This window comes from Lactuca saligna, chromosome 1 (assembly GCF_052625555.1).
Source record: "Lactuca saligna cultivar CGN05327 chromosome 1, ASM5262555v1, whole genome shotgun sequence".
Taxonomy (NCBI): domain Eukaryota; kingdom Viridiplantae; phylum Streptophyta; class Magnoliopsida; order Asterales; family Asteraceae; genus Lactuca; species Lactuca saligna.
The window spans coordinates 169,783,665-169,855,753 of NC_136417.1; the positions used below are offsets into that span (position 1 = coordinate 169,783,665).

The window sequence follows — 72,089 nt, forward strand, 5'->3', positions numbered from 1 at the left end:
TCATTTATTTATATGATGTTATGATATTGATATGTGCTCGGTATATGTATATGTTTTAGGATCGTTCCATGTGAACGGTATCCCAGTTCAGGTGTTGTTTGATTCAGGTGCATCTCGATCGTTTGTGTCCCTTGCGCTTAGCAAGAAGTTTCCTGAGTCTTCGGGCATGTTGGATTGCCCTTTGGAGGTAGAAATTGCTAACGATCGATCGGTGTGACCATTAATGGTGTTTCGGGATTGCGTCTTGCATTTGTTCGAGGAGCGCTACTTGGTAGATTTGGTTCCCATTTCATTGTGAGGGAACAAGGTGATTATAGGCATGGATTGGTTGAGCCCTAATGGGGCAGTGATAGATTGCGCACAGCAGCTAGTGCGAGTTCGAACCCCAGGTGGGGGAGAGTTAGTGATTCATGGCGAGAGGCCACAGTGTGGACCCTCAATCTGTTCAGCAGCGAGGACTAGACGATACCTTTAGCAGGGATGCACAGGTTATATTGCGTACGTGATGGATACCCGGGAGGCGGGTAAGGCGTCAGTGAGCGAGGTTCCAGTGGTGCGAGATTTCGCAGATGGTTTCCCAGAGGATCTTCCTGGGATACCTCCGGAGTGACAGGTGGAGTTTAGGATTGACCTCGTTCCTGGTGCGGCTCCGATAGCTAAGGCACCATATCGGCTGGCTCCTCCAGAGATGCAAGAGTTGTCTACGCAGCTATAGGAGATGCTAGACAAGGGATTCATTAGACCGAGCAGTACACCCTGGGGAGCCCCGATTCTGTTTGTGAAGAAGAAGGACGGATCGCACCGGATGTGTATAGATTATTGGGAGTTAAACAAGGTAACGGTGAAGAACCGTTACCCACTCCCGAGGATTGATGATCTCTTTGACCAGCTTTAGGGAGCATCTTGGTTCTCCAAGATTGATTTGCGTTCGGGTTATCATCAGATGAGGTTCAGGGAGGAGGATACGCAGAAGACCGCGTTTCGGACGTGCTATGGCCACTATGAGTTCGTGGTGATGCCGTTTTGTCTCACCAATGCTCCTGCCGCGTTCATGGACCTCATGAACCGCGTATGCAGACCGATGCTGGATCGGTCTGTGATAGTCTTTATCGATGTCATCTTGGTTTATTCCAAGACGCAGGAAGAGCATGAGGAGCATCTGAGAGAAGTATTGGAGACCCTGAAGAGGGAGAGCTTGTATGCCAAGTTCTCCAAGTGTGAGTTTTAGTTGCACGAGGTGCAATTTCTCGGACACCTTGTCAACCAGAATGGGATTCTAGTCGATCCGGCCAAGGTCGAGGTCGTTATGAGATGGGAGGTTCCGAAGTCCCCATCTGAGATTCGGAGTTTCCTAGGATTGGTAGGCTATTATCGAAGGTTCATTCAGGATTTCTCCAAGATAGTTGTACCCCTGAAACGGTTGACGAAGAAAGTCATGGTCTTTTGGTGAGGACCCGAGCAGCAGGCAACGTTTGAGACACTGAGATAGAGATTGTGCGAGGCACCGATCTTAGCCCTGCCAGAGGGCGTAGAGGATTTTGTGGTTTATTGTGATGCATCTATTTCAGGGTTGGGCATGGTATTGATGCAGAGGGGGCATGTAATTGCCTACGCTTCGAGGCAGCTCAAGCCTCACGAGGCGAACTACCCGATGCATGATTTGGAGTTGGGGGCGGTGGTTTTTGCCCTCAAGATTTGGCGGCATTACCTCTACGGGGTTCGGTGTACTATTTACACAGACCATAAGAGTTTGAGGTACCTCATGGATCAGCCGAATTTGAACATGAGGCAGCGTCGGTGGTTGGACGTGGTGAAGGATTATGATTGTGAGATCCTTTACCACCCGGGAAAGGCCAATGTGGTGGCCGATGCGCTTAGCCACAAGGCGGCACCGATCAGGGATATTTGCATGAGGATGACTGTGGTGACTCCCCTGTTGGAGTAGATTCGGGATGCTCAACAGGAGGCTATCAAGGAGGAACATCGGAAGAGCGAGCGTGTGGTGGGTCAGGTTTCCTCCTTCGATTATGATAGTCGAGGACTATTGACACTACACCGCAAGGTGTGGGTGCCGTATCACGGAGGCGTGCGCCAGATCTTGATGGAGGAGGCGCATAAGTCCCAATTCTCTATTCACCCCGGGGCGACGAAGATGTATAGGGATCTTCGTCTAGATTATTGGTGGCCCTGCATGAAGCGATATATGGCATGGTACGTCAAGCGGTGCTTGACCTGCAGGAAGGTCAAGGCCAAACATCAGAGACCGCATGGGAAGATGTAGCCGTTGGACATCCCATTGTGGAAATGGGAAGACATCACGATGGATTTCATCACAAAGCTTCCCAAGACTACGCACGGAGTAGATTCGATTTGGGTCATCGTGGATCGATTGACTAATAGCGCCCATTTTATTCCGATCCAGGAGAGCATCTCGGCCGAAAAGTTGGTCGATATCTACATCAGGGAGATAGTAGCGCGGCACGGGGTGTCAGTGTCAGTGATATCAGACCGAGATGTGCTATTCACTTCTAGATTTTGGAAGAAGTTTCATGACGAGTTGGGCACTCGTTTGCATTTTAGCACTGCCTTTCACCCGCAGACGGATGGTCAGAGCGAGCGGACCATCCAGACTTTGGAGGATATGTTGCGGGCATGTGTGTTAGATTTCGGTGGTAGCTGGGATACCTATCTTCCCTTGGCTGAGTTCTCATACAACAACATCTACCACACGAGTATTGACCGTCCCCCATTCGAGATGTTGTACGGACGGAGGTGCAGGACCCCGATATGCTGGGGTGAAGTTAGCCAGAGGGTCATGGGAAGCACCGAGGTGGTGCTCGAGATGACCGAGAGGATCCAGCAAGTTCGGAGCAGGCTTCAGACTGCTTAGAGTCGGCATAAAAGTTACGCCGACAAGCGTCGATTCGACTTAGATTTCCAAGTTGGGGATATGGTTCTCCTGAAGGTGTCGCCTTGGAAAGGCGTCATTCGATTCAGGAAGCGGGGCAAGTTGGGCCCGAGATTTATCGGACCGTTCAGGGTGGTAGCCCGGGTAGGCAAGGTGGCGTATAGATTGGATCTGCCGGTCGAGCTCAGCCAGATCCACAGCACTTTCCATGTCTCTCAGCTGCGGAAGTGCTTAGTAGATGATTCAGCAGTAGTACCGTTGGATGATATTCAGGTTGATGACAACCTGAATTACATCGAGCGCCCAGTCGCAATCCTCGACAGGAAGTCAAAGGATTTGAGGAAAAAGAGGGTGGAACTAGTGAAGGTGCAATAGCAACACCACAAGGGTTCGGAGTGGACTTAGGAGCCGGTAGAAGAGATGACGGAGCATTACCCCCGAGCTGTTTCAGGATAGTGGCAGACTTCGAGGACGAAGTCAAAAATAAGTGGGGGAGATTTGTAGCACCTGGTTCCTAGTACGTGAGTTTTGCCTTAAGTATTTGTGGTTTGGCTGTGGACTCGGTGAGTTGGAGGCCCGACTCGCCGAGTAGAGACGAGACTCTGGGTCGCGGATTAGATGGCGCCTCGACGAGTCCATATTAGGGACTCGACGAGTCTGCGCTGTTTGATGAAACCCTAATTTCCAAGGGTTTGCACCCTATTTAAACATCCATTTGCGCCCCAACTCCGCTCCATTCACCCCCAGAACCTCTCCATACGTCCTATCTCTTGTTCTTGTGAGTTTGAGGCATCTTAAGGTGTATTCTTGAAGATTTTTTTGAAGGAAATGGAGTAGATCAAGAGGAAGGGAAGGAAGCCAAGCATCTTAGTGTCCTCTCAGTGATTTCCTTAAGCTGAAGGATTTCCGGAGCAGCAGCAGCAGCAGACAGACTATTCCCACATAAATCAGCAGCTACTCCGAGGTGAGTTACCCTTCAGTAGCGGTGACTCTAAGGCCACAATGCCGGCCCACCAGTAGGAGTTGTATGTTAGATGATTGTCTTTGTGATATCATCTAGGTTTGCTACTACCGATATGTTATATGTTGGCATGATATGTTGTACGTGATAGTAGTAAAGTTCGGTTGTTAGGACCGAAGGGTAGTCACGCACCCCAGATACGTCTGATATTATGTTTGTGTTATGATATATGTGATGGTAGTAGTAGGGGTGAAATAGTCCCCGAGGTTCGGTTGTTAAGACCGAAGGGTAGTCAACACCCCAGAATAGCTCGACATGGGTAGGTCAGCATCCCAGAATGGCTTGACACGGGTAGGACGGCACCCCAGAATGGCCGCACGAGTAGCCGGCACCCCAGAACAGCCGTACCGGGTAGTCAGGCACCCCAGAATAGCCTGGCAGTATGTATGTTATGTATTGTATGTTATGCGGTACAATGGGGGAACTCACTAAGCTTTGTGCTTACAGTTTACAGTTTTGGTTTTAGGTACCTCTTCATCGAAGCGGAAGGAGCTAGCACGGTAGCGGCACATCATGCACACACTAGTTTCCGCATCTATTAGATTTCTCTGGGATTTATACTCTGATGTTTCGATTGGTTGTATGACTTGACTTTTGAACATGGTTTATGTTGTGATGTAGTTTGATCAACCAATGTTTTTATTTATTAACGTTTTCTAAAGTAATGATTTAAAAACGAAATTTTTGGACGTGAAAATTGGGTCGTTACAGATTGTCCTAAGCATCACAAAATAAATATGGATTGAGCTTGAGGGAGTTTACGGCTATAAACTCCATGTTTACAGCCGTGAACTCCCATAATTGGTGTACATGTTCATCCAATTCATTCCAAGGCATTAGAAAAATCCATTCTAGCATTCCCCATGTCCATTGAAGCCATTTAGCACTCAAAATCACCCAAACATGAGTTCACGGCCGTGAACTAATATATGTAGGGGATATATGGCCGAAAAATCATTTAGGAGTTTACTCTTGAGGAGTAAACTCAATTCCCAAGTCCCTCGCATCATTACACGTCCGTACATGTCACCCGGGTCACTCCAAACACTCGTTTTGAGGTGTTTTAGTTCATTGGAGTGTATTATCATATCTAATTAGTGTTTTAAAGTCTAATTAGATACCTTTGGATACCATTTCATATTACATAGGAACCTCGTGTGTTAACAAGCCCCGAACCAACGTTTAGTGTCCGAAACAGTTGCGCTTTCTCGTCTGGTGAGTTCATACCCATACCCTTTTTCACTGTTTTCAGTGGGGGAATACAAGAAAAGTACAAGGGATTACTTGTACTCAAAAACTTGTTTTACATATGTGTGTTTCATATTTCATATGATTTTGACACTGATAATCATAACGGATAACAGTTTGAAACTCGCAGGATAATCATATACATTATTTGTGAAATTTGTTATAAGTTGTTATGTTTATTATTTCACAAATGGATTTCCACATTTTTATCAGTTAAAATCATGACATTTAAACCTTTGAACATAAAACTATGTACACCATTTTGTCCTCGGTAACACTCCACAGAGATACGCGATTGGAGGATCATCGTATTATTACTAGTAAATTTGTTAGTCCTATATAATTGGAGACACGTCCTCGGTGAACACTCCACAGAGATACGCGAGTGGAGGACCGCAACCGTAATCATAATCTCTTAGATAAGGGAGTGTGACTTGAGTGTATAGATCTATACGGGGCTGACTACCCCACACCTGGCTGCTAGCTACAGCCGAACCGAAATGGTTCAAGGGTGACGAAAGTCATAAGGTGATGTGGACTACTTATTGGCATATTTAGTCTTATTGTATGTTTATGGGACTCGCAATTAGGATAACAGAGATTTACTTAATAGTAATAATGAATAAGTAATTAATTTACTTTGTAAATATTAGTTTTATGTACGTGTTAAAACTAATACATTTCACAAGATAACCGGGTTTTCAGTATACATCTTCACATTGGTAACCAACATCTTTCACATTAGGAAAATATGGGATTTTCCTGGGGAACATTGTACATAATCAGAAAAGTGTAACAATCCAAATAACTTTACATTCATAAGAGTAAACATGTTTTCAGCGTTCAACCTTACATTACATTTTGGGAATTCAATAACCAACCTTCTTAAGAAAATATGGGATTTTCATGGTGTGTGTAACATTTTCAGTAATAGACAGGAAACTTGTGCATTTTTCACAAAACCAAAACAGCTTATGAACTCACCAGCGTTATGCTGATTTTCAAACCGCTTGTATTCTCAGGTCAACGTTAGACAGTTACCTAAAGATCCTTTTTGTTCGAAGACGAAGTGCTCAGAAGACCTGTTTTATTTTGTTCATATATACTATGTATCACTTGTATAACTTTACTTTTGAAACAAATGTAAACTTTTCTATATGTAATGTAATGGTTGTTTTACTTTACTTACTATGTGCATTGGATTTGATACACAATGTGGAGTCAACCCCGGAAATGTTTCCGCCTTCGATTTTCGGGGTATGACAATAACCTACTCGCATACTAGTATCTTTCAAATTAGCAGCATCATTTTTAGGAGTCCAATAAGAAATCGTAAGAGTTTACCTATCAACTAAACGTAAAAACTGTTGGAAGAAACTTTGGATAAACAAGAAGAAGATGGTTTACACACGCTAATTATCAACTACTTTATTAATTCACAGAGTTTACATATTTATACATCCTTAACCATCATGTCCGTTCATTAAGACGTTTACATACCTGATAATAACTTTTACTATAAACACCAACTAACTAACTAACTACAGTTAGATAATATTTACAAAGTTCTAGCTTAATTCTATCATTCCCCTCTTAAGCTAGATTTCAGATACTCCAAGATTCTTCTTCAAACGATTGAAGTAACGTACTTGCAAAGCCTTGGTAAATACATCTGTTAACTGATCCTTTGTTCCACAAAAACAAACTTCCACATCTTTGTTTACAACAAGTTCACGGATGAAGTGATATTTAATTCGAATACTTTTACCATGGAACATGGGGTTTTTTGATAAAGCTATAGCAGATTTGTTATCACAGAAAAGCTTTGTTGTATTGATTTGGTATTTTCCAAGTGTGACCAAAATACCCCTGAGCCACAAGGCTTGGCAACCAGCCATTGAAAGTGAAATGTACTCCGCTTCAGCAGAAGATAAGGCAACCACATTTTTCTTCTTCATTTGCAATGATCTGGCTCTAGATCCAAGGTTAGAAACGTAGCATCTGGTGCTTTTATTATCATCTATACACCCACCATAATCATTGTCGCTAGAACCTCTCAAACTTGCATCTTTAGTTCTAGTATAGATAAGCACATGATTGAGAGTACCATTTATGTAACGCAATATATGCTTACCAGCTTCCTAATGACTTTTCTTGGGATTCTCCATGAAGCGACTAATAACACTTACAGAAAACATGATGTCGGGTCTTGTTGCAGTTAAATACGTAAGGCTGCCTACCATACTCCTATATAGATTGGGATTCACATCATCTTCAGAAGTATTTTTTGAGAATTTTGATCCAAACTCCATTAGGGTAGAGACAGGTGAATAACCCACCATGTTGAAGCGTTTGACCAGTTCCTTAGCATTCCTATGTTCGGAAATTAAGATCCTCTTTTGCTCTTGCATTACCTCTATTCCCAAGAAGTAATGCAATACTCCCTTGTTAGTTATTTCAAATTTTGTTTTCATGGATTCCTTAAATTCATGAACCATTTCTTCTGAGTTTCCTGTAAAAACCAAATCGTCAGCATACAAACAAATAATTCAAAAAAAAAAAATTAGTAGCCTCTTTGACAAAGAGGGTATGCTCAAAGGGTCACTTATTGAAGCCATTTTCCAAGAAGTACTTGTCAATTCTACTGTACCAGGCACGGGGTGCCTACCTTAAACCATACAAGGCCTTTTTCAAGTGACAAAATTTATACTCTTCCCCCTTCTTCACATATCTAGTTGGTTGATCAATGTACACGTTTTCTTCAATGGTGGCATTTAGAAAAGCTGATTTCGCATTCATCAGATGCACATCCCATTCATTTTCTGCAACTAAAGCAAGAACCAAACGGATAGTTTCTAGTCTGATTACTGTAGCAAACACCTCCTGGTAATCAATTCCTAACTTTTGTTTGTATCCCTTGGCGACCAAACATGCCTTATACTTTTCAACCTCTCCTCTTTCATTAAGTTTAGTTTTATATACCCATTTGACACAAATAGATTTATGATCTCCGGGTGGATCAACTAGTTCCCATGTACCATTCTTTAGAATTGGTCTTATTTCTGCATCCATTGCATCTCTCCATTTCTTATCTTGAATTGCATCTTCAAAAGTAACAGGATCAACATCAGCAAAAAGAGCATAGCCATCCATGTCTTCGAAGTCCAATCATTGAGTGTTTTAGTATAGGTTTGTCATGCTTTGTTTTTTCTTGATCCTTCTAACACGAGGTGGTTCTTCGAGTGAACTTGAAGAGTCATCAATGGATTATACTGATTTGTCATTGGTAGGTGTGTGTGTGTGTGTGTGTGTATTCATCTCATTTCCCTCCTTGTCGCTTTCTTTTTCTGAACAAATGCTCACTGAGATGTGCCGAATGTTCTCTTCACTTCTTACAGGTTCATTCCAAGCTTTTGATTCATCAAAAATAACATCTTTGCTTATGATTACCTTTTTTGTTACAGGATTATAGAGTTTGTATGTTTTTGTGTTTTCACTGTAACCCACAAACACAGTTTTTTTGGATTTCTGATCGAGTTTTCCCCTTCTTTGGTCAGGTACATGTGCATATGCAATGCAACCAAAAATCTTTAGATGTCCTACACCCGGTTTAAGACCACTCCAAGCTTCCTGTGGTGTCATGTTGTTTACACTTTTTTTGATGTTCTGTTGATCAGATATGCTGCACATACTATCGCTTCAGCCCAAAATTCCTCTGGTAATCTCTTTCCCTGTAACATGCACCTTTCCATCTCACCAAGAGTCCTGTTATTTCTTTCAGCAACCCCATTTTGTTGCGGTGTGTAACTTGTAGTTAGTTGATGATGTATGCCATTCTCTTTCAAGAAGGATTGAAGACAAGGAGCAATGTATTCCCCACCACGATCAGAACTTAAACATTTGATTTTGTGTTCACTTTGATTTTCAACCAAAGCGTTAAAGATCATAAAGAATTGTAGCTCTCTGATTTTTCTTTAAGAAAGTAAATCTAGATTTTTCTGCTAAAATCATCTATGAAGGTTAATAGATACCTACTTCCTCCGATTGACAATGTTTTCATCGGACCCTAAATATCCGTGTGGACCAATTCGAGGGTCTTTGATGCCCTCCATGCCTTGTCTTGAGGAAATGATGTATTTGAATGTTTACCCAATGCACACGCTTCACATACATCATTTGTAACAATGATAGAGGGTAGGCCATGTACTAGTTGGTGTTTATGCATGTAATTAAGGGCACCAAAGTTTGCATCGCCAAACCTATGATGCCACAGACGTGACACGTCTTTTGTGTTTGTGTAGAGAGAGAAAAGATTGTCCGCATCAAACTTAATAGGAAACATCTTGTTCACACTCATCTCTACCCTCCCGATCAAAGCATTATTCCTGTCTTTTATCTTACAAAAGCCATTTTTAAACCGTAAATAATACCCTTTTAAAATAAGTTGTCCCACACTCAATAGGTTATGTTTCAAACCTGGTACGTAGAACACATTAGAGATCTTCTTTTCACTATCTCTAATCTTAATGGATATCACTCCATTCCCTACCACACTAAGCTTGTTACCTGTTCGGACTTCCCTTTTCTTTGAATCTTCTAGACTAACGAACAGGTCTTTATTGCCTGTCATATGGTTACTGCAACCACTATCTAGATACCACAAGGTATCTTGCACTGAATCTTGAACACTAAGCATCATGAACATTGTGACATCATCATTTCTCTCTTCGTTGTGAATGAAACTGGACTGTGTTCCTTCATCTAGAATTCGTTTCCTATAGGCTTTCTTGACATGACCGAACTTATGGCAATAATGGAACTATATTTGTGGTTTTCTTTGATTCTTTGCTTTGTTGGTGTTTTTGGGTTGATTATCTTTAGCCTGATGGGTATGTTCCAGTATAGGAGGTTCAAACTGCTTCATCCTAAGTTCATGGGATTGAAGCGTACCCAAAAGATTTTCTAATGAAAAATCCTCCAAGTTTTTCGACTCCTCTATAGCAACAACGACATATTCAAAAAAAATTGTGAGGTTTCGCAAGATTTTCTCAACAACCCTCCTATCTTCAAGGATTTATCCATTTAAACGCATTTGACTTATTAGAATTATTACCCAATTGTAAAAGTCTTCTATGGATTCAGTTTCCATCATTCTTAATCCATTGAACTTACAACGAAGCGTCTGCAATCTAACAATCTTAACCTTCTCTTCTCCTCTGTATGATTTGTGCAAAATATCCCAGGCTCCTTCGAAGTGTCAGCGGATGAAATTCTTTCAAATATGTTTTCATTGACTGCTTGGTATATTAGAAATAAGTGTTGGAATAGTGTCTAAGGCTGCAACTATATTAAGCAAGTATTTGACCCGATTGAGCATGAGCCTTTTGGGTTGCCTTCACCATAGCAACTTGATAGGATGATTTACAATGAGAATTGAAATATTATAAGGAATAATATTGTTATTATTTGATTAATGTAAGTCATAAATTAATTAGGAATTAATTTGGTGACTTAAAAAGATTAATTAAATAGAAGGACTTAAATTGTCAAATGTGTGATAGTTATACTTTAGGCTGTAATCCTTTATGGATGGTATGGTGGACGATTTTAGGGATTAGGATAATCCTAAAATCCGTCCAAAGGGTTATCATAAAGGGATTAGGATTGCTTTGGGCTTAAGTTATCCAATTAGGGTTTAAGGGTGAAACCTTAAGAGCCTTACAAGTATAAATAGACCCTTGGGGTCATGGAAATCGGCACCCTTGTCTGTAAGGAAACCCTGGCCGATTTCTAAGTCCTTTCTCTCTCTCTCTCTCTCAAATCATCCTCTTGCTAGTTGGTGTTTTAAGCCATTAGAGGAGTCACAATTGTGACTCTAAAGCTCCAAGAACAAGAAGGTTAAACAAGTGATTCAAGGTAAACTTATAACTATGATTTCTCCTTGTTATTATGATAGAATAACCATTAGAAGTCTTGGATTCATGCATGTTCAATTAGAGAAACCTAGATCCAAGCATTAGGGTTTTGTATGTGCACATAGGAATGTTCATATGGCTAAAACCCATCAGTGGTATCAGAGCCTAGATTGGTTTCTATTGAATTGATGAATTGGTTACTTGTTTGAGGCTTGCAAAATTCGATTTTTGTGTTCCTGGCTGATGAACTCGGCGAGTAGGCCTCAACTCGGCGAGTCCATTGTGGTACTCGGCGAGTTCAAGCGTCAGAAAGAGCTATTTTCGGGATTTCTTGTTGTTTATCCTTTTGAAACTTACCTTAATCATATTAGATCAATATAAATCCGATTTTTTGATATATTTGAGTATATCCTTGACCTAATTGAAGATATTTATCAATTAATTAAATATTAGTTTCCTTATGTGATAATTGACTAATTATTTTAATTAAATTGGTAAATATTTTAGCAAGAAATAATTAAATAAATCAAATATGGATAATTATGTGATTAAATGTTAATTTAAAATATTTTTTGTTTGATCCTCTATGTGTGGTTTACCAGCACACTAATTGGTTCTAAGCAAAGGTGGCAAAGGGTGATTCATTGTTTATCATACTTCGATGGAGCGTGTGTGGTTTACCGGCACATCGAATAGGTGATCGTTACAATGAAGGCACCATGTGAATTTGCATGGTAATTCACACCCACTTTGTGATCCTTGGTATCCCAGTCACAAACGAGAGGGGAATATCGAGATTTAAACATGCCATTGAAAAGTTTCAATGAATCTCATCCAAACCTAGGAATTCTCAATACATTTAGTACTTAAAGTTATGTTTTCATAGTGGAGAATTAGTGAATCGTCATTCACTTACCTTCAAATTGTTTGCATGTTAGATTACGGCATCCCTTTTCTAATGTGTAAATATTGTTTTTGGATCCTAGCCCTAATTTTTCTTATTGAGCGATAATTATGGATCCAAATTCTAATCTATCTTTGTCCTTTCTATTTTTAGATGTCAAATGCAAACAATGCTGCTGCAAGCTCGTTCACATTGATGAGCCTTTGTCAAAAGGTAACTTTCGATGGAACGAACTTTAGCGAATGGATAAGATACATTTGCACGATTGCTCACTATGAGGACAATGAGTATGTCCACGATGAGAAGCTCGAGAAGATCAATCCTGAAATCACTACTCCGGCTGAAATGGTTGCTTTTGAAACTCACGAGCGTGATGCAACGAAGGTACATTGCATCATGATAGCCACCATGAATGTCGAATTCCAAAAGTCCTACGAGGACATGTATCCGTACGAAATGCACCAAGACTTGTTGGAAAGATACCATCAAAATGTGAGACAAGAGCGTTACGAGATTTTCACTAACATGATTTCCGCCAAAATGGTTCATGGAGAATCTCTTACCGTGCACCTGCGAAAGATGCAAAGGTATGTCGATCGACTTCGCAAGTTAAATGTTGACTTTGGGGAAGACTTGGCGATCGACATGCTGCTTCACTCTTTGCCGCCGTGTTACAATCAATTTAGGATGACCTACCACATGAACAAGGAAGAGTTCACCCTAAGCAAGCTCCAAGGTCTCCTTAGGGTTGCTGAGAGCAATCTCAAGGACAAGTCCGTTGCACCTATTCCCAATCCACCCGTTGCTCCTGTTTTGGCCATTGGGCAAGGAAGAGGCAAGAAGAGGAAGGCTCCGTCTAAGAGCCACCGTAAGGGAAAGTCCCGAGATGGTTCCTCCTCTAGTGGGACAAAAGTTGATCCCACCAAGCCTACTTCTAACCCAAAGGAGGCAGAGTGCCACCATTACCACAAAATAGGGCATTGGAAGAGAAGTTGCTCAGAGTACCTGCAAGCCGTCAAGGAAGGAAAGATCAAGCCGTCTTTCGCAGGTATATACACAATTAAATCTAATGATTCATCTCATTCTATTTCTTGGGTCCTCGATACCGGTTGTGGTTACCACATTTGTTCTGAATTGCAGGGAGTAGGAAGAAATAGGGATGTGGAGCATGGAAGAATAAATCTAATCATGGGGAACAGAAGATCGTCGCCCGTGACCAAGATTGGAGTGTATTCTCTAGTGCTTAGGAATGGTTTATCTTTAGATTTGAACAATTGTTGCTATTCGCCAGAAATGGCAAGAAACATTATTTCATTTCATGGTTTGTTTAGACAAGGATTTAGATTTTCTTTTAATAATGAGAATGGTTCTATTTGTGCTTATCTAAATGGTGTCTTATATTTTGAAGCAATACCATGTAATGGAATTTATGAAACTGTTAAAAGAGTGGAAGTTGCCCCTCCTAGGGTTCCAATTTTAGTTGATTGTAGATAACCTAGGAAATGATGTTTTATGCATGGATTCTTCCAATAGTATGGATAGAGCATCCTTGTGGCATTGTCATCTTGTACATGTCAACAAGAAGCCCATAGACCAACTCTAAAAGGATGGAGTGTTGGAGTCATTATACCTTAGGGAATACGACACGTGCGAATCTTGTTTACTTGGAAAGATGACTAATTCACCCTTCACTAGTACATGTGAAAGGGTTGAGGGTTTATTGGACCTAATACATATCGATGTATGTGGACTGTTTAGATCAACCACAAAGGATGGAAACCGCTTTTATGTGACTTTTACCGATGATTATAGTAGATATGGGTATATCTATTTAATCAAGCAAAAGTCAGAAACATTTGAAAAAATTCAAAGAGTTCAAGAATGAAGTGGAGAATCAATTGGGCAGGAAAATCAAGATGCTTCGATTCGATCGAGGAGGAGAGTACCTAAGTCTTGAATTCCACGACTATCTAAAAGAGTGTGGAATAGTTTCACAATTAACGCCACCTAGGACACCACAATTGAATGGTGTGGCAGAAAGGCATAATCGAACCTTGTTGGACATGGTCCACTCTATGATGAGTCGTGCTTCGCTATCTATCTCATTCTGGGGGTATGCCTTAGATTAGAGACTGACGCCCATATCCATAACTGAGTCCTTACTAAGAAGGTTGCCAAAACACCTCACGAGATGTGGACAGGGAAAGCTCCCTCATTAGCACATATCAAGGTTTAGGGTTGCGAGGCTTTCGTAAGACAATACACTCACGACAAACTCGAACCTTGTAGTGAGCGATGTATTTTCATCGGCTACCCGCAGAAATCCTTTGGATATCTCTTCTATAGACCAAAGGACAATGTTGTTGTTGTTGCGAGGAGAGGAGTTTTCCGAGAGCGAGAACTCATAAGCCAAGGAGACAGTGGGAGGCAAATTGAGCTAGAAGAGATTCAAGAGTCGATAGATGAAGGAACCTCTACCGCTGGCCCTCAACCCGAGGAGGAACCTTCGGTTGAACCAATTGACGAGTCCTTACCTCTTAGACGTTCCGAAAGAGTTAGAGTTCAACCCTATTTATACAGTTTTCATATTACTACCGAAGGGGAAACCTATATTAGTGATAGTACACTATTAAATCTAGATGAACCTAATAGCTATAAGGAAGCCATGGCAGGCCCAGAGTCTGCGAAGTGGAAAGAGGCAATGGACAACGAGATCCAATCCGTGTATGACAACCAAGTTTGGAATTTGGTTGATTATGTTCCCGGACATAAGACCGTTGGGTGCAAATGGATCTTCAAGAAGAAGACCGACGTGGATGGAAACGTACACAAATATAAGGCGCGATTGGTTGCGAAGGGTTTTACTCAAACTCCTGGAGTTGACTATGATGAAACCTTCTCGCCAGTTGCGAAGATAAAATCTATTAGAGTGATGCTACCAATTGCCGCATTTCATGTTTATGAAATTTGGCAAATGGATGTCAAAACTGCTTTCCTTAATGGGAAGTTGGCTAAGGATGTTTACATGGCTCAGCCAGAGGGTTTTGTCGATCCGAAGCATCCAAATAGAGTGTGTAAGCTTGAGAAGTCCATTTATGGACCTAAGCAAGCATCTCGCAGATGGAATCTTTGCTTCGATGAGAAAGTCAAAGAGTTTGGATTTGTACGAAGTGAAGATGAATCATGTGTATATGCCAAAGCCAGTGGGAGTATAGTTAGATTTCTCGTTTTGTATGTCGATGACATATTGCTCATAGGAAACAACGTCCCGACGCTGCAGGAGATTAAGTCCTGGCTCGGGAAGTGCTTCGCTATGAAGGACCTCAAAGAGGCTTCCTATATTCTGGGAATAAGGATAGTGAGAGAACGAAGTAAGAGACTAATAGATCTTAGTCAGAACACTTACTTAGATAAGGTACTAAAACGTTTTAGTATCGAAAACTCGAAGAAGGGAGAATTACCGATACAATATAATGCCAAGTTGAGTAAGACTCAAAGTCCGAGTACCGAAGCCGAAATAGCATAAATGAGCCGAGTACCATACGCTTCCGCAGTTGGCTCAATCATGTATGCTATGACTTGTACTCGCCCTGATGTAGCCTTTGCTTTGAGCATGGTCAGTAGATATCAAGGGAATCCTGACAGAGCCCATTGGATTGCGGTGAAGAATATCCTTAAGTACCTTCGGAGGACCAAGGAATGGTTTTAGTCCTCGGAGGGATTGATGACTTGAAGGTGCGAGGGTATAGTGACGCCAGCTTTCAAACCGACAGGGATTACTACCGTTCGCAGTCGGGCTGGGTCTTTACCCTGAATGGAGGAGCAGTAACTTGGAAAAGTTCCAAACAAGAAACCGTAGCTGATTCAACATGCAAATCAGAGTACATTGCAACGAGCGAGGCGTCGAAAGAGGCAATATGGTTAAAGAACTTCATTGGTGATCTTGGAGTTGTACCTACCATAAAGGAGGCCATGGAGATTTTCTGTGACAATGAAGGAGCGGTTGCCTTGACCAAGGAACCAAGAGATCATGGTAGATCTCGACATATCAACAGAAAATATCATTTTATAAGACATCATGTGGAAGAAGGACAACTCATGGTGAAGAGGATATCATCAGAAGATAACCCAGAAGATCCGCTTACGAAGGGACTGAGCAAGCTTAAGCACTTGCAGCATGCTAGGAGCATTGGGCTGAAGGATGATATTAATATAGATTAGATAGTCTTAGAAACGTATAATAGATAAATGTAATTAACATTTGATGATTAAATAAAAGAGTATTATTAATAAGTAAAGTTACTATCCTATGTTAATCATTTAACTATTGTTTCACTTTGCATGTTTTGACTTCCAAAATAATTGAGTTTATTAAGAATAATCGAATTATTCAAATGTCCACAATCGTTCATATGTTGGAAGTAGGTATGAACGAATATTTTCATGAATTGGTGTGTAGATTTTCTAAATGGTATTAGACATAGCAAGATTTTGTTGCAACGTTCATGAGTGCTTATGAACTAGTTTTGAGCATTGGAACAAACTCGTGCTTGCTGGAATCACCTTATGGAATGTGTCAAAAGGGTGATCGCAAGACGATAATATCATATGGTCTTAAAACCTAGATATATGGTTTGTTATTTGTTAATTGGTTGTACATTGATAATGCGAAACCGCATCAGTAACTTGATGCTATAAAACCCATTGTTGTGTATAGTTGGTTAATGAATAAGTAAATGTATATAAGTCGAAGTTTATCTGTTACTTTTATCCTAAGAAGGTAAAAGCGATATCTCGGCCGCTCGATGATTTGATTTGACTTATGTGTCGGGCGCGGTCATAACTAAATTGATGTGTTCGATTAAGTTCTATGTCAAATAAATCTAAGATCGAGAAACCAAATGCTAGACAATTAGTTCTATATAAATGTCAGCATGATATCTATACAGAGGACTGTACGATCTCTTATCTAAAGGACAAGATTGATTAGATCAGAGTTTGACAGCATCTTTGAGAGCTACGATTGCTGATCGGTGTATATAGTTACTAGACTTATCCAAGTGGGAGACTGTTGGAATAGTGTCTAAGGCTGCAACTATATTAAGCAAGTATTTGACCCGATTGAGCATGGTCCTTTTTAGTTGCCTTCACCATAGCAACTTGATAGGATGATTTACAATACGAATTGAAATATTATAAGGAATAATATTATTATTATTTGATTAATGTAAGTCATAAATTAATTAGGAATTAATTTGGTGACTTAAAGAGATTAATTAAATAGAAGGACTTAAACTGTCAAATGTGTGATAGTTATACTTTAGGCTGTAATCCTTTATGGATGGTATGGTGGACGATTTTAGGGATTAGGATAATCCTAAAATCCGTCCAAAGGGTTATCATAAAGGGATTAGGATTGCTTTGGGCTTAAGTTATCCGATTAGGGTTTAAGGGTGAAACCCTAGGAGCCTTACAAGTATAAATAGACCCTTAGGGTCATGGAAATCGGCACCCTTATCTGTAAGGAAACCTTGGCCGATTTCTAAGTCCTTTCTCTCTCTCTCTCTCTCTCTCAAATCATCCTCTTGCTAGTTGGTGTTTGTAAGCCATTAGAGGAGTGACAATTGTGACTCTAAAGCTCTAAGAACAATAAGGTCAAACAAGTGATTCAAGGTAAACTTATAACTATGATTTCTCCTTGTTATTATGATAGAATAACCATTAGAAGTCTTGGATTCATGTATGTTCAATTAGAGAAACCTGGATCCAAGCATTAGGGTTTTGAATGTGCACATAGGAATGTTCATATGGCTAAAACCCATCAATAAGTCTCTTCTATCTTTCTTCCTCAAATCTTTCAACTCTAAGGTCTCAAGCGCAGTCAATGCGGTGGGGTCTCTGGGTTCATCGATTCCGTGTTCAACGACATCCTAAAGATCTTGAGATTCGAACAACACTTTCATTTGGATATTCCAATGAAAGTAATTCTTTCCATTTAGTTTTGGTAACTGTGGTTGAGACTGTAATCCGTTCCCATAAGTTGATGCCATTAAAAATGGCTCTCATACCAATTTGTTGGAAGAAACTTTAGATAAACAAGAAGAAGATGGTTTACACACGTAAATTATCAATAACTTTATTAATTCACAGAGTTTACATATTTATACATCCGTAACCATCATGTCCATTCATTAGGACGGTTACATAACTGATAATAACTTTTACTATAACCAACTAAGTAACTAACTACAGTTAGATAATATTTACAAAGTTCTAGCTTAATTCTAAACTGCATATGATAATAAGTTAGTAGTTTATACTTTATACAAGTGATTAAAAAATCAACATATATAAATGAAAGTAAACTACGGTTAACAACTTTAAATAATACATATTCAGTAAATTATAGATAAGATACAACAAGCAACATATATAAATAGAATTAAACTAAGGTTAGAATAGGCATATATGCAATGGCGAATCCAAAAAGAAAAATCAGGGATTGCACAAATTCTTTAGGATTGCACTGCTAGAATTTTTTTTGTTACCGAAGTAAGTTTCTATCACAAAATTGTCACTAAACTAGTGAATTTACACTAAATTTATAATTATCAGACTTTGTGATGGATTATCAATGGATTTGTGACGGATTTTCGAAAAAAAAATCACGAAATTTACATTTGAATGGAAAATTAGAGGGGTATCTCAGGCTACATAGTAGCTCCGCCCCTACATATATGATCCATTAAGAAACATAAAAAAATGGTGAAAATGGTAAATTGACAACTTGGGTATAAAATGATCCACTCAGAAACATATGAAAACATGATAAGAAATGTATTTAAAATCAAACAATATTAGTAACATGGATATAAATGAAGGTAAATTAGGGCTGATCCAAATAATCACGAGTTCAAGAAGAAGTTATAATCAGAACTGCACTTAAAATCAAAATAACAACAAAAGATTAGACATAAAACTAACATAATAAAAAAGATAGATTGTGATACAAAATGAAATTAGATGTATTTAGCACTCACGAAATGCAAAATTATAACATATAGTTATAATACAAACTTTATTTTGATTTTTGACACCAATAGTGTTAGTATTACAAATTTTATATGTATCTGCCATTTTGTCTAACAGATTAATTTCAAAGAAAAACCAATGATCATTGTCATAAGCAACTGCATAAGTACTTTTATATATATATATATATATATATATATATATATATATATATATATATATATATATATATATATATATATATATATATATATATATACTATCTTATAAAACAAATCTTACTATTTCTAAAAATAGATTGAATAAAATAATAATATTTTTTTAAAACGTCCAAATCATTAAGCTAATTGTACAACTAATCACTAATAAAATAATATTAAATTTGAAACAAACTCCTATAAATCTTCTCTTCCAAGGTTTTGACCAAATCTTTTTTCATCCAAATAAATACTCAACACCCTATAATTTGATCATTTCATTAATTTTCTTTATTTTTAATATGACATGTTTCCTAAAACAAACTAATGATTGAATTGAAAATAATCATTCTCCATGGAAAAGAAATTAATTATCGAAACAAACTATTTTTCGCCCGCCGCTTTGCGCGGGTAAACGACTAGTACATATATATATATATATATATATATATATATATATATATATATATATATATATATATATATATATATATATATATATAAACTTCAAAGTGAAGCTTGATACAAAGATGCTCATAAGTTGTTCGATCTAATGTCTCAAAGGAACAAACGCTTAGAATTTTATTTTATTGTTGTATTCATTTGTTTATATATATATATATATATATATATATATATATATATATATATATATATATATATCATAAGTACCTATGCAGTTGCTTGTGACAAAGATCATTGGTTTTTCCTTGAAATTAATCTGTTAGACAAAATGGCAGATATGTATAAAATTTGTAATACTAACACTATTGGTGTCAAAATCAAAATAGAGTTTGTATTATAACTATATGTTATAATTTTGCATTTAGTGAGTGCTAAATACATCTAATTTCATTTTGTATCACAATCTATCTTTTTTATTATGTTAGTTTTATGTCTAATCTTTTGTTGTTATTTTGATTTTAAGTGCAGTTCTGATTATAACTTCTTCTTGAACTTGTGATTATTTTGATCAGCCCTAATCTACCTTCATTTATATCCATGTTACTATTTTTGTTTGATTTTAAATGCATTTCTGATCATCTTTTTATATGTTTCTGAGTGGATCGTTTGATATCCAAGTTGCTAATTTACCATTTTCATCATTTTTTATGTTTCTTAATGGACCATATAAGCCTATGCTAACCTTAGTTTAATTCTATTTATATATGTTGCTTGTTGTATCTTATGTATAATTTACTGAATATGTATTATTTAAAGTTGTTAAGCGTAGTTTACTTTCATTTATATATGTTGGTTTTTTAATCACTTGTATAAAGTATAAACTACTAACTTATCATCATATGCAGTTTTTAAGTTTAGTTGATAGGTAAACTCTACTAACTTATCATCATATGCAGTTTTTATGTTTAGTTGATAGGTGAACTCCTATGATTTCTTATTGGACTCCTAAAAATGATGCTGCTAAATTGAAAGATACCGGTATGCGAGTGGGTTATTTGATGCTTTATAATTTATGATTTTGGAAACACTTGAGTTGGATTGGTAGGCAAAAAATAAGATTGTTTACTATCGATTATTTCTAATGAGACATATAGAAGTTTGCTATGATGGTGTATTTGATAATCTTAATGGTTATTTAGAACCCAATTCAGATAAACAAATAAATAATAATTGTTGAAATTTGAAATGAATTAAAAGGTTATTGATGTGTTTTGAAACATTCATCAAAGTTAAACAAAGTAAAATAAAAAGACAAATAAAAACATGAAATTTGCTTGAAAAAAATAAGTATTTTCATATCTTTGCGTCTTATTTATCAATTATCATTCCATACATGTGAGATAATAGTGATCATATTTTCATAAAATTAAGAGTAAATTACACGAATAGTCCCTATGGTTTATGATAATTTGCGCGTTTAGTCCCTAACTTATTTTTTCAACTCGGAAGGTTCCTACTGTTTGTTTTTGTTACACGTTTGGTCCCTGTTTTACCTAAAAAGATTATTTTTCTCTTGATTTTTTGATTTATTTAAATAAACACACCTTCAATCTCACCCATCTCACCTTACCTTACCTGCTTCACTATTTTTTCTTATTTAACTAATAGTCTTTTTAGGTAAGATAAGGATCAAACGTGTAACAAAAATAACCAGTAGGAACCAAACGCGTAATAAAAACAAACAGTAGAGATCTTCCGAATTAAAAAAATTAATTAGGGACCAAGCGTGCAAAATACCCCAAACCATAAGGACCATTCATGTAATTTACTCTAAAATTAATTATATTTTAAGATTTATCATTATTTTAAATAGTTAAAAGATAATTACGAAAAAAAATAGAAGGATTTCTCAATTTGCAACTTCACGACAAATGTGATGGATGGATTGCGCAATAGTCGGAACAATTTTCTGATGATTGTATATATTATATACATATTTGGTCATGCTTATGGGATCTACTCTATCAAGTGTCTTAAAGCACAGGCCAGTATTTAACCACAGGCTGTCAAATCACATGAAATTTTTTATATTACGCATTCTGCATTTTGTTAACTTGTCATTTTGAAACCAAACAATTATATATATATATATATATATATATATATATATATATATATATATATATATATATATATATAGAGAGAGAGAGAGAGAGAGAGAGAGAGAGAGAGAGTTGACTATATGTTGTATATATAGCAAGGCAATGATAGACGCAATATAATGTCATTCAAGCACTTTGAGCTTTAATTCTTTGAAAGTTCAAGTCCTCTTTCCTATTTTTCACCGATCATAGAAATCATGTCTGTTAAACACCATATTGAACGCCTTAGAATACACCTGGCAGATTTAAAAAAAGCGACTGATAATTTTTCTAAAGCCCATCGCATCGGGGGAGGTGGTTTTGGGGAAGTCTACAAGGGTGAACTCATCCTTGATGTACGGGGGCAAACCATGGTTGCTATCAAACGTTTAGATCGCAAATATGGACAAGGAGACCATGAGTTCTGGAATGAGATCATTTTGCTTTCTGATTACAAGCATGAAAATATCGTGTCACTCTTAGGGTTTTGTGACGAAAGTAAGGAGAAGATTCTGGTTTACGAGTACGCATCTAATAGAGGTCTCGACTTATATATCAACGACAGTGCTCTAACGTGGCCTCAACGCCTTACGATATCCATTGGCGCAGCTCGTGGACTAGCTTACCTTCACGGTGATGTTGGTAACCTACAGAAAGTATTTCATCGCGATGTTAAAAGTTCTAACATCTTACTCGACAGTAAATGGAATGCGAAGATCTCTGATTTTGGTCTCTCCAAATTTGCTCCGGCTAATAATAACATATCAGTTATTTTCACTACTCCAGTAGGCACACTAGGGTATTGTGATCCGTTGTATGTAGAGTCGAGCTTCCTAACAAAGGAGTCGGACATTTACTCCTTTGGGGTGGTGTTGTTTGAGGTTTTTTGTGGGAGGTTATGTATTGGTAGCATGAATGCGGGTGGAAATTTTATTCGGTTGGTGAAAGATTCTTACAAACAACAAAACCTAAACGATATTATCTCTCATCATTTCCGACATAAAATAAGTCCATAATCAATGAAGGAATTTACGACAATTGCTTATCAGTGTTTGAGGAAAAAACGTGAGGAACGTCCATCAATGAACGAGGTTGTGGAAGCACTTAAAAAGGCACTCGACTATCAAGTAGGTTTATCTTTTCTTTTAACTCTATATTTTCGTTATAATTTCTCAATTTCTTAATCTAAAAAAAAGAAAGATGTGGTTGGAATGAGAAAGAGAGAAATTAAGGGGAAACCATTTTTGGATTTACATGAGGATTCGATCCATTTGTTTACAACTTTTGGGAAATGTACAAATTTAGCAATTTCATCTCTCAATATGATAGCTTGAAGAAACTGGAATAGTAAAGAAAAAAAAAAGTAAAATCAACATAAAAATCTAAAATCTAAATAGAAAGAGCAATTAAAGATTTGCATTTCTTAATCAGTATTTAAATCTCGATGCACAAAGGCATCGGTGGGTGGTGGCTATTTACATGATCGAATTGGGAGAATGAAAAACCCCAATCATCATACAATCCAACCACACTCATAGAGATCAAAACAGATAAAGGAACATGAAGATAAGTTTATAATATGTATGTATTTATATATTGATGATGTCTACAACAAATAAATGAATCCTAAATAAGATCCACAATTAGATTTTTTTCAAAAGACATTTAACATTTTGAAGATGCTATATTTGATATTTCAAAATGGGGTGAACCCTAAATAATATCCAAGACAAATGATGAACCCTAATTAAGATTCACTATTAAATTTTCTCTAAGGTATGGGGATAGTCATAGTCCCCCAATTATTAGTAGAAATTAGGCCGATAAAAAGATTTTTCCAAATGAGTCCCTGAAAGTTTTTGTTGGTCAGTAAGTGGGGGCCTTGTGCCATAGTCAAACGCTCAACAACAACCAAAAAAATAAATAAATAAATAATAATAATAATAATAATAATAATAATAATAATAATAAAAGCATTAGCAATTTGGCTTTACCACTTAAAAATATGTGAATTATCAAAAAAAAAAAAAAAAAAAACAAAAAAAAAAAAAAAAAAAAAAAAAAGCAGTTTAGGTTAGCTTTAGCACTAAAATGAGTTGTTTGGACTCCATTCCAACTATGCAACAACTAAATTTTGAAGGTATAATCTCTATTTTTATATGCTTTTGGAATATATGATTCTTATTTACTAATTAGATTATTATGATGTCCATAGATTATGTATTTTTTTTAATTAATTAAATACTTGTTTTTGTGTATTTTATAAATCATGTGAATTGTTTATATGATTTTTTTTTTTCAGTTGTGTTAATTAGCTTTATGAATAGTTTGAAATTTATAACAGCTTTTGTATAAATAGATTGTGTTTTTAAATCTATAGGTTATGTGAACTTTGAAACTTCAATTTTAAATTAGATATAATATTTTAATGTTTTCTGAGTTCTTTGGATTTTAAATGTCTTCAAATAAGTAAGTTCTATGAATTTTGAATTTCGTTTAGTAGTACGTTATGTGAACTTTGAAACCCTTTTATTCCAATATTCTTATTGTAATTAAGGGAATCTAGTCAATTGGAGCATGTAGTATATGGTTAATTTTTCTTGTTGATTGTAAATCACTCGTGGATTATTGTTATTTTTATTTCTATTGGAATCGAAAATTCATTATTTTGATCCGAACCGAATATTTTAATCATTTTGACCCAACATTGTCATGTAGATTATTGCTAGTGCCCCCTAGAGATTTTTTTTTTTTTTTTGTTTTTTGAATCCGCAATTATCATGCGTTGTAAAGACTTGTTTTGTGTTTACTTCCTTCTAACTTCATATCTATCACTGAAATAATTATAAAAAAACATCTCATTAATTCATTCTTACGAAAAATATATTTTAGATGTTTTAATTATGTCATTTAAATGTTTTTTCTTGAATTTTCAGCTTTCTCCGGACAAAGCATATGACTCTGAAACCATACTTGCGCAAAGAAAGATTTCTCTACCACATATTTTTGTAAGTTCATTTTCGTATTGAACAAAACTTGGTGAGGCCTCAACAAAATTTTTACACTTCATGAAAGAACTTGGTTTAGATATAACATTTATGTTGTGTTTGCTTTTCAGAATGGTGTCCTTGCATTAGATTCTTCTGTTATTAATCTTGATCAAATTAATGATTTTATGAAAGTATTACCCACAAGTGAAGAAAGGGATATGCTAAAGGTACTATTGTCTATTGTCTGCCTTATTCTTGTTTCTATTTCTCCATCATATCTATACACAACAAAACATAGACTTATTTTGTATGATGTTGAAAGCGAAGTACCCACATTTTTTAAAATGAAACTAGTACAGAATGGGTATAATGTATCTCTGATTTTGATCTTATGGAATGAACATTAGTTAACCTCTAAAAGACTTATTATTTTTTTCATATTAAACAATATATTATAAAACCTATCATCAAAACTTCTTAAAATTAGCAATTTTGTCCTCATATATATTTAATTTTTACAAAATCTTGCGTTGAGTTTAACACATGTTATATTTTTCATATGAATATTATGTTACATTAACGAAATTGTTTTATGTGAATATATTTATTTTTATTTCTTATACTAAATAAAATCGGTTAGCTATTTAAAAAATATTTATGAAATGTGTTAATGCAAATGAAATTAGGATTTAAAATGAATTGTTATTAAACAGAAGTAGAAAAATATACAAAACATAAAAACATAAGAATATCTCCTATGATAATTCTATACCAATAAGTCTTTGATAGCTTTTTAATTACTTTTTACCACCGTATATTTTTGAATTGATCATTCAAACTACTCAGTAACTCTAGCATAAAGATTTTATTCTAAGTTTTGTATATTTTTCCATCTAAATTTAATACCTTTTCATTTTACACATTAGATGTATATAGAGGTATAAAAGCTATATTATTTTTCGATACCTTTTCATTTTACAAATTATATGAATATAAGGTATAAAATATATATTATTTTTCAATATTTAATATATTTATATAAAAAGACCAGAAAAAAAAGGTTAAAATTTTGTAGGAATTTGTATCATTAAATAATATTTATCAAAATTAAACTGATGACAAAAAAATCATATATTTGAAAATATTATGACACAAATATTTTATCAATTTTCAGTTGTTAATTACTAGCATCAACTAATATTAATTTTCGAAAGTAAACTATAGATAAAAAAATAATAAGTTATATGAGAAGACTTTAAATAAGCTGTGACGAATAAAAAAACAAATTTACTAATTTTCAATATATATATATATATATATATATATATATATATATATATATATATATATATATATATATATATATATATATATATATATATATATATATATATTTATATATATATATATTGAAAAAGTTAACTGTTTAATAGGGATAGTGACAATAAGTTGTAATTAACAAAGATATATCAACAACAATAAATGTTTCACAAGTGAGTCATTCAAGATATCCTAAGCAATAACTATTTCACAAATTAGTGATGTCCTTATAAGTTGTTCGATTAAATTAAATTAAATTAAATTAAATTATATATATATATATATATATATATATATATATATATATATATATATATATATATATATATATATATATAGGAAAAGTGAATATACCCTTAAGGGTATATAAACTTAAGTATCCAAACACATCATAATACGTCGTTTTGTTTGATATATTCATTATAATGTTCTTAAACTTCAACCCCCAATGTTATTTACTTTCAAAATTTTCAAATTTTCACTATTATCTTTCTCTTTTATCACATCTTTTTGTCGAACACCTATTAAGTTTTATATATTGTCGTTGAAAAAGAAAATTATTTAAGAGAAAGATAAATGTGTAATTTATAAAAATCATTGAAGTAAATTAAGTTAGAAGTTAAATTACATGAATATTGTACAATTAAAATGTATTATATGATATAAAACGATGTAATATGATGAGTTTCGGTACCTAAGCTTATATACCCTTAAGAGTATATTCACTTTTCCCTATATATATATATATATATATATATATATATATATATATATATATATATATATATATATATATATATATATATATATATATATCAAGGTTCTAAAAAGTTCGTCATGGCTCCGCCATGGCGCGCCACAACTCCAAAGCTTGCATCTGCCGCCAAACTTTGTCAAAACACCGCCTTAACTCATATATGTGTATAAAAATGAATAATAGTTGAAAATACAAATAAAAATATTAATTATATAGAAAATTGTCGCTTTAAGTCACGCCTTACAAACGTCATGACTCTCCAAGACTCGAAAAAGCTTGAGATTTGACATTAACGTCAACTCACGGCTTACATTATTTAGAACCTTGATATATATATATATATATATATATATATATATATATATATATATATATATATATATATATATATATGTATGTATGTATGTATGTATGTATGTATGTATGTATGTATGTATGTACGTATAAGGTTAATTTCATGTGAAAATGTCTAACTTTGTAAGACCGTGATATTATTTTTTTTCTAGTGAAATATTTTAATATTCTAGTGCTAATAAAATTTAAATATGTTTAATATTCTAATATTTTAAAGCAATAATTTTAACATATTATATATTGAAATATTGTAAAACATTAACATATTTTATTTTTACAAACAATAAAATATTATAATATTTCAATAAAAAAAACTGATTTTATGATCTCACAAAATTATGTACTTCTATATATCTATATATATATATATATATATATATATATATATATATATATATATATATATATATATATATATATATATATATATATATATATATATATACTTAGACATTTTTGAAAAAAACAATAATATTAAACCTATATAATGTACGTATATATGAACTTTTGTTAAAAATATTTAAAAATAAATATGTATCTATAAATATGCATATATGCATACATGTACAACGTAATAAATAAATAAATAAATAAATAAATAAATATATATATATATATATATATATATATATATATATATATATATAGTTATTGATCATTTTCAAGCCCATATTTTCCTACGAACAACTTTTAAAATGCGAACTTTTTTGTGTGATATTTTTTTTTTCAAAAAAAGTGACATAAAGAACCAAATTTGTCATATAGAAGTATATTCGCAAAAAAAACTCTCAAAAAATGTACATAGATGACAGGTGTATATGTGCATTGTTGATGAACTTCTTTGTAACACCCATAAAATTCAAGCCAATTTTAACTTTTCAAAAACATCACAATTCATTAAATTATTACAAAAAGGTTTTCAATGCATCTGTTATCAGAGTATTCCCAGATAAGATCACGCTGTTGATATAGTGAGGATAACTCACCTTGCAACTGCTGACTGAAAAGATAAGATCACGCTGCTCCAACCTCCGTCACGAACTCCACCCCTGATAAAGCCTAAAGACTGAACCCAATAAGTACCACAAATTACCAAAATTCCCTTAGAAGTCAACTGGTCAACTCTTGGTCAAAGTCAAAGTCCTTAGTCAAGGTCAACTTCCTGACTGACCCTACTCGCCGAGTCAACCCGCTAACTCGCCGAGTCCCACAACACTGAAAAGTCCCATCTCAACTCACTGAGTCATCCCTTGACTCACCGATTCTTAGCTTAACCAAGAAAGGCTAAGACCTCAAGACTAGACTCGCCGAGTCCAAGAACAGACTCGTCGAGTCCAAGGCTCTCTTCAACCAACTCGCCGAGTTCCTGCCCATCTTCATGCAACTCGCCGAGTACCCCTAGATCTTAATCCATTCAGATGCTTTCCAGGCCATGCAAATAATCCAAAACATAGATCTACCCTTATACAACCCATCCATCATGTAAAGTGGCAAACTTTACGTGAATTCAAAGAGATCTAAGCATATGACACTCTAGGGTTAGGGTTTGGGACAAGATGGCTTCACCAATCACTCAAGAACAGGGACTTTAATGCACTCTAGACCTTCTCCATTCTAGATCTGAGGTAGCAACCCCAGATCTAACCTCCAAACTCAAAATATCATAAGCTATTCTTTCCGAATACTCCAAAATGATGAATCTAGATGAATACCAGCCCAAGCAATGAAATAATACCTCAAAAGGAAGCTCCAGCAGAAGACAAATCCGAATCCTAGCAAAGCCCCTTGCTCCAAGCCTCCTAACTCTCCAAGATCTCTTCCAAAATATCTTCTCCAAGGTTCAAATGCTCTCAAATTACTCACGAAAGTGCATTAGGGTCTTCTGGACTTCAAGATAGGGTAAAGAGGCCAGGAAGAGGGTTTTATGTTCATTATATAGGGCTCAACCCCCGAGATTAGGGTTTTCTTCATACAGCACCAACTCGCCGAGTTCACCCATGAGACTCGCCGAGTTGGTCACTTAACTCGCGACCAGCATCACGACCCTACTCGCCGAGTGCACCCATGGACTCGCCGAGTTGCCCTTTCACATTTACACTTTGAACCCTGAACTTGCACTCCTAAACTTGGGATGTTACATTCTTTAATTTCCAACATTTGAGCACATATGCATCTGTTGTATATACATATTTTTTCGAGATTTGTTTTTGTGAATATGATATAATAGAAGCGATTTGGTGTTTTATGCCACGTTTTTTGGAAAAAAAAATATCACACAGAAAAGAATTCATATTTTATATAGTGGTTCTAAGAAAATATAGGTACCATGTTCTTAATCGAAACAAAAAAAAAATCAAATATATTATTGTTCATGATTTATCTTTTTCTTTAAATAAGATCCTACAGATATATAAAAAAAATCTTTTTTTTTTCAAATAAAACCCACTACATTTTCTTTGTTTTTTGAAAAGTTAAAGTCTATTTTTTTATCGAAAAAAATTAATAAATGTATTAAAAATTCATATTTTTTCGTTCTCTTTAAATAAAGATTCATATTGATGTAAAAAAAAAAAAATCAAATTTTTAGCTCATTCACATCGTGAATCTACTGAAAACTGGATTTTATTCCGCTCAGATTCACAATGTGAATAATAGTGAGTCAGATTCACATTGTGAATTATGAAAAGTAAATATATATACAGTTCAGATTCATAATGTAAATAAATTCATTTGTTGATTTTACCAATCTAATTTATGAGTAATCAAAACGTTAAAATATTACAAAGTTACATGGAAATATGTTTCGATTCATATGTAAATTTGCGCTAAACTAATTTGTGTATATTCAAATAGTTTAAATAATAAGTCAGAATCACATTGTCAATGTTAAATCTGAAATGTTTACAATTCAGATTCACAATTTCAATCTAAACATATCAATATATTTTTTTTGATAGATATTGATGTCTACTAATAAATGACAAAAAAATTTGAGATTTTTTGGATAAAAAATAAACCTCAATATTGAAAAATAATAACAAAACGAAGTGGGGTTTTAGTGGAAAAAAAGTTTTGCTTTTTATCAAGGTTGTAAAAACCAATCGACGCTAGCTAGTCGGTGGATTAGGATCAAGTGATTAATCGGTTAGACGGAGATTAATCGGGGACCATTAATTACTAATTTGTTGAATTTTAAAAAATTAAATATGACTAATATCAAATAAAAGTTCGTAAATATCACTAATATGATAACAAAATAGGTTAATATGATTAATACAATACTAATCATATCTCAAATAGTTTTCATTGAGATAAAACTTCTTCAAAATGATAAAATTTCATCGTTTTATAATGTTTCACTCATTATGTATACAAGGATTAATCGCTAGGCGCACTTTAATTGGACGAGTAGCGCCTAGGGATTAATCGGAGATTAATCGGGACCTAGTCGGAATTTTTACAATAGTGCTATTTATATATCAATATAGATCTTTATACAAAGAGTCCAAAAATCGTGAAAATAGTATACTCAGTTTTTTTTGATAAAATAACTGCCTAAAAAATTTAAACGATAAGGTAGGTTTTTTGGTATAATATGTTATATGTGTGTCCAATGTACAAATATGCAACCATTCTGTTGGTCATTGATTATTGTGATTTTTGACGCTGACGATTGGTTCATTGATTTATTGTTAATAATAGATCTCTATTGAATCTCAATGTGTGTGTGTATGTGTGTGTGTGTCTATATATATATATATATATATATATATATATATATATATATATATATATATATATATATATATATATAACACTACGTTTTAGTATTGTAACTAATTATTGTGTGGATATTGTATTCTATAAGAATTACTAACATAATAAGTTATTTAGCAATATATATACGTTCAACCTTACAAAAATATCATCATTTTATGCATTCTTACTAATTATTATTTATTTTTGTTCTGACACATCATTTTTATTCTAACAGAATACGACCCAACAAACATTCTGACAGAAATGAGAATAATAATAATAATTGTATAATAACTTTATACACGATTTAATTAGTGACAATGTGTATTAATGACAATAGTTATGTAAGATTAAACGTATTCGCATTGCTAAAAAACTTATTATATTAGTAATTCTCATGACATACGATATCCGCAGAATAATTAGTTAAAATAAAATAATCTAAGCTTTTATATATATATATATATATATATATATATATATATATATATATATATAGGGTTAAAATCTTTTGAGAACTCAAATTTATAAAAACAAGCAAAATGACATAAAATCATAAAAATAAAATATGTAGAGATATCTAATATATTTTTGACATTGGAAAAGTAAAAATACAAACACGCACACACACACACACATATATATATATATATATATATATATATATATATATATATATATATATATATATATATATATAAACTCGATGATAGAAAAAAGAAAAAATAATCAATAAAAAATATAACAATAAGTATTAGTATTTTCAGTTAATTTTTATGTATATATGTGTTCTTTTTGTTTTCAAAGTAATAAAGATTATATATACTTAAGCATTTTTTTTGTATGATTTTATTTTAGTTCTTAGGTTTTCATTAATACTTAGGTTCTCTAAATATCCTTAATATATATATATATATATATATATATATATATATATATATATATATATATATATATATATATATATATATATAACTCGATGGAAGAAAAAAGAAAAAAAAAATCAATAAAAAAGATACAAATAAGTTTTTGTTTTTTCAGTTAATTTTTATGTATATATGTGATCTTTTTGTTTTCAAAGTAATAAAGATTATATATATTTATGTATTTTTTTGTATGATTTTATATTAGTTCTTAGGTTTTCATTAATACTTGGGTTCTCTAAATATCGTTACTATATATATATATATATATATATATATATGTGTGTGTGTGTGTGTGTGTGTGTGTTGAACCATCACTACAACAAAATGAAGCTAATACAGTAAAAGGTTGCATTAAACCTTAAAAAAGTTGCATTATGCTTTATCAGGGGTTGGATTAGCTAAAGTTGCATTACACCTAAAGCAACATATTTGCTAGATAATGTAACCATTTTTCCAAAACTTTTATGTATTCTACAAATACAATCTTTTTATGTTTTAATTTTTTTTTATATGCGGATACAACTTTTTTTACGATCAAATCAATCTTCTGTACAGTTAAATGCAACTTTATCTTCAATCTAATGCAACCTTTTCTACGTATTTATTTGAAAATATGTAACCTTCTTCAAGATAAGTGCAACCTTTATTTTGGTTTTAGTAACAAAAAGTGCAAAAACAAAATTAGACACATATGGAACCATGTAAAGCTTTTAGTTACAAAACTGCAATATTTCCTCCAATTGAAAGGAACCATAACTTTGAATTATATAATGCGAACCTAACAATTTGTAAGGTTAAAGAGACACTTTAATTAGCTAACGCACACTACATGTTGTATTACATTTATAACATCCTTATTTCACACACTATTGTCGGTGTTTACGATACAATCACACCATACCAATAATAACATTGATATAATAGATACTCTTATGTTTTATTTTTACATATATGTTTAAACTCAAAATAAAACCATAAATCGTAGTACACAGAAAGAGATCAATTACATTCATAACAAGTATCAAAAACCTCATTCACTTGGACTTTCTTTCATTTTAGATTTTTGATTTGATTGCCTTTTCATAACAATGTCATCGCTTCATATACCGCAAAATAAAGTGCTTATGGTGATGATTACTAAAGTGAAATGAGAAGCTACATAGTAATGAAATCAAAAGGTTATAAATGTACCAAGTGATAAGTCAAATTGCATAAAAAAAATCCAAATATTAAAAGAAGAAAAATCCAAATAATTATTAATAATGTGATACCTTGTGTCAAACATAGATACTAAGTCATGTTTGAAACTCTCAACAACTATGAGACAGTTGTTCCATAATCTTCTACATTGTAGCTTTAATTTTTTCTTGTTTATCGTCAATATTGTTTAACATAGCTTCTAACTAGCCTTTTTATCTATCTTGATCCTCATTAAGCTCTATTCACATACTAAACAACTGGTTTCACATAGCTTTAAACTCGGTCTTGTAGTAATCTAATTCAAATATTTGATTTTGCATGAGTTAGATACTAGTTGCAATAAAAGTGATAATAAAAACATTATATATAGGATTAATATGTAAGAAATAGCAACCTAGTCTTAATGACATGTTTATTAAAGCACATTAAATTCATTAGGTAAGACGCAGTTCCAGCTCTTGACACTTGTGGCAATTTTTGAAAAGGTTAGGTTGTTCCAGCTCTTGACACTTGTGGCAATTTTTGAAAATGTTAGGTTCATGAGAGGAGAGCATAAGTATGATTATGGTGGGAACTTACCGATCATTGAGATTATTTGATTGTGAAATTACTTATAGGTGATGTGAAAGAGATTAACCAAGGAGTAAGAGTAATGAGTGATCGACATCGTAGTTGAGAGGAAGTGAGATCCATGCGGTTAGATCGATAAGCCCTAGATCAGATTCAGAGATAAAAGTGCAATAGGGAAAAGATAAATTTGTTTATCTTAGGTGGGAAAAAGATTAAATAGAAATTTACGAGGGAAATTAAAAAGAAATCTAATTTTAATAGGAAAGAAATCAAATTCAATTAAACTTGAGGAGAATCAAATCATAATAATTATAAGGAAATCAAAATTTTTTTTAAAAAATATTATTTATAATCATAATTTGTTTTGAGATGTATTTTATAACATATATTTGGTATTATAATTATTTATAGTTTAAAAAGAGAATTAGTTTGTATTTTGTAGTTTCTAATATTGTATAATCATTAAGTATTGTTATATATGTATATCTTTGTGTATAAATCTTCCTATTCCAATAACTGAACAAGTTTAATCTTCTATTAACAAGTGACATTATATTAGAACTATTCATTAAAATTATATGTCCTTTAATATCTTATCATGGCACTTGTTAATTTATTAATTATCCATTTAAAAGTTTTAAAATTTAAATTTCCCACCATAATTACATTAAATTTTAAATCTCAATTTTTTTTTATTTTAATTATATTAAATTAATAACATTCGATTAAAAATAAAATAAAATAATACAGATTATAATATGATATAACTTCATATATTATTTAAATCAACGATTATAAATTTATATATAACTAAAAATATATCTCTTAAGCAATAATTTATTTAAAATAATTGATTAATAATTTTTATTTTTTTTATATAAAATTTTAATTAATTTTATAACCGTGATTCTCACAGATTATAAACTAGTATTAATTATATGTATCTGTGACTTTTTATATTTGTTTACAACGGTATCATTTTTATGAATTAGGACTTGTAGCAAGTTAAATGATTTTGGTTAGATAGGTCAATATAAACAAATTTAATTCTTTTTTATTGGTTTTTAATGCTAGTTTCTTTTATTAAAATTGATCAGGTGTTCAGATTAAAGTATTTTAAATGTTAAGCTTGTAAAAAATAATTAAAAAGGTTAATAACAAAAAATAAACATGTATTCATCTGTTAAGAAAAAAATATTGCATTTAAACATACAAAATTATCTTCTAAAATAAAAGGTTGCTTTTAACTTTCAGTAAGTGCAACCTTTCAAAAAAAATTACAATTTCTATAAAGATTTGCTTTTCATAAAAAAAAAGGTTACAATGGACGTTTTAATGCAACCTTTATTTTCGTAAAATTTTATAATCAAATGCAAATAGGTTCAAAAAGGTTGTTTCTAAAAGGTTGCATTAGGTTCTTTTTGTACTAGTGATGCATTAAGAGTTTACATGTATGATTCCATTGAGATGCTTACCAAACATCCCTTTGGCAACTTATTGTCTACTATATATGTTCCCAAGACTTAATCATACTTCTATATCTCAGAGCTACATGGGAGACAAGGAAATGCTTGGAGAGCGTGCTCAGGTATTGTTAATTAGTCATAAATTGGAAGTATTATTAATTAATCATAGAAAGATGTAATTCCTTACCTAAGGGATTATGATATTTGGTCTTTTAGTTTGTCTTGGAGTGTTCGAAGATCCCAGGGATAGGGACAAAACTACTACTACTCAAGATGAAATTTACTCTTACCAATCAGGTAAAGATTCTTAAAGTAATATCTTTCTTACAATTAACATGAATTTTTTTTTAAGGTTTAGGTGGAAAATACCACAATGATTAATGTGTATTTTTTAATATCTTAACTTTAATTAATTGCAGGTTAATGAAATTACAAGAAACCTGAACATAGTTAAAGAGGCTACTAAAGAGGTAACTTGTATCTTCAATTTTTGAATATGATATTTTACTTTGATAATCAACTTGTTTTTACTCTGCCTTGTTGCCAGAGTTGTTTTCACGAAATTTTTTGTCGTTCTTCAAAAACAACTTGCCTATATTATAAATTCTTAATTTTCACCTACATAATTTAGATCATGGAATCACAAAAGTTGGCTAGCATAATGAAGGAATATGATCATATATTAGAACAGAGACAAAGAGGTAAACTATGGTGTGTGTGTGTATATATATATATATATATATATATATATATATATATATATATATATATATATATATATATATATATATGAGACCATGCTAATTTTGTAAGATATGTGGATGCGATCCTAGCCACTCATCTTTGGGAGATATATATATATATATATATATATATATATATATATATATATATATATATATATATATATATATATATTGCAAAATAAAAGGAAAAATCTAAAAATAATTTTTTTTAAAATATTATTTTCATTATTTAATTTATCCAATAAAAATAAATAACTAAATCACAGTTTTTTTCGAAATATGAGTGAAATATTATAATAGAATATTACATTGTAAATAATCAAATCGAATTTTTAAAATGTTAAATTACTCTAATATTTTTCTAAAATATCCAATAAAATTGGTAGATATGCTAAAAAATTCTACTTAAATTGTTACATTTGTTAGAATATTCTAATGTTCTATTAGAATTTTTTTTAATATTTGTAGTTTAATATCTTAGTAGAATATTATAATATTTTTAAAATTCGTTTTGAATATTTTCAGTATAACAGTGAATTAGAATATTTCACGTATATTTTGAAAAAAAACGGTAATTTTTTTTATTTTTATATATTTTTAATTTTTTTGGATAAAAGAAATGACGAATTTTATTGGATATTTTAGTAGAATATTTTGCATTTTAAAAATATTTGTTTTATCTTCAAAATGAATGATTATATGATAAAGTCCCCACATCTTACAAAATATGATGATCTCACAAAAACCTAACCCTATACCATTGCAGGACATCTTCATGGACTTTGGCTTAATAATATTCGTAAATTAAAGGAGACGGATGTATTTCTTTTATACAAGGTAAATAAAGCTTGTTGAACTTTAAATTTTTTTTTTTTTTTGTCATATTAGCTATACTAGCTATGTATTAATTAAATTAATTAAACTAAAGGTGATACTAACCGAACCCCTAGATATGAATATATTTTTTCGTGGGCCCCATTATGTTTTTCTTATAGTTTAAGGTAACCTCTAGAAAAATAATTACAACAAACTTAAAACTGTGATAGCCACTTTCTCTTGTATATGTGAGTTGGAACCAAGAGAATCTAGTATGTTGTACTCATGTAAACCAAGTTCAATTTGGTTGCAAGGGAAAGAGAACGAATTGGAGGCAATCAAAGAAGATAACATGCATTTGCTATATTTTTAGTAAATTTGATGTCACTTTAAGTTGTCATGTTGTGATTTTGTACATGTACTTAAAACTACTATCGCCGCTTACAAATTATATAGGAGGGTGTGGAGAAAGAAGCATCTTGGTTTGATTTTGACAAAGATCTGATTAACTTGGATGTTGCCTCTAAGGTAAATCATATACTTTAATGATAGGTTTCAAATGTTGGTAACTAATGGGGATGCCTAATGTTGACTTGTATTTTTTATTTATTTGTTTGTTTGGGAATCCACAATGAACCATATATAAGATAAATATTCAAGATTTACGTGATTCCAAGTCTACAATACTCAAAGAAGTTTTGAAGGCTCAACAAGAACTCAATTCTTCCGCCAGTGACAGTGGTGTATCTACTGGAGTCCATGAGGTATGTACATATTTACGTTTTTAAAGGAAAAATATATTAAAGTATAGAAAAACATCATCCAAAGACCGGATAAGGTACGTGACAATATACTATACAGATAACACACAAGGAAAAAGAAATCAAGCAAAACTATGAATATAAAAGAACTATCACTAAAATGAGAACGTCACCAATGCAAGAGTATACTGAGTAACATTTTGGTGAATGTGGGGGTAGGGGTGAGATAGAAGTTATTTTTTTTTAACGAAATACCTAAATTTGACTCTTGTGAGATTTGAAATTGAGAGATATTCCACTTTGGAGTGTTTAAATCTCAATAGAATGAGTGACCAAAAATCGGCTAACCTGATAGTGGTTTGGGATGCAAGATTGATTCAACTGAATTGAGCTTTTAGTTATAAATTGAACCTGTAAATTCAACCTTGTTCACCAACGTATTGATAATAATTATACACGGGAAAAATAAAACAGAGGAAAAACAAGGAAGTGTAATAATAGGGAAAAAGAATCGTTACTAGAAAATTGCTAGTTTACTAAAAAAATGAGAACGAAAACTCAATGAAAAATATCAGAAACGTTTACCCAACTTATACCACATAAAACAAATCATGATCTAACTAAGATATTTAAAATAGGAACGTTTTTTAGAAAATGCCTCTAGGACTAATTTTGTCCCAGATTCGAAACTATCCTTACATTCCCCCCTAATTCATAATACATCAGTTCCTTCACTCCCAACAACTCCATCAACTCTACAAACTTATTTATTCGTAATGATTTTTTGAGTATGCCAGCGTGTTGCACTTTTGTCTTAATGTGCATCACTTTAATTTCAACCTTCTCTACACACTCTTATATAAAATGGTATTTGGTATCAATGTGTTTGTTTCTACCATGGAACATTGGGTTCTTCATAAGATCCAATGTTGTCATTATATCTACACTTAACATAGTAGATGAAATGTTATACCCGTTAACTCACCCAACAACCTTCGTATCCATATTACTTGACATGTCTCACTTTTAGAAGTCATGAATTCAGCTTCACATGATGATAAAGCTACATATTTTTTTCCATGAAGCCCATGTGATCAGGTTGTGCATGTTTTGCTACGCCTACCATTCACATCTCTTGCTAAATCATTATCAATGTAACCAGTTACTAGCATTTCTTGACCTCCATGTGTGTAAATCAACCGATTACATGTGGATCCTTCACATACCTCATGATATGCTTAAAAACTTTAAGGGGTTTCTTAGTAGGTTTTTCCATAAAAGGACTCACCAAACTAGAGAATATGACATATTTGGCTGAGTATGTGTGAGTTGTCTCAAACCACCAACAATGATCCTATACGTCTTGGGATCTATTAATTCTCCTTCTTCATATTTTGTTAACTCATGTCTTGGTTTCGTAGGGTATCTACAAAGGTTACAATCATGTATACTAGCTTTTTTTAGCATTGTTTTTTCATAAGTTGTTTGTATCAATGTAATCCGCCCTTCACATCGACTTACTTTGATTCCCATATATATGTCAAAAGCCAAAAATCATTCATTTCAAACTCTTTTATCATTTGTTATTTAAACAATTTCAAATCGTTATCACGACTTCCGATAACAATTATATCATCAACATATACGCCGTCTATAAGAATAATTCATTTCTTGTTTTTTGTGTAAACAACATACTCTTATAGACATCTTTTAAAATTTAATTTTTTCAAATATTCTTACAACATTGACTTCCAAGCCCTCGGTGCAAGCATAAACTATACAAGGCTTTCGATAATTTGTAGACTTTTCTTGGTTAAATATTCTTTGTGAATCCTTCCAGTTGTGAAATGTAAACCTCCTCTTCCAAATTACCAAATAAAAATGTTGGCTTTACATCAATATAATGTACCTTCTAACACCTTTTGCTGATAAGCCAAGCATAAGGTGTATAATTTCAATTCGAGCAACTAGAGCAAATACCTCATGAAAATCGATCTCGAGTTTCAGTACACAACCTTTGACAACTAGCCTTGCTTTGTGCTTTACAATATTCCCATTTTGATCTCTCTTGAGCTTGAAGACCCAATTAAGTCCGATGGTTTTTCTCCCATGCTTGAAAGACCCAAACTTTCGTATTTTTGAAAGACCCAAACTTTCATAATTCACATTGTCATTACTCCAAAACATGCTATTTGCATATTCATAAAAGCAATATTTTACATTGATAAAGGGAATTACAAACTATTGGATACAAACCTTCTATTACAAAGTCTTATATATATTACATAACTACCCAGGATATTGTAATTTATACAAACATAAAAAGTAGTACAAAAGTACTATTACAAACTATTCTACATCTTTCAATAGTATGTAAACATACTAGTTACTTATCACCTACAATTGTTAAACATTGATAGGGTAAGCGGTGACGCTTAGTGAGTTCAAAAATAGATACAATATAATGTTATGCCATATATATACTTCAATGTGGCAAAAGCAAAGAGGAACAACAAGATCTATGTGAGATCAGGTGTCAAGCGTTCATATCAATCAAAGACATTATTCAAAGATATTTTTTTCAATTCTTGATATACATCAATAAAGCTTTGGCCTAAATGGCATAAAAGACATGCAATTTCTGATTAACATCTTGTTAGATTTCAGGCTTATAGTTCTATCTAACCATTTGCCAATGCCATAGAATAGAAGTCATTCTCTTACGGAGACATGCTCTACATGGCCAGAGGCTGCGTACCAGTACCAATGTCAATCTAAGTCCTTTCACTGATCACATGGTCAAAGGTATTACAATTGCTATAAACATAGCGAATAACACGAGAAAATAACTCAGAATGATAATACTGAAAAGCACATAGTACATATAACACATAACATACAATTGTTCCTATATATTGAACTCACCTTAAGTTAACCGGGGGTTAAAATAGTAATTTGGACAACACTTCGACTTTAAATATGTCTCTCTATGTTGAAAACCGAGAGCTTGATTGAAAACCGGGCTCTGCAAAGGTAGGGCTTCAAAACAAAAAAGATAAAATTTTCGGGCTTCTCGGGCGTCTCGGGACGTGTTTCGGGTGCTAAAATTGATACCGGGGCTTCGGGAAAAGTCAAAATAGTGAAAATATGGAAAAAGGGGCCAAAAATGGAAAATTTCCAATTCTAGCCGGGAGGGTTCGCACCCTCCTATATATAGGGGTGAGGTTCGGATCCGGAGGGGCAGGTGGCAGCAGCAGCGAAGGCCACGCAATAGCCGGAGCAAGGTTCAGTGGCCAGATGTCGCACCCGCGAGGCGGCCAGGTGCGAGGTTCGGAGGGGTGACAAGGAGCGAAGCGTCAACAGCTCGTAGGCGAGACTTGGCTCACCTCGTACACGCCACGTATGCGACACTCAGAAGGCTCCGGTTGGACCTCCCTTCGGTCCTATCACAGTCTGACATGCGTTGCTTCTCTGATTGGGCCACGACCTCGGTGATGCAGCAACTTCGTGCGAAGTGACGTGGCAGCGACGAGGTCTCCGGTGGCTGGTACTGTTCATGCGAAAATCTCGAAAATTGAGCCCTGAACTTCTAGAATCCATAACATTCGCATATGAGCTCCGGTTTTGACGTTATTTATATGCACGCGTAGCTAAAATTACGCTCTACAACTTTCGTTTAGACTTCGTCGGCTAATTTTGACTTTATTTTTAATATTATTATTTTTAACAGACCGGGACAGGAAAATCCGTTAAAAATTCATAACTTCTTCATCCGACATCCGTTTTTGTTAGACTTTTTACCGTTGTACTACATATGATGAGACCTTCTATTCTTGTTTAGGATGTATCGGTCAAATATTTCTCGATCTAAAATTCGAGTTTTTAGCTGTCTACTACTAAGTTGAAACTTCAAAAAATCATAACTTCCTCATATGAAGTCAGATTTTGGCGTTCTTTTTATCGAATTTCTCATTTTAACGAATACCAGGACTTTCATTTAGATTACTAAGGCTAAAAAGTAGTTTATCAAAAACTCACTTTTTACGTCATTCGGCGCCGTGCCGGTTTTGTCGCGGATCTTCGGTTGGTCATAAATTTTTCGTTATAACTCGGATTTTGACGAGGTTTTCGCCTACAAGTTTCTAATGAGGTTCTCTACAACATCAAATAATAAAATTTTACTTATTTAAACTTGCTAAATTTCACTATTTGGATTTTAATTGGAATCTCATAAGACTTCCAATATTTTCTGAGTGATTCTAAACATACTTTTACTTCATTTCTAGTAAAAACCATCTGTTAGAACTCAACACTCAATTTTACATTATATTTCACAATTTTATTCATTACAAAACACGATTTCAAAATGTGTATGTTACAAATACCTCCTCTTTTTGAGGATTTCGTACCCGCAATTACATCGATTAAAATAAATGGGGATATTTTGCTTTTATCTCATTCTTATTTTCCCAAGTATAGTTTGGGCCACGATGGTGTTTCCACTTGACAAACACTAATTCTACTTCTTTATTGCTTAGCTTAGTTGTTCTTTCATTCACGATTTCTTCAGGCTCTTCTACATATCTTAACTTATTATCCAATTTCACTTCGGATAATGGAACTGTCTCATCGTAGATGCTCAAGCATTTGCGCAGATAACTTACATGGAACACATGATGAATACCCGCCAAATCTTCAGGCAATTCTAAGCGGTAAGCTTGCTTTCCAATTCTCTGGATGATTTTGAAAGGACCAACAAATCTAGGACTCAACTTTCCTTTCTTCCCAAATCGCATAAGGCCTTTCCATGGGGATACCTTCAGCATCATGAAATCACCCACTTGAAATTCTATAGGTCATCTTCTCTTTTCCGTATAGGACTTCTGTCGATCCTGGGCTGCTTTCATTCTTTCTCGTACGATTTGAATCTTATCGGTGGTGTCTTGAATCATTTTAGGGCCTCCAAGGATCTTCTGTCCTACATCACGCCAACATAACGGCGTACGACATTTGCGACCATATAATGCTTCATATGGTGGCATTTTGATTGAAGTGTGGTAACTGTTATTATACGAAAATTCGACAAGAGGTAAGTATTTATCCCAGTTACCACCGAACTCCAAAACACATGAACGAAACATATCTTCTACTGTCTGGATTGTTCTCTCAGTGTGACCATCTGTCTGAGGATGATAAGCGGTGCTGAGAGTAACTCGAGATCCTAATTCATGCTTCATTCTCACCCAAAAGTGAGGAGTGAAACGAGTATCACAGTCGGACATAATCTATAGTGGCGCATCATGACTTGCCACAATTTCGTCTAGGTAAGTTACATGTATTTCTCCAATGGAGTCGTTTCACATGTGGCGAGAATATATGCATCCTTCATCAGCCGGTCAATAATTATTCAAAGGTTATCATTCACAGTTTTCTTCTCCTCTTTCAAGGTATTAAATGTATAAGCCAGATAAGTAGAATATCCCTTCGATATAATTTACGAGTTTTTAAGAAAGAGATTTATTACTTTCACCGTAGACATAAACAGAATCTTCCCTTCCGATAGGGATGCATCTCATCTCCTTCTAGAACAAGAGATTTGTGTGGTTCTTTAACAACCATTCCATGTCGAGAATAATATCAAAGATAGGAATTAGGTTAGCAGGAAGATTATAACTTTCAATTCCTATAACACTAACTCTATAGGCTTTATCAGCAAGTAATGATATATTTCTTATGTTATGTATGTGAAATTATTGGGCAATTGCGTAACAAGAAATTTGAAAAGAATATGCGAATTTATAAGGTACGAAAGAATCTGAGGCATTGAAATCAAATAAGATGTGAGTAGATCTAGAGTTTACGAGAAAATTACTAGTCACAACATTCGAGTTTTAACTTACTTCCTTTGTGGTAATCTAAATGTATGATATTTAGCTTTTTGTTTGCCAAACGATTGTCAAATTCTTCAAACTTCCTAATTACTGGCGGTGTTCAAATTTGCACCCGCTCTTCATTCTTTATTGAACATTCGATCCTAATCTTTAAGTTAAAAACTCAATTCTCATTGCAGACTCCTACTCCTTCTTGGTTTATAGACTAAACCCAAGATAAGGTCTTTACTTTTGCTATAACGACAACTCGAATGGTCATATTCTAATGACCTTTGATTTCATCTCGCATAAGACACATAACGATCCAAAATCTTGTATTAGAATCACATCGAATAAATTGAGCTGATAGAATAAAGAAAATGAAAAGAGTTTGATCAACACGTAGATGCTTTGGAACATAAAGAATAGCACCACGTATCTCTAATTCGTGCTTTCAGACCTATATATCTTTTAGCTTTTGGCACCTCCTCCTTTTTAGTTGGAGTACTCTTTGATTGTTGAACGGCAACTTGAATCCCCTCCATTTGATTAGTAAGTGTAGGGCGGATACATTTCTTGTGGCCAGTAACACCACATAGCAAGTCACATCTCTGGCTAATGATTGCTCAATTCTTTAATGAAGAATGTTATATTTCTATCGACTATCTCGACAATATACTTCTTCAGTATTCCTACTGATGTTTTGTCACTATATAAGACATGGTTCTCTGAACCAATTAACTCCTTTCGTGGATTTATACTAATCGGACTCGATTCTTTATGACATTAAGATTTGAACGATAATTATCTTCTTAGTCATTACCGAAACGAAGGTAATGACACACATGAATAAAACGAAATCATTTACTAGTTTCTTGGTAACATTGTGACTTTTCCTGATCCAAGTCTGAGTCATGTGCTTCCAGTAGTATAGGCCTCTACTACTATTCACACCTACTCATACTCGTCCCAAGTATTGTCTCGCAGTTCCCAAGTCACCATTCAAAATTTTCACCAAGCAACTTATCACACATGAACGTGTTCAAAAAAATACGTACAACAGTTTCTCCTAGACTCAACTAGGGTTTTCAGGTTTCTATCAAACATATATTGGATTACCTATACTCGCCTTCTAGGATTCTTCTCATGCATATGATCGATTTAATATATTCTAATACTTTTCCATAGGTCAATAGAAATTTTACTTCCATTTCTTCATACTAATTCTTTCTTGAGTAGTGTCTACTTACAAGACACACTATTCGAAAATTTACTTTAGCAGCACGGAGATAAACAGTCTTCTACTACCTGCATCATCTTCTAACTCATGAAATCCATCATACACTTTTGTTCATTTCATTATTCTTCCTTGACATCGTTATTCTTGTATCTGAGTAAGTCTAAGTCTATTTCATAGGAGTCTATCCTAAGAAGTCTGCATCTTAGCTGCATCTCAACAAGCTTTACTAGCTTCAACTTGGTTCTCTATCATTCCTGACTACAACATCTCTTCATAAAATACTATGGGTGTATTTCTTCTTCCATTAAGCATTCTACCTTACTTAAACAAGTAAGTTGATTAACCATTTACCACTAAATGACTCAATTCACCATCCCAATCGTGTATGTTAAAGTCGGCTTAACACACAATGGAAATTTATATCACAAAGTCTTGGCCTATTGAGTCTAAAAACTTCATTAGCCTTTCTTTTGATCTTCATTTAATTCTTCTAAATCTTGCACAACATTCATTGTGATACTACCGAAGTACTGATTACCGTTTTTGGTTCTTTTGACTCTATTAAACAATCACTTCTTCAATCTGAACAGCGGTAGAACAACTTCGTGGATTTGTACCAACACATTTATCTTGCCCAAACATGTTTCAAACACACATCTTTCTTCCGAAGATGTTATTATATATCAAACATACTTTAAATGTATATTACCACTCTATTTGTATTTATACACTTATTACGATAATAATTCATATTTATTATTTTACGATATCTCGCGATCGGTTATTTATAAACTTATCGATGTCAACTGTCATAAGTTTCTTTATTACTTCGAAAAATTCTATTATGAAAATTCTTAAAATTTTCTAAACCATGGTCGGCAACAGACCTTAAGCTTTCTCACATAATAGAATATAAGGTATATCTCTTCTCTATATTCATTTATCATTTAGCACGTAATAGAATAAAGGCATATCTCTTCTCTATATTCATTTATCATTTAGCACGTAACAGAATATAAGGCATACCTCTTCTCTATATTCATTTATCATTTAGAACATAATAGAATATAAGGCATATCTCCTCTTAATATTCTAGTGCTTGCCTCCATTAGGTATTCAACCTAAAATATATCGTATCATCTTTACTTAATAATTCTTGTTTAAGTTTAGAAATTCTTAAAATTTCTAGTTCACTTAAACTAATTTTCTTAAAATTATGAAGTAACTTAATATCTTAGAATACTAGGGTTTATCACTACCCAATCTCGCACTTAAATATTTCCTATGGTTTGTATCCATATACTTATTACGAATCAGTTCATATATTGAGCTTCCAACAGTTTAAGTCTAAATATCAATCCTTGATATTTAGTTCACTTAAACCATTGCTCTGATACCATGGTTGAAAGACCCCAACTTTCGTATTTTTGAAAGACCCAAACTTTCATATTTCACATTATCATTACTCCAAAACATGCTATTTGCATATTCATAAAAGCAATATTTTACATTGATAAAGGGAATTACAAACTATTGGATACAAACCTTCTATTACAAAGTGTTATATATATTACATAACTACCCAGGATATTGTAATTTATACAAACATAAAAAGTAGTACAAAAGTACTATTACAAACTATTCTACATCTTTCAATAGTATGTAAACATACTAGTTACTTATCACCTACAATTGTTAAACATTGATAGGGTAAGCGGTGACGCTTAGTGAGTTCAAAAATAGATACAATATAATGTTATGCCATAGATATACTTCAATGTGGCAAAAGCAAAGAGGAACAACAAGATGTATGTGAGATCAGGTGTCAAGCGTTCATATCAATCAAAGACATTATTCAAAGATATTCTTTTCAATTCTTGATATACATCAATAAAGCTTTGGCCCAAATGGCGCAGAAGACATGCAATTTCTGATTAACATCTTGTTAGATTTCAGGCTTATAGTCCTATCTAACCATTTGCCAATGCCATAGAATAGAAGTCATTCTCTTACGGAGACATGCTCTACATGGCCAGAGGCTACGTACCAGTACCAATGTGAATCTAAGTCCTTTCACTGATCACATAGTCAAAGGTATTACAATTGCTATAAACATAGCGAATAACACGAGAAAATAACTCAGAATGATAATACTGAAAAGCACATAGCACATATAACACATAACATACAATTGTTCCTATATATTGAACTCACCTTAAGCTAATCGGGGGTTAAAAAAGTAATTTGGACAACACTTCGGCTTTAAATATGTCTCTCTATGTTGAAAACCGAGAGCTTGATTGAAAACCGGGCTCTGCAAAGGTAGGGCTTCAAAACAAAAAAGATAAAATTTTCGGGCTTCTCGGGCGTCTCGGGACGTGTTTCGGGTGCTAAAATTGATATCGGGGCTTCGGGAAAAGTCAAAATAGTGAAAATATGGAAAAAGGGGCCAAAAATGGAAATTTTCCAATTCTAGCAGGGAGGGTTCGCACCCTCCTATATATAGGGGTGAGGTTCGGATCCGGAGGGGCAGGTGGCAGCAGCAGCGAAGGCCACGCAGCAGCCGGAGCGAGGTTCAGTGGCCAGATGTCGCACCCACGAGGCGGCCAGGTGCGAGGTTCGGAGGGGTGACAAGGAGCGAAGCGTCAGCAGCTCGTAGGCGAGACGTGGCTCACCTCGTACACGCCGCGTATGCGACACTCAGAAGGCTCTAGTTGGACCTCCCTTCGGTCCTATCACAGTCCGACACGCATTGCTTCTCTGATTGGGCCACAACCTCGGTGACGCTGCAACTTCGTGCGAAGTGACGTGGCAGCGATGAGGTCTCCGGTGGCTGGTACTGTTAATGCGAAAATCTCAGAAATTGAGCCCCGATCTTCTAAAATCCATAACTTTCGTATACGAGCTCCATTTTTGAAGTTCTTTATATGCACGCGTAGCTAAAATTACGCTTTACAACTTTCGTTTAGACTTCGTCGGCTAATTTTGACTTTATTTTTAATATTATTATTTTTAACAGACCGGGATAGGAAAATCCGTTAAAAATTCATAACTTCTTCATCCGACATCCGTTTTCGTTAGACTTTTTACCGTTGTACTACATATGATGAGACCTTCGATTCTTGTTTACGATGTATCGGTCAAATATTGCTCGATCTAAAATTCAAGTTTTTAGTCTTCTACTGCTAAGTTGAAACTTCGAAAAATCATAACTTCCTCATACGAAGTCAGATTTTGGCGTTCTTTTTATCGAATTTTTCGGTTTAACGAATACTATGACTTTTATTTAGATTACTAAGGCTAAAAAGTAGTTTATCAAAAACTCACTTTTTACGTCATTTGGTGCCGTGCCGGTTTTGTCACGGATCTTCGGTTGGTCATAACTTCTTCGTTATAACTCGGATTTTGACGAGGTTTTCACCTACAAGTTTCTAACGAGATTCTCTACAACATCAAATAATAAAATTTTACTTATTTAAACTTGCTAAATTTCACTATTTGGCTTTTAATTGGAATCTTATAAGACTTCCAATATTTTCTGAGTGATTCTAAACATAGTTTTACTTCATTTCTAGTAAAAACCATCTGTTAGACCTCAACAGTCAATTTTACATAATATTTCAAAATTTTATTCATTACAAAATACGATTTCAAGATGTGTATGTTACAATGCCCCATGTACTTTTTCTTTCTATAACATCTAATTCATTTTTTGTAGCTTTTTTGTATCATAATATGTCTTGGGTTCACATTTAAAATTAATTGTTCACAATATTGATAAATATCATTATGTGTTCGATACCTTAGTCGGGTATCAATAGCAATTTAATATTTGCCAAATTTATTTGAGCTTGGAAAACCATCTGGTGTAGTGGTGGAAACTTGAGGGCTTAAATGAGCTCTCTTGTTCCACACATGGTCATCTTCTTCATAACATCTTTTGTTTGAATTTTCATGTTCAAGAGTCTCACTTATTATGAACCGTTAAAGGTTTAAATCTCACCTGGAATGGACTCTAGTATTACTTCTTTTTCCCATGTCCACTTTGAGTCTTCTTAAAAGTGTGCATCCATAGTAACACAAATTGTCCTTGTATATGGATCAATAAGTTTGTAATATTTTCATCCTTTTCAATGCCTAGATACACCATCTTGCTTCTTCTATCTTCTAGTCTTTTTAGGCGTTCGATTAGTGTTCTTACATATACAATGAAGCAAAAATCTCTCAAGTACTCGATTTGTGGTTTCCGTCCTATCCACATCTCATATAGGGCGGAGTCATTAAGTGCTTTTGTGCTCAATCTATTGAGTATGTAGGCTTAATGGAACACTTCTTCTTCCTACAACACTTCAGGTACGTGCATGGTTTTAAGATTACTTTTTGTTATCTCAATTATAATACGATTTCGTCCTACTAAAACTCCATTTAGTTGTGGAGAATATTTTAACGTGTAATTCCAATTAAAACCTATTTATTTGGAATATGAGATGAATTTACTTGAGATGAACTACCCCCACGATCAGTATCTACTGTCTTTACTTTCTCTCCAACTTATGTTTGCACTTTCTTTTTCAATTTATTAACAACGTGTAGAGCTTCATTTTACGTTTTTATAATATAAATCCACATTAGTTTGGTGTAGTCATCTACCAATAGCGAGAAATAACTCTTTTCGGCTAGTATGGGTGGAGAGATAGGACCACATCAGTTACTATGCACGAGCTCTAGCCTTTTTGATGCTTTAAAAGATGTAATTGTTGGATAGGGATTTTGAGTTTCCTTCCCACCAAGAAACCTTCTCATAAACGAGTGAGTATTTGATTTTTGTCAAAACAACAACAAAGTAGTTGTCTAACATTAGTTGAGTGTAGTCAAATTCACGTATACTAGCATGCTAACACCGTATCTAATTAGTAGCTTCTCCAAGTACACATTATGATTTAGTTTCACTCAAGGATAGTTTATAGTGTCTCTTTTCTGATTTGTTTACCTTTATGAGAAGGTGGTTCTTGTCATTGTGGATCCATATGAATAAGTCATGCATAACGTCATCATCCCCTGTTCTTACTAGTTGACCCAAACTAATGATGTTACTACACAATCTTGGTATGTAGTAGACACTATGTAGTGATTGTTTTTCACCATTCTTACATTGAAATATGATTGGCCTTTGCCTTCAGTTCGTACCTTGGAACCATCTCCAGATATGACATAACCTTGAATTGACTAATTGAGATCACGAATGTTGGTTTTGTCCTTATTCATATTCTTACTTGGTCCTTTCTTATGGTACTAAACCTTTGAATGGTTTGCATTACTTCTACGCGGTGTCAATTTTTGATTGAATATTTTTCATTTAAAAGCACTTCTTATATGATCTTGATCTCGTGATTGCTTCCAAAAGCAAGTCTGGTTCATTATCAGCTTAACCTTGCACAAAATTCACTTCTTCATTTCTTTCTTTTCATGGATTTGTAAATTTTGTTGCATACTACACAAAATCTTGGCAATTTTAGCATTGGGTTTTTCTTTTGTCTCAATTTTAATTGGTTTCGCGAGTGTTCTCTCGATCCGGGTTATTACCATCTCTTTTTTAGCATCCACTGTATCCACTACCTCTACCTCTACATATTCCACAGCCTCGAGAATTGTTGGAATTTCCTTGGTTTTTCTTGTTAGAGGAGCATAATTGATCTTGACTATGTTTCTTAATTCATTCGGTCCATTCTTGGTGGGTAAGTAAGAGTTTCTTTTCTTGGACTTTAACATAGTATCCAACTATGTGAATTGTTTAATGGTTGAGGCATTTTACACAAATCTGGAAGACTCTGCTCTTAGAATCTTCTTGACCACAACAGATTCATCTATATTGTATCCTAATTAAGGATCGAATGTTGTTGACAATGTAACATAAATTTCTAGAAAAATCACGAACTGTCTCCGACTCCTTCATGGTCAACACCTCAAATTTTGCTTTTAGGGTTTGTATCTTTACTGTCCTTACGCGATCAACACCCATGTAAAGAGTTTTGAGTGTGCCCCAAGTTTTTTTGATGTCTACTTCTCCATTAATGACAACAAAATTTCATCTGGAATCTCATGGAAGATGATAGCTGTCATAGCCCCATCCTTTTATGCACAAATATAATTTTGTTGCATCACGGCCTTCATCTTTATTGCTCAAATAACATAATTGCTCCTAGTCAAAAAGGGTATTGGAGAGAAAATGAGCCTTCTTTCTTTTGGCCTTCCATATTGATGATAGAGGATGAATCTCGGTTTGCTTTGATACCAAATATAACCTCAACCTCTTAATTCAACCTTGTTCACAAGATATTGATAAGAATTGCATGTATGAATAATAAAATAGAGGAAAAACAGGAAGAGTAAGAAAGAAAATTGTTTGTTTACTAAGAAACGGGAATGAAAACTGAATGAAAACCACCATAAATGTTTACCTTTACTTATTCTACTTAAAAATCTTCTCTTCTAACTCAAATACTTAAAATAGAAAAGTTTTTACCAAAATACTAATTTTATCCTAAATTTTGAATTATCCTAACATCAATTTTATAACATAAGATTAACGTTGGTTTTTCATCTTTTGGAAAGAGAAATAATTTGTACACAACATTATTTATGCGTACACAACAACTTGTGGTTTAAAATGATGTATGATACAACTATATAAAACATAAATTATTGTGTACAAATCACTTCCTTTTTAGAAAGCTTAGTTTTGCAAAGATTTGAAATAAAAGCACACTAGTAACCTTTTAGGGATGGAAGGCCCGAGATATTCCCTATGTTAGAAAAATTGACTTGCATAGGGTTTAATGTTTACACTCATTGTCCAAAAAAATATTGGTTTGGTGGAGATGTTATATTTCCAAAAATAATACAAATGCATGTCTTAATGTATCTCCTTAATGTCTCCAGGCGTTGAAGACCTTTCTTGATGATGCTGAACGACACCCATCTATTACCTACTTCTTTGATGACGTGGTAAGTCTTTATTAAGTCCTTTATTTATTATATCTTAGTTATTGGTTCACTACCCACTGTCAACATCTACATAAGAAAGACAAAAAAAATAGAGTTTACTCTATAACAAAGCATATAAATATGTTCTGCAGAAACAAGATGCAGACTCACTTTTGGCTTATTTTAAAGCCGATCCCGAACATAATTCTTGGACAACAGGTTAGTTGTAGTTTTAGGTGTCAATTTCTTAATTCCTCCGCATAAATAGCTTTTCTTAATGTCTATAGTATATCTGGTGTCAATATCATAGTTCTCACAATAGTAATCCTAGACAAAAGTAGAATGTATCGTGTGAGAGACTCTTCTCCACATAAATTTCCACGAATATGATCTTTTGTGGTAAAAATGGGTTTTGAGTCTACATGAATGGAGTAAATATATAGTTACTAGGATGTATAGAACTAGTTATTTTTTGAACCGTAAAGCTTTATTAAATGACAAGAAAGGAGCTAGCAAGAAAAATAAAAACCACACCAACTTATCCACCTTACCAATCTTACTTCTTTTGTTTTGAATAATGAATAATTTTTATTATCAACCCCTCACGAGATATTGGAGGGAAGAATTTAAATTCTTTTTACATATTATAATTATAAATTAATTAATAGATGCCAACATGGGAAACTCGTCAGTTAGTCTAATCTAAAATGGGTCCTCTACTTTAATTAGAAACCGTTTATTAAAAGGCAATGTATGACAAAGCCAAAAAAATCTTTGGTAGATTGAATCATCCTTTCAGTTTTCGTCAGACACATCACAACATGATGTCGATGTCGTGTTTTTAACTAATATGAAAACGAACTAATTAAAAAGTGATAAACACGAAAAGACACACCAAAGATAACATACTTAAAAATTAATTAATTTAATTAATATTTAATCATACATAACAAACAAATAAATATTAAATCGTATCAATTTCGTGCTGAATTTTAAACACCTATACAAATGGATATCGGGTTTTTAACACTTGTCACGATTAAAACATTAAATTTCGGCTTCTTCCTAATTTTGTTTCTGTTTCCTTTATTTTTGTTGTGTTGTGTAATTAATTGCAACACCTAAAATAATCCATCGGCATTGGGTTTAGAGGTGTTGAAGCTTGAAATAGCACGAAAACATTCGGCTACACCAAAAAACAGTAACAACTATCACATTCAAACTCTTGCCTTAAACTTTTTGAGGTATCATCCTTCAGCACCTTTGATGATAGCCTCCAGACCTTTTCGAATATTTTCATAGCCATCCAACCAATAAAAAGTGTGATCAACATTCTCCACCATATTATTGCAAATAATTAAAAAAACAAAAAAGAAAAAAAAAAGTATTCAAAACAATCATATAGCGCTGACTGTATACTTTAATTAGCATCGAACTGTTCCACCTGGTAGAAACAAAACTACTGTATACTTCAATTAACGACTTAACGTTCATAACCAGAAATCCTCTTTTTTCCTATGAAAAAAAATTCCAATCCATGGATTTTCCAACACTCTTTATTCCTCTTCTTCTATATATACTCTAAGATTTCGCCTCAATTCACAATTAATTGTCATATTGCTTATCTGGTCAGCGAATTGGCTGCTTTTGTTCGTATATAAGCTGAACATGTTGGAAATACTCCTTGTATATATGAACTCTTAGCTTGACAAATTAATCAGAAGGCAAAATGGGTTTGTACATGTTTGGAACTATACGTTTGCATACATGCAAACCGGAGAGAGAGCATCAAGATCTTGAAATGTAATCTGTCATCTATCTCAAAATTTACAAACTACATATATCGAAGAGATATATAAAGGAAAGAATTTGAAAAAATTCTTGGATATATACCAACTCAACTACCTAGACAACTAAATATGGCAAACACAAAGCCATCATTCTTGATAAAACAAAAGCATATAAAACTGCACATGCACCTTCAACCTATAAAACGGATTGGCAACGTCGCGGGGCATGTTCCTAGTTATGTAAAGAAACCTGACATATACTCCAAAGTTATCTTGTTTGATTTAGTTCTTTCTTCTCTAATGTTCAAACTCGTTAAATAGAGAAGTATAATTCAATCTGTTGGCTAGTACTTGTTTGTAGTGTCATATTTTGTTGTGTTTGTTTTGCAGTTTTAGGTTTTATTAGGGCGTTTATTGTGTTGTTCAAGTCCCAAGCCAGTGAGTTGGAACGCGAACGTGCTGAGATGCGAGAAGCGGAGCGTAGGAGACAAGAAGTGGCTGAGCGTGTAAGAAAGGAGGAGGAATTTGCTGCAGAACCTGTGGCCTTGAGGGTGTTTGTGTTGTTGTCAGTAGCACTAGTAAAGGCATTTGACATTTATTTCAGACCACGTCAAAGATGGTGGTGATATAATTAAAAAAAAAAAAAAAAAACGTTTGAGGGTTTGAAGTAAATTGTCTTCTGTATTTTAATATATCTAATCGATCAGAATTAATTTTTTAATATCCGTATTTTTAATTTAACATGTCTTGTTTGTTTGTTTAATTAATTTAATATTATTTAATAATTTATTTAGTATCATTAATTGTTTTATATTCTATATATTATTAATATTATTCATTTTTGTTTGAGCAAAATTAAAATATTTTTCCTGGTATTCATCTTTATTACGTTTTCTGTATATCGAATAATCCTAAATGATTCTTTATTATAAGTTGTTCATAAGCATTTTTGGTTTTTTATAAACGCAAATTAATTATCGGTGAATATTAATCTAAAACATAATAAAGATTCAAATTAATAATTAACACAATGTAAGTTGATAAGAATGTAAACACATATAAAGCAATGGTTAACAGTAAAAACTTCAAAATGATGATACGTAAACAAAAAGACGCACTCACTACAGTCGATAAAAGTTCAGAATATCGTTGCTAATACCTTTAGTGACGATCCATCGTTGCTAAATGTAGCATCCGGGTTTTCAGAGGTATTATGGTGTAGATTAATCTTGTGATTAAAGGAGATACTCGACGAGTTGAGGGTCCAACTCGTTGAGTCGAGTCGGGTTTCCCCCTTGGATATAATGAGTGGACTCGACGAGTCCGAGGAGGGGGACTCGCCGAGTAGGCGCTGTTTAGAGAAACTCTAATTTCTGGAGTTTGGGACCTATTTAAAGACCCTTATGGCCTCCATTTGCGGTCGCTTCACCCTTGAGAAACCCTAGAGAGCAGAGAGATCGTTTGTGGTACAAGAGGAAGGCTAACTCACCATTTCTTGTGTGTTTTAGCAAGAAGGAAGGAGGTAGAACCAACTAGGCGGATTGTGGAGCTTGGATCTGTGTTGTTCTCACATAGATACACGTTTTGAGTTACAAGTTCCTTCCCATTTCGTGTATTTGATAGATTCCTTGAATCTAGGGTTTCCTTTGTACAATTTTGAGTTATATTGTGAAGCATGTGAGGTCCCTTTGAGTATAGATGATAGATATGGACCTTGAGAGGTCCAAAAGGTCCCAAGCTTCCAGCTTTATGAGCTTTCATGAGAGCTTTGAGAGTAAAACCTCATTTAAATGGTTAATTCTTGATTTTTGGTCTTATAAGCATTGCATGAACGTAAATTTTGAACCTTTATGTGACTTTCGAGTGTTACAAGGTTGGATCCACTGGTTGGTGAAGCAGATCTGACCTCAAGAGATCTTTTGAGAGTTTTAATGGGAGGAACTCGCCGAGCCCATAAGGGACTTGACGAGTTGAGTCGGGTTGCCCCGCGACTCGCGATCTGTGACAACCCGTGGAGTATTAGGGTTGACTTAGCGAGTCAAGTCAGGACCAGGGGTGAAGAGGACAAACATGTACTCACCGAGTCACTCTAGTGCACTCGGCGAGTCCGATCAATGTTGACTGTGACTTTTGTTGACTTTTAAGGTTTAGTAAATGTTTTGACTTATGAGCCATTAGAGGGGTAGAATGGTCTTTTACCCTTCTTAGATAACTTATAGAGAGGGTTTGGTCTAGCCTTTAGAAGTTGTATTAATTAGAGAAATTATTTTTATGATTAGGCAGAGGCTAGCGCAATATTTAAGAGTACGAGGTTTACCGAGTATCCAAGGTGAGTCTTCTCACTATACTTTACCTTAAGTAGGTAACCAAAGTTATGTGATAGATTATCTTGTATGCTATCTATGTGACGTATTGCACTGCATTATTTCTATGTGATTTATGCCGTGTGTATATCAGAGTATATCAGAGTTAGAACCGGAAGGTTCGCAGAGTTAGGACCAGAAGGTCCACAGAGTTAGGGCCCAAGGGCCCACAAAGTTACAGCCTCGAGTGACTAGTATGTATTATGTGTGGTATTTTGGAGAACTCACTAAGCTTCGTGCTTACCGTGTTATGTGTTATGTGTTTCAGGTTTTCTCAGAATCATAGGACTGCACCGGCTCGATTGTACACACCAGATGAAGAGTTATGTTTTGAGGATCCTTGTTTATTATGCAATTGAATATGGAGTTATGTTTTGTAAATTAAACAAAAATGAGATTTCTACAAAAAGCGTTTTAAGAATTAAACGATTATTTTAAATGAAAAATTGTTTTGAAATTTATGGTGTTACACTAAATGGTCACCGCTGTTGGCTCGCCGCTAATGCTTCAAATGTTGCTGCTAATTCTTACCGTCCCTGCTAAGGATACGTTGCCACTGTGCTGCCACTAATACTATCTGTCACCACTAATTGTAATTTTTTTAACAGTTTTTTGAAACCATTCCTTCTATATACAAAACAGACATTATAAAAATATAAAAATTATTACAAAATATTAATTGCATAAAATAGTTCCAAAACATTAAAATTTAATAATGTATTCCAAATTATTAATCCAAACGTAGTGCAAACATATGTTATGATCCCGACAAAACATTACATAAATCCTAAAAGTAGTTTCTCATCATCATCGCTCCGCTCGTTTTCTCTAGTATAATTTGGTGGTGGCAACGATCAAAACCATTACCGAAGTGTTGCACTACATGCCGAATCTTTTAGCATTGTTTGAAGTATATCCAACTATAAAAGAAACAACATAATCTTATAAGTTAAAGCAATTTACAAAAATATTATTAGCCGATTGAATATAAAACAAAACAAAGGCAAACACGTAAAACGAATATAAACTAAATAAATCAAAAACTTTTTTGCTAGTTACCATGTCGTGGAAGTTGGCTCTCCACGTCGTGGGCACTGCCTACACAAAAACTGATTTAAACAGAAAAATTAACATTTTATGGTTTTTATCCCACAAAAAGGATCGATTAACTGATATCAATTAAAACTCTAACTGAACAACTATTCTTTGACAACGGCGCCAAAAATTTGTTGTGTATTTTATATGTATACGCTTTTGAAAGCTTCAAAATTTATAATCCTTATTTATTCGACTACAATAAAACAAAAATTAGGCAATTTATATAGTCGCGTAGTAGTGTAGTAAAGTATGTGTGGCATCGATCACGATGAATGGATTTAATTTGGAAATTAAAATTACTAAAACTTAATCTAATTATTATAACAAAAACTAATGAAAAGATATTTTTATCTGGTTTTGCAAGTTCAGAAAAACTTAATTTACAATTAACTAGAAAGCAACTAAAAACAAGTTTTAACAAGATAATTAAGACACTTTCGTTTAGTTTCGAATCCCCAACATTTTCTTATGAGTAATTTAAAGTATAGATTACTTCTATTGGGTATGAATTTTATAATCACTAATTGTCATGGTCAGACTAATTAGCTTACTTGAATTTTGTTGGGTTTTAAGTACTATAACACTCCTATGGTGCACATACAATCCTAGATGTTTTAGATCTAAGTTTTCTCTAATTATACATGCAATTTCATTTTCCAAAGCTTATACCCTAACTAGCACGCAATTGGAGATGTACAAAATAAAAACTAGTTAGAAGAATACATCTTATTTGTAGCTTGTAGTTCTTGGCCTTTCAAAAGCTTAGCACCTCAAATGTGACGCCTCTAATGTGTCACAAACACCAAAAACAAGAGGAGGCTTAAGGGAGAGAGAGGCTAAGAAGTAGAAAATCAGTCATGGTTCTCCTTTAGGATGCCTTAGCCGATTTCAGGTGTTAAGGGGATACTTTTATAGCGTGGGATTGCTAGGGTTTCTTCCATGCAAACCCTAATTCACCATGACTCTTCATATTTCTTAGGCCCTTTGGATTAAACCTTCATGGACTCTTATATAGGTTTAGCCTATCCCTAATCAACATTGATCATTAGCCTAAACTATAAGTATTAGTGATTTACTTAATCAGTCCCCGCAAATTTAGTCAGTCTTTTTTATCACTAAATTAATTCCAAATTACTTCTTGATCAATACTAATTAAATAATATGATTTCTCAATTAATATATTATTCATATAATATATTAATAAATCACAAATAACCTCTTTCTCAAATATCCACCATGTCAAGTTGCTCCAGAGAAGGCAATCTAAAAGGATCATGCTACTATCGAGTCAAATACATACCAATTATAGTTAAGGGCTTAAACACCTAATCTAACAATCACCCACTTGGATAAGTCTAATAACTATAACTGTCAATGTAACTTCTAAAACCAATTAGCAATTGTAGCTCTTAAAAGCCGATGTTGAACTTTGACCTAGTCAATGTGTAACACCGTGAAATTTCAAAACAAGTTTTCATTTTAATTTAATAAAAATACTCCAATCACAATTATCAAAAACATGTATCAATTGTTTTTACATAACATAACTGCAAATCAAAATCCCCAGAATCTTAAAACATCTCCACCATAAGTGTGTACTGTCACAACCCCAAACCAAGGATGGTGGAAACGTCCGGGGGTGGAGGACTTCATGTATAGTATCATAACCACAATTGCAATAGTAATTTAAGCAAATACAACCCACATATATATAACTGAAAGAGTTACATCATTGTATGAGTTACATGTTTCCAAATCAATTACAATATGTTAACAAAACATGAAATGTTGACGCCTTAACGTCCCATCCTCAAAATGCACTTTGATACTTGTTTAGTGATTTCCTGAGAATACAAGTTATTTGAAAAAGTGTCAACACAAAGGTTGGTGAGTTCATAAGCTTTTGTTTTCAACTTGATAAATGTCTTTCTTTTGTAAATGTCATGTTTATTTCAGAAAAATCCGATATTTTCCTTAAAATGTGTAATGTAGTCTTATATCTGAAAACCGAAATGTATAAGTAACTTTTCTTACTTATAGAAAATGATGTAAGTTTAAATCGACATAAACGCGTTTGGATTCAATGAAATTCCCGTAAATTCTTGTGTTTGTTAATACTTTCTGTGAGTTCATTATAACCATGCTATGACCTAGTTGGCCTGAAACGACGTTCTTCAGGCGTTGGAAATTTTTATGACATTTATCACTCCAGACCTGCCGGTCTAACTGTTGCATGCAGTTAAGGTGTGGGTATGTCAAACCCAATATAGATCTATATAGAACTATCATGCTCTCCCTCTAGGAAACTCTAGTTACAATACAGGACTTAATGGTAAGTGTGAAGCGAATGTCTCATCAAGTCTTTAACAAATTTACGTGTAATGTAATGAAAATCCTTTATTGTATAAATGTACACTTTTTGTATGAGTGTGTTATGTAATGTATCATAAACCATACCTAATATAGTTTATCAAAACAAGGGTAGTGATGGTAATGTACGTAAACTATATTCAACATAGTTCATTCAATTGTTTGAGTAAAATGGATGTACTTTGATTATAACAATCGTGTTATCCTTTATATTTCATATATATATATATATATATATATATATATATATATATATATATATATATATATATCAAAATCCATTTATTAAATGATGCATGTTCATATACCAAGATAAAATATCATTCATTTGTAAGAACATACATTCACATAAAGATATACACCTTGCTCAACATGTTACAAGGTGATAATAATATGTTAGCATTTTTCTGTTAGTAACAGCTTCGATCACTGTTATTAGAAAATTTATAAAAACTTCATAATAGATCCAAATTAGAATTCGTAACTTTTGGGAGTTTGGTTAATGAGTCTAGTTTGTTCATAAATTTTTCCATGATTTTTAGTGACCTCCAACTTATGTGAAAACGTCCATAAACACAGACTGGTCCGGAATGGTTCTTGAAATGATAGATAGTTTTTCAAAAATCACCATAAATTGTAGAAAAATCGTATGGAGATGTGCAAGTATCCATTTTAAAGCTAAGAACTTGAAATACTTCCACCTTGTATAGTTTTGAAAAAAAATGTTTTACTTGACCAAAACAGTCCGTGAATGGAGTCCAACTTTTCTGATGTAAGCTGTTAGAAATATTTAGTTGTGTTCTTGATGATTTAACTTGTATTCTCCCCCTTCAAACATAAGACAATATGAAAATATAGGGGTATGAACTCACCTTGAGTGATTTCAGTAGATGGATAATGGAGAAATGTAGTATTCCACTCAAGAACACTAAGAAGATGTCTTAAAGGTTTGAAGATCCAACACTAATGTGATGGAATTTGTGTAAGAAATCTATGATTTGGAGTAAGAGGAAGTGAAATGATCATGTGGAGGATGAATATACTTACCAAAAGTGGGAGAAAACTTGGAACAAGTCCCTTGAATCCCGAAATTTTGGTGAGAGGATTGAGAGAGAAAAGTGTTTAATTTTTGGTGAAATGAAAGCAAGTGAGTGAGAATGAGGAGAGAGGATGAATGTCCAGCTCTAAAAACGTGAGAATAACTTGTGAGAGAGGTAAAAAGTACAAGGAAGTGAGAAGGTATGGTGGGGAGGAGTGTGGGTTAGTGATTGAGTGGGTATGGTGGTTGCTTGTGTCATAATACAAAGAAAAGTCAACACTCAACCTTTGTATTTCACCTACTCTTCTTGGATAAGGTTTTATCCGTAAAAATGTGACAAATCATTAATTAGGGGGCCTTATATGTTAAAATAAAGTTTTGGGTGAAAATCCCACGTTAAAACGATGAAAAACGAAGCTAAAATGAAGTCGTAGTCGAAAACTGGGAAAAACTTAGTTTTTCAGCGAGGCCTCTCGGTCCTCGTGATGCTAGGCGTCAAAGCGAAATGAAGCGAAAGCAACAAGAAGCAAAGTGATGGTTCGGTCCGAAAGGGAAGATGGCGCGAAATGGGGCGAAGGCGAAATGGAACGAAGGCTTCGGTCACCTGGTTGCGAGGTTCGGTCTTGTGCGAGGCTCGGGCCCGAGAGCATCCTTCGGGTTCGGTCCTCTTGGTTTCGGTCCCTAAGAGGACTTTCGGCCCTAAGAGGCTTTAGCCCTATAAAGAGGGTTTCGGGTCTTTTAGGGTATTTTACCCGTTCTAACTCTGTTTTAAGCGATTTTTGACCCGGATAAGGGTCAGAATGACCCGAATGACCTCAAAAAGTTACAGGAACTATTTTGAGAGATTTGGGAGAGATTTCAAATAGAAAGAGATAGAGTGAAAACTATTGACAGAGGTTCCGTTTGTGACCTTTTTGAGTGTCCGGATTTGCAATGCAAGGTTCGTAAACCCCATTAAGCCATGTTTTAATGTCTTATACACTCCCGATGAGTGTGCATTAGTGTTTTATCGCCTTGGTTCATTGTTTACCGCATTTAAGGCTTAGGAAAAATTCAATCACACGGATTTTCCAAATGATGTTTTCTCATTAAAATAGTGGGTTGTTTAGTAAATACACAACGTAAACCCTAATACGCAAGGGCTAATTGAGTCATCCGGTTTGACTTGTTGACTTTGTTTGACTATGACTTGACCCGAAATTGACTATTGTCAGATCACCCCCCCCCCCCCCCCCCGTTAGAGGGAATTTCGTCCCGAAATTTACGTTTTGACTGGGACTTCAAGAGTTTGGAAAGAGATGCGGGTATTTTGTTTCATTTGATCTTCGCGTTCCCAAGTGAACTCAGTTCCCCGTTTAGCGTTCCAGCGGACCTTTACAATGGGAATACGACTCTATTTTGTTCGCTTGATCTCTCGATCCATGATTTCGACTGGTTCCTCCACGAAGTGGAGATTTTCGTTAACTTCGATTTCGTAGAGAGGTATTACAAGTGTCTCATCCGCTAGGCACTTTTTCAAGTTTGATACGTGGAAGGTAGGGTGCATGTTACTAAGTTCTTATGGTAATTGGAGTTTGTACGCCACAAGACCAATACTGACAAGTATTTTAAATGGTCCGATGTACCTCGGGTTTAGTTTCCCACGCTTACCAAAACGTATCAATCCTTTCCAAGGGGAAACTTTCAGTAGTACCCGATCTCCGACTTAGAATTCCAAGGGTTTGCATCGCTTGTCTGCGTAACTCTTTTGTCGATCACGAGACGCCTTCAGTCTTTCCCGAATTTGCATAATCTTTTCTGTGGTCTCCCTTATGATTTCAGGCCCAGTAAGGGTGCTATCAGGGACTTGCCCCCTAGCTAGTTGAGTATCCCCCACTTCGGCCCAACATAGAGGTGATATACACTTGCGACCGTAGAGAGCTTCGAATGGAGCGACTCCAATGCTAGTGTGATAGCTGTTATTATAGGAAAATTCGATAAGTGGTAAATGAGTATCCCATGCCTTACCAAAGTCTATCACACAGGCTCTCAACATGTCTTCTAACGTCTGCATAGTGTGCTCGCTTTGCCCGTCGGTTTGCGGAAGGTAGGACGTACTCATATCTAGCTTAGTTCCCAGAGATTTCTCTAAGGACTACCAAAATCGCGAGGTGAATCTACTATCTCGGTCAGAGATAATGGATATTGATACACCATGCAGTCACACAATCTCCTTGATGTATGTCCTGGTTAACTTCTCCATCTTGTCGGTTTCCTTTATTGGTAGGAAGTGCGCAGACTTGGTCAATCTGTCTATGATTACCCATATGGTGTCCAGCCCACCCAATGTCTTAGGCATCTTGGTTATGAAGTCCACGGTTATCCATTCCTACTTCCACTCAGGTATATATGACTGTTGTAGTAATCCTAATGGCTTCTGGTATTCTACCTTGACGTTGGCGCAAGTCAGACACTTGCCCACATAGGTAGCAATCTCAGCTTTCATGTTTGGCCACCAATACAACTTCTTGAGGTCTAGATACATCTTATTCGAACCTGGATGGATGGAATATCGCGTCTTATGTGCTTCGTTCATGACAATGTCTCGGAACCCACCGAACTTCAATGTCCAGATCCGGTTCATGAGGTAGCGAGCTCCGTCCTCCTTGACTTCTAGGTTTTTATCCATCCCTCTCAATGCCTCACCCGTCACATTTTCTGGTTTCAAGGCTTCACGTTGAGCTTCCTTGATTTGTTTGAACAGGTGCGAATGGATCGTCATTGTTAGTGACTTCACCCGATGATCCGAGTATTCTTTTCTGCTTAGGGCATCAGCTACAACATTACCCTTGCCCAGATGATAACGGATTTCGCACTCATAATTGTTCAATAGCTCTACCCATCTTATTTGTCGCATGTTGAGCTCTTTTTGATTGAGGATATGATGAATACTTTTGTGATCGGTGAAGATGGTGCACTTTGTACCGTAGAGGTAGTGTCTCCAGATCTTCAAGGCGAACACTACTGCTCCTAATTCGACGTCATGGGTGGTATAGTTAACTTTGTGGGTCTTAAGTTGCCTTGACGCGTAAGCGATAACATTCCCCCTTTGCATGAGCATGCAACCAAGACCTTGATTTGAATCATCGCAATACACCACAAAATCATCAGTTCATTCTAGAAGAGACAAGATCAGTGCGTTGCATAGGGCTTGTTTTAGTGTCTGGAATGCGGCTTCTTGTTTAACTTCCCATTTGAACACCACACCGTTCTGAGTCAGGGTGGTGAGGGGCTTAGCAATCTTGGAGAAGTTCTGTATGAATCTTCGGTAGTAGCCTGCGAGTCCCAAAAATTGTTGGATTTCTGTTGGCGTTGTAGGTGTTGACCAATTTTCAATCGCCTCGATATTTGAGGGATCCACGTGTATTCCTTTCTTCCTTACCACGTGACCAAGGAATCCCACTTCTCGGAGCCAAAATTCGCACTCTGAAAACTTATCGTAAAGCTTCTCGGCTCTTAGGGTCTCCAAAACTAGTCGCTGGTGTTGCCTGTGCTCTTATTCGCTCCTCGATTAGTTTAAGATATCGTCGATGAGCACGATCACGAATTTATCTAGGAAGGGTCTGCACACTCGGTTCATTAGATCCATGAACACCGCAGGCGCGTTGGTTAATCCGAATAGCATCACTACAAACTTGTAGTGTCCATAGCGAGTTCTGAATGCTATCTTGGGGACAACTTCTTCTTGAACTCGCAGCTGATGATAACCCAACCTCAGGTCGATTTTTGAAAAATAACTTGCTCCCTGAAGTTGATCGAAGAGGTCATCGATTTGGGATAGGGGATATCGGTTCTTGATGGTGAGTTTGTTTAATTCTCGACAGTCGATGCACATGCGAAATGATCAATCCTTCTTCTTCACAAAAACGACTGGTGCACCCTAGGGTGAAAAGCCCGGTCTAATAAACCCTTTGCTCAATAGTTCATTCAACTGGGTGGACAGTTCTTGCATATCTGCCGGTGCTAGGCGGTATGCAGCTTTGGCAACAGGGGTAGCTTCGGGAATTAAGTTGATTCGGAATTCGACTTGTCGTGCGAGTGGTACACCTAGCAGGTCTTCCGGGAATACGTCAAGGAAGTTGCATACTTCTGGAATGTCTTTGATGTCCTTCACCTCTTGTTTCTTGTCTACGACGTGGGCTAAGAATGCGTGGTATTCCTTTCAGAGGTACCTTTGTGCTTTGACGCAAGAGATGATTTGCAAATTTGCACTGGGTTTATCGCCATAGATGAGAAGGGTTTCGCTGTTTGGCAGATTAAGGCAAACGGCCGTTTCGTAACATAGAATGTCGGCACATTGAGAGCTTAACCAATCCATACCAATGATGATGTCAAAACTTTTTATGGTGACTGGCATTAGATCGATTTTGAACGAATGGTTATATAGAGTGAGGGTACACCCTATGTATATATCATTAGTGCGCTCAACCTTTCCGTTTGCCATTTCTACGATGTATGAATCTTTTAATGATTGGGGGTTTTGTTTTAGTATTGATTTAAATTGGTGGCTCACGAAACTCTTCTCCGCTCCACTATCAAATAGTATGCATGCATAAGAGTTATTGAGGAGAAACGTACTGGTAATCACTGTAGGATCCTCTACTGCTTCCCTATGTCCTATCGCCAGGACTCTCCCTACACCTCCAGCATTAGGGGCTTGTGCCTTGGGGCAGTTCCTCCTGAAGTGCCCCGCTTCACCACATCCATAGCAAGTTTGGCTTGCCCCTTCATTGGCAACTTGGTTGATCAGTCGCGCTTGCGCTTTACAGAAACGAGCAGTGTGCCCTTTCCTGTCACAGTTTTTGCAGTGCATTTCCCGATAAACACCATTGTGGTGGAAGTTGCCTTTGTTGCACTTAGGGAGGTTCCCTGCATATTGCTTTGGTGGTGTCAGAGTGGTAGCAGTGGTGGCAGCACGGATAACAACAATTTGTTGCTTCTTGGCGGGGTCCTGTGCCGGTTGCTTCTTTTTATTGCTCCAGAACTTTCTCTTATTGTTCCTTCCTTTTGCTTGATCGGAGGTGGTTGACACCGTGACACGACTGGCCCGATGATCTATGAGTTGCTGTGCCAGCTCCTTGGCACTGTCAAAAGTCGTTGGCTTTGAGGCTAGCATGCTATCTTGAATCTGGGGTGACAGGCCCCAGAGATATCGTTCCACCTTCTTGTTTTCCGGGGTAACCATCTTAGGATAGAGGAGTGCTAGATCATTGAATCGAGTGGTGTAAGCTACAAGGTTAGTGCCCGTCATCTTGAGGTTCCACAATTCTTGTTCTAACTTTTGCACCCCACCCCTTGGGCAATATTCCTTCATCATCATAGTTTTCAAGTCTTCCCAACTTAACAAGTTAGCCACAGGGAGTGTCAGCGATTTTACGTGGCCGTTCCACCAAGTGAGGGCCCTGCCGGAGAATTTGCAAGCTGCAAATTTGACTTTGTCTGATTCGGGACATGCGTAAAAATCGAAGACGGATTCAGCCTTCTCGAACCACTGCATCAAAGCGATGACGCCCCCGCTTCCATTGAAAGAATCAGGTTTGCCATTTGTGAAGTCTTTATAGGAACTTTCTTTCGAACGCCCTTGGCTATCCCCTTGAGTAGAAATGTTAATACCGCTCCCTGTCCTCCTGGAACCGTCAGTGCTAATTTGAGACATAGCAGCTGCAATTACGGCTATAACCGTAGCTTACAACATAACGGGATCAAACTGGGAGGCGGCAGGGGTGAATTTGTTTGTGTTCTCTCAGTAAGTCTGGCAGATCTACGAGGTGGCATTTTTCTATCATAGAATTTTCAAAGATAAAAAGGACATCAGTCTTTTAGCAATTGGATGTAAGTTGAGTGTCGTGAAATTAGTTAATTGGTTTTCAAGTATAGTATTTCCCAACTTCCATATGTTTGCATTAGTAAGTAATTCATAGAAAAAGTTTATGCAATTAAACTTATGAATTAAATAGTGATGACTCAAATGGAGTCGTGTGTTTGGTTACGTGTCTGACAAATTCCTAAGATTCGTTCGATGTGCCTCAGTTATGTGTGATTAAAATTTTAATAAACTGTCGATACTAATGAGTCTGCCCTAAGTCCACAACCAAACAAGGAACAGGTCGTAAGGCGGACTCGTCATTTCTAGGTTGATTACTACTTTAATTACACATAACAACGAGGTACACTTAAAATCTTAGAATTATCAGTTGTAAATTGTTTGTAATACCACATAGTAAATCTCATGTCAACATTCAATGAAGTAAAATGCATGTCAAATTCATTGATAACTTTTTAGTACATATAGTCTTGAGAAAATTTGACCTCACAAGGGTCTACATTACATCAATGCAAAAGATAATTTTTGACAACACAAATGTCCTCTAAGTAGTGTAATCACTTAGTCGCAAGGTCAACCTACATAAAAGAGTTGCACCAACGCATACTTAGAAACCTATACTACGAAGAGGTGTGAGTAGTATTGAGTCCTACTCATGACGATCCTTCCCTGGTGGAGCTTGGGATGATGTCGATGCACCTTTTAGTTCCACCACCCTCCACTCGGTTGCAACCATTCTCTCCTCGAGCACCCTGTATCTCTCCTGATACTCCCTTGTTTATGCTCGAGCAACAAGAAGGTCCTGAATAAGTTGGTCTCGGTGGTGGGAGTCTCGTTCTAAGTCCCTGGTGCGATCAATGGTAGATTCTACGATGGCACTCAGCTCCCGGACTTGATCAGTCGTCGTCCTACCACGATCATCCATACTTGCTATCCACTGAGTCATGACGCGGAGGGCTCTATTAGCCAGTCCACCGTGGATGAGGTCGTAATAACCTCGTTGGTTGCCATATGGTGACCGTTGGCGTTGTTGTCGGCTCCACCTTTCGACCGTTGTTACCCAACGAGGCTTAGGCCCATTGTATCCAAAGCGGTGTGCGGGCACCCTCGCGATGTAAGGAGGGTTGAATACTTCTAGTTCTTCTTCAATTTCATTCTCAATCATTTCTATATCATCGTCTTCTTCTTTTTCTTGTTCTTCCTCGGATTCCTCCTCGGGATCCTCCTTAGGTTCCTCTTCAATTTGTTGTTCGGGCTCTTCCTCAATCCATCTAGCATTTCCCTGATTGGGAAAGTACGGGTCCCCGGGTAGGTGAAATCCTGCCATATCGTCTGTACGAGAATAGGGGTGTAAGTAGCATGTAACGATTTATAATAATAATATTGTGCTATAGCAATCATACAAATATTCCTATAATATTTTGAATGTTTAGTTTTGGTTCTTAATGCATTCCTTGTAGTGTGAAGTTAGGATATTAGATTTGTTACCCACCATGACTATCCCCTAGTATACGTAAATAACTCCTCGGACATATATAGTTGATCAGGCTATATCCCTCCCATACTTGATTCACATATACCAAGGTATACTCATGGTGTACAACTCCTCTTCTTTTAATTTATGTTCTTCTAGTTGTGACACTACTCGAGTATATAATGCAAGAAGGTATACTTTTAAACAAGAAAACTATTTATTTTTCTAAAAGAATCCCCCGTTAAAATGTTTTAAAATTAGAGACTTCACTCCCAAATGTGTTTATAGTTTGTATATCTTATGTGGTTTGATATACCTAATTCACTATAAACCGGGCTCCGATACCAATCTGTCTCACCAACAAACCAAGGATAGCGGAAACGTCCGGAGGTGGAAGACTTCATGTATAGTATCATAACCACAATTGCAATAGTAATTTAAGCAAATACAACCCACATATATACAATTGAAAGAGTTACATCATTGTATGAGATACATGTTTCCAAATCAATTACAATATGTTAACAAAACATGAAATGTTGACGCCTTAACGTCCCATCCTCAAAATGCACTTTGATACATGTTTAGTGATTTCTTGAGAATACAAGTTGTTTGAAAAAGTGTCAACACAAAAGTTGGTGAGTTCATAAGCTTTTGTTTTCAACTTGATAAAAGTATTTCTTTTGTAAATGTCATGTTTATTTCAGAAAAATCCGATATTTTCCTTAAAATGTGTAATGTAGTCTTATATCCGAAAACCGAAATGTATAAGTAACCTTTCTTACTTATAGAAAATGATGTAAGTTTAAATCGACATAAACGCGTTTGGATTCAATGAAATTCCCGTAAATTCTTGTGTTTGTTAATTCTTTCTGTGAGTTTATTATAACCATGCTATGACCTAGTTGGCCTGAAACGACATTCTTCTGGCGTCAGAAATGTTTATATGATTTGTCACCCCAGACCTGCCGGTCTAACTGTTGCATGCAGTTAAGGCGTGGTTTTGTCAAACCCAATATAGATCTATATACAACTATCATGCTCTCCTTCCAGGAGACTCTGGTTATAATACAGGACTTAATGGTAAGTGTGAAGCGAATGTCTCACAAAGTCTTTAGCAAATTTACGTGTAATGTAATGAAAATTTCTTATTGTATAAATGTACAATTTTTGTATGAGTGTGTTATGTAATGTATCATAATCCATACCTAATATAGTTTATCAAAACAAGGGTAGTGATGGTAACGTACATAAACTATATTCAACATAGTTCATTCAATTGTTTGAGTAAAATGGATGTACTTTGATTATAACAATCGTGTTATCCTTTATATTTCAAATATATATATATATATATATATATATATATATATATATATATATATATATATCAAAATCCATTTATTAAATGATGCATGTTCATATACCAAGATAAAATATCATTCATTTGTAAGAACATACATTCACATAAAGATATACACCCTGCTCAACATGTTACAAGGTGATAATAATATGTTAGCATTTTTCTCTTAGTAACAACTTTGATCACTGTTATTAGAAAATTTATAAAAACTTCATAATAGATCCAAATCAGAATCCGTAAATTCTGGGAGTTTGGTTAATGAGTCTAGTTTGTTCATAAATTTTTCCATGATTTTTCGTGACATCCAACTTAGGTGAAAACGTTCATAAACACAGACTGGTCCGGATTTGTTCTTGAAATGATAGGCAGTTTTTCAAAAATCACCATTTATTGTAGAAAAAATCGTATGGAGGTGTGCAAGTAGCCATTTTAAACCTAAGAATTTGAACTACTTGCACCTTGTACAGTTTTGAAAACAAAAATGTTTTAGTTGACAAAAACAATCCGTGAATGGAGTCTATCTTTTCTGATGTAAGCTGTTAGAAATATTTAGTTGTGTTGTTGATGATTTAACTTGTATTCTGCCCCTTAAAGCATAAGAAAATATGAAAATGTAGGGGTATGAATTCACCTTGAGTGATTTCAGTAGATGGATAATGGAGAAATGTAGTATTCCACTCAAGAACACTAAGAAGATGTCTTGAAGGTTCGAAGATCTAACACTAATGTGATGGAATTTGTGTAAGCAATCTATGATTTGGAGTAAGAGGAAGTGAAATAATTATGTGGAGGATGAATATACTCATCAAAATTGGGAGAAAACTTTGAAGAAGGCCCTTGAATCTCGAAATTCTGGTGAGAGGATTGAGAGAGAAAAGTGTTTAATTTTTGGTGAAATGAACGCAAGTGAGTGAGAATGAGGAGAGAGGATGAATGTCCAGCTCTAAAAACGTGGGAGTAACTTGTGAGAGAGGTGAAAATTACAAGGAAGTGACAAGGTATGGTGGGGAGCAGTGTGGGTTAGTAATGGAGTGGGTATGGTCGTTGCTTGTGTCATAATACAAAGAAAAGTCAACACTCAACCTCTGTACTTCACCCACTCTTCTTGGATAAGGTTTTATACCCAAAAACATGATTAATCATTAATTAGGGGGCCTTATATGTTAAAATAAAGTTTTGGGTGAAAATCCCACGTTAAAACGATGAAAAACGAAGCTATAATGAAGTCGTAGTCGAAAACTGGTAAAAACATAGTTTTTCAGCGAGGGCTCTCGGTCCTGGCCGAGATTCGGTCCTCCTGATGCTAGGCACAAAAGCAAAATGAAACAAAAGCAGCAAGTAGCAAAGTGATGGTTCGGTCCGAAAGGGAAGATGGAGCGAAATGGGGTGAAGGCGAAATGGACCGAAGGCTTCGGTCCCGTGGTTGCGAGTTTTTGTCCCGAGAGGACCTTCGGGTTCGGTCTTGTGCAAGGTTCGGGCCCGAGAGCATCCTTCGGGTTCGGTCCTCTTGGTTTCGGTTCAGCAGCTTTGGTGTTCGGTCCTCTTGGTTTCAGTCCCTAAGAGGACTTTAGGCCCTAAGAGGCTTCGACCCTATAAAGAGGGTTTCCAGTCTTTTAGGGTATTTTACCCGTTATAACTCTGTTTTAAGCGATTTTTGACCCGGATAAGGGTCGGAATGGCGTGAATGACTTCAAAATGTTATGGGAACTGTTGAGAGAGATTTGGGAGAGATTTCAAATAGTAAGAGATAGAGTGAAAACGATTTAGAGAGGTTTCGTTTGTGACCTTTTTGAGTGTCCGACTTCGCATTGCAAGGTCCGTAAACTCCATTAACCCATGTTTTAGTGTCTTCCACACTCCCGATGAGTGTGCATTAGTGTTTTATCGCCTTGGTTCATTGTTTACCGCATTTAAGGCTTAGGAAAAATTCGATCACACGGATTTTCCAAATGATGTTTTGTCATTAAAATAGCGGGTTGTTTAGAAAATAAACAACGTAAACCCTAATACGCAAGGGCTAATTGAGTCGTCCGGTTTGACTTGTTGAATTTGTTTAACTTTGACTTGACCTGAAATTTAGTATTGTCACATGTACTGATCATTCCGGCGCTTTCCCGTGATCATCACTGGTACCTGTAACACATAACACGCAAATAGTAAGCAATAATGCTTAGTAAGTTCCCCAAAATACCACATACAACACATACGCCTTTCCAGGCCATAGCTCTATAGGATCTTCCGATCCAGGTGTCTCAGGGGATTTACATCCCATGACTCTATTGACCTTCCGGTCCATATCATCATACTCATATAATAACATATAACATATACAACATACATCACATTTACATCATACACATAAGACCTTCCAGTCACACATAATCACCCCATCGGGTAAGGCATAGTGAGAAGACTCACCTCAATGAAGTTGGATAAACTCTCGTGCTCAACGTCCCGACCTAGCCTCCTCGTATTATTCAAATAACATTCCCATTTAATACTTCCCCATGATCTCATCTATACAAACTGGGTAGAAGGCCATTATACCCTTCCCTGAACTCTCCTGTATCAGTCTTGACCAGAACCCTAAAGTCAACGAAAGTCAACGGTCAACTTTGACTCGACTCGTCGAGTGCACAAAGGTGAATCGGCGAGTCCATGCAGGTCCTCTGAATCCTTTCAGACTCTCTTGGCTTGTTGAGTCTTTCTTCCACTCGACAAGTCACACCTGTCACGAATCGAGGGGCAACCCCGACTCGACTCGTCGAGTCCGTTCATGGACTCGGTGAGTTCGTTCCATGCTCATAATCAAATGACCATATGAGGTCAGATCTGTTCCTCTAGTCTATAGATCTAATCTTCCCAAGCTCAATAATCACGTAAAGGTTTGAACTTGATGCTCATGCAACGTCCAAATGACACTACTTGATGATTACAACATCCTAAGTCCATTTATTCCATAACTCCTCATAAAGCAAGATGGAATAGGTTCTCTGGACCACTATGGATCCAGATCTGAAATCTAAACACGATAAGGGACCATATTCCCAACAAATCAACTCAATAAAGGGTATAGAAAACCCTAGATCCATGGATTCTTTAACAAAACAGAAAAAGGATCGATATGCTACCTCAATAATGATGTCCTTTGCTTGCAATCCATTAATAAGAAACCTCCTTGGCTTCCTCTAATCTGGAA

General features: G+C 34.9%; 1 protein-coding gene and 1 pseudogene across 1 annotated transcript; both read left to right on the forward strand.

Moving 5' to 3' along the window:
* The first annotated feature begins 21,927 nt into the window (after window positions 1-21,927).
* Window positions 21,928-54,042, forward strand: LOC145045995 (formin-like protein 3). The gene is made up of 13 exons (XM_078994280.1): window positions 21,928-22,898; window positions 24,708-24,779; window positions 24,890-24,988; window positions 35,194-35,235; window positions 35,330-35,410; window positions 35,533-35,583; window positions 35,745-35,814; window positions 36,626-36,696; window positions 37,132-37,203; window positions 37,323-37,439; window positions 51,486-51,551; window positions 51,683-51,749; window positions 53,711-54,042. Exons 1-13 carry the CDS (start codon window positions 22,791-22,793, stop codon window positions 53,944-53,946), a joined length of 1,152 nt encoding a protein of 383 aa, XP_078850406.1. The 5' UTR covers window positions 21,928-22,790; the 3' UTR covers window positions 53,947-54,042.
* LOC145013416 (receptor-like protein kinase HERK 1 pseudogene) lies at window positions 21,990-22,787 on the forward strand (annotated as a pseudogene).
* Window positions 54,043-72,089: the final 18,047 nt, after the last annotated feature.

Excerpts from the sequence above, each read along its gene's own strand:
- LOC145045995 (XM_078994280.1), top strand. The coding sequence starts at position 22,791 with ATGAAGGAATTTACGACAATTGCTTATCAGTGTTTGAGGAAAAAACGT. Across the intron at positions 36,697-37,131 it reads ATGTATTTCTTTTATACAAG|GAGGGTGTGGAGAAAGAAGC; the intron begins GTAAATAAAGCT and ends CAAATTATATAG. Across the intron at positions 37,440-51,485 it reads TATCTACTGGAGTCCATGAG|GCGTTGAAGACCTTTCTTGA; the intron begins GTATGTACATAT and ends TAATGTCTCCAG.